Source organism: Gopherus flavomarginatus (assembly GCF_025201925.1).
Source record: "Gopherus flavomarginatus isolate rGopFla2 chromosome 13 unlocalized genomic scaffold, rGopFla2.mat.asm SUPER_13_unloc_3, whole genome shotgun sequence".
Taxonomy (NCBI): domain Eukaryota; kingdom Metazoa; phylum Chordata; order Testudines; family Testudinidae; genus Gopherus; species Gopherus flavomarginatus.
The window spans coordinates 3704685-3775308 of NW_026114611.1; the positions used below are offsets into that span (position 1 = coordinate 3704685).

Consider the following 70624-nt stretch of genomic DNA (forward strand, 5'->3'; position numbering starts at 1 on the left):
TTTGGTTATTAAATTCATGAGGTGGTGTACCTCAAGTTTTTCCTTTTATACAGCAGACCAAGTTTGTAATGTTTTTCCTGCTGTGTTAAGCTTTAAGTTTATTCACAGGTAACAGCTGAGAAGCATCATTACCATATTACTTTAAAGGATTTTTCCAAAAATCATACACACTATAAGCTGTTACAGGGGTACTTACTAACACTAAATTTATTTTAATGTTTAATATTAACAATAACATTAGCATCAAATCTATTAAAGGTATCTTGTTATACCATGCCTTTTATGGAGGCAATTTGTTTGCTGACCAGGTATGTTCTTTATTTGCAGCTTCTTTTGTGCTGGCAGTTCTCACCTTTCTTTATCAGTTAGGTAATTTGCATCAACACAGGCTTGGCTTTTGGATTCAAAGCCTCAGCAGAGCTCAGAGACTCTGTCTTAACACACAGGGATCTGAAAAAGAAAACACAGCCTATTGCGGCTCTTTTGGAGCCCTAATAGGATTTTAATTCAGCAGCACATTTCATTTGCATTTTTTTTTACCCCTTTCTAGAATATACACAGCACATGGCCTAGGGAAAATGCACATTCTTTCTATACTATAACTTTTTAAAAACATTAGCCATATTAATTATTACATAAGGTGTAACTGTTTCTTTTGTTCTTACAGAGTTTTCGTGTATCTTTATAAAAATGACAGTCTGATTAAACAGAGCTATTTTAAGACTCAGTGTTTTTAACATTGCTTCTTTTTGTTTTGTGCACCTCATCTCTGCTGTTGCTTCAGAGGGTCACTGCTAATTTCTTATTCTTTCATTACAGCTTTTATCTGCTATTGTTTCAAAAAAAAAACCAAACAAACAAAAAGACTTCAGAATCTCTCCCTATTCTCCTGATTTGGACTGCCCTATTGCAGCCATGACTTGGTCTTTATTTAAAAACATTTTAATTTTTGTAAAGAATCAAGTTACCCCTTAAGGGTTAAATGCTAAATCCCAAAGCCAAACAGCACTAATTACCTGGGTCTTGCAAAAAGGTCTGTCAGTTTTGCAACTTTGAATTAAAGAGTCAAATGAATTTTTAGTGGCATTAAAAACAAAAACAAAATCAATTTATCTCACACCTAGAAAACCGGAGTTTTACAAAGCAGATGTGCTGATTTAGATTCCTAGAACGTTGCATATTTTTACAGATAAATAGATACATACACATTTTCTTTTCCTTAACATTTCTTTACACTGCTTTGTTTTTACATAGCTGTATATATATATGGATTATTTACAGGCATTCTTCTGGAAAAAGAGCCCATTTTCCCTTCAGAATGGCTGCAAAGAAACCAAGAATTCTTTCTCTTTAACATGGTCCTTTTTAACATTTTCCACAAAGTTTAACTGCTTAATTGTCTTCAGCCTCTGTAGAGTTAACTTTTCACTCCTTTCTTAAATCACATGTTTATGTCCCAAAATGACACCTTTATCACCTCAGATTTCACCATTTTAAGTATTGTTCCAGGGGTTCATGCCTGCACTTGCTGCTTTTCTTACTCCTGACACTATTCCCTTAGGGCTTTCAACCTGTTTTTCAGTTTCTTTATCTGTTACTTGCCTGCTTGTCTGGGCCCGATCCTGCTTTTTTTTCCAATGAACCGTTTGTGAGTGATATTGTGGTCATTTCACAATTTTGAAAGAAATGTTCAAGGAAAGGGACCAGGAAGGGTGGGGGCTAGTTGAGGAGCCCACCCTCCTTGTTGAATTGGTAGTGGAACACTAAAGAATCAGTTTTTGAGGCAGACAACAAAGGGGAACAGAACAAGGGGCTTTTTGTCCTTTTTACAATGAGATGGGATATGAAGGGGGTTGGATCGATCCGGGGTTTGGAGAACGGGGTAAAGGGAAGCCCTCAGTCTGGTGGTGGGAGAGGAGGTTTTTAATAAAGCTTTTAACTTATTATTTGAATATTTGAGAGAGGCGAGTTTTGAGTTTGTCCACCTATGATTTGCCTCTTGCCACCACTGCATGAAACAATTAACCTCTCCTTTAGCCAATTTAGTTTTAGGTTGGCCTAGTTTGTCCTTTAAGACGTCCACTCAGTCTTTGTTCCAAGATTTTAATAGTGGCCACTGAGTTTTGGGATCCCCCTGAGTTAGCCTAGACCATTTTTCCAGAAATTTACAGGAGTCTGGTCCCTTTTTACAGGAGTCCAGACCCATCCTAAATACATAAAATGAGCCGGCGTTCATTTAGGGAACGGTCCCGACTTAGACGTCTGGTTACCAATACAGGAGGACTTCACACACCAATCACACAAGAAGGAAATTCGGGTTCCTCAAAGCGATGCCCAGTGCAACACACAAAAGGAGCCCACAGGCTATTGCCTCAATCGCCCTTGCTTTCACACCAGGGGTTTTACCCAAAGTGTGGTGCAGCTGCGATTGTGCAGATTCCACTCACTCAGACCGCGGGGACAGGAACCCCTTGGTCGGTCTATCCCCGGACAGAGACGGCACCCAAACTCAAACACTCCACAAGAGGACGGATAGACATAGAGACAGGACAGTCCTCAGTCCGGACAAAACACAGAAATAATTACCTGACCAGATTCCTGATGTCAGATCCCGGGATCCCTACCAGAACAGAGTGGGAACCAACAGGTTTGATGGCGTAGACCTCACTGTGGCTGTGCGCCTTTCCGCTCTAGTGGAGGACTGCTCAGGCCAAATGCCCAGGTGCTGGCTGCCACGGTCATCCTACAAAAAAGGTCAGGAATCACACAGCCCCAGTGAAGACGGTTGACATCTTGGTGGAACCTCCAAATTGTCAAAGTCAGAAACAGGACTCACAATTTGTCAGATCACTCTGTTTTATTAGTGCAGCGCTCCACCAATAACACCCAGATAATGTGAGTGGCCATGCAAGACCCAAACAGTCTTATTTATACAGATAAAAGAGCGGGAATTAGACAAAGGGACAAAGAAAGCAAAACAGTAAAATTCACCTGGGGCACAGCATGCATATCCTACTTCCTTACTAACTCTTATCCATCTAAGGCTAATACTTCACCAATTGCCCTTAAAGGGTGCAATTGTTCTATGTTAATGTCTGTATTCCTGACACCTGGATTGCAGCATTCCAACAGTTTTGCTTAAAGGTACAGACAGCATTTCTTTAATCCTTTCTATTTTCACAATGTAATTGATTCTACTTTCACACAATCAAATGAGGGAGTCCCATCTTCTGTGTGATCTGCAACTGTCTGGGCCAGAGTGAGGTGGAGCTAAGGAGAGAGCAGAATCCCACGAAGAGTCAGGGAGCAGAGCTGCACAGATGTAGTGCCAGAAACTGCTACATGTAGGAATTTGCAACTTGTAGCAGTTACTGATACCTGAGGGACGTTTTGGAGCATGAGCTTTTGTGGGTGAATGCATCTGACGAAGTGGGTATTCACCCACGAAAGCTCATGCTCCAAAACGTTTGTCAGTCTATACGGTGCCACAGGACTCTTTGCTGCTTTTACAGATCCAGACTAACACGGCTACCCCTCTGATACTTGATACCCGAGGTTGTTCTTATTTGCTGACTCGTCCTAATTGGCTAAAACTTGACCGTGGTTTCTCTAGCAAAGACCAGTCCCTGTCCCCTTGGTCCAGACATTTGCATTCACATCAGGCTTCAAGTTGAGAATCATTTCCCATTCCTGCTCTGTGGGAGGGGAGACTTTTAAAAGCTCTCTCTGTGCAACTGCACATGGCTAAGCAAAGAGAACAAACCCCAAATCCCCCCTGTGCTTTGGGAGCCAGGTTTGCTGTGGGAATTCTTCAAGCCTGGGCATTGTGATTATTGACCAGTTCATCGTGATTATTTATTCTGTGATAGTAAAGCCTTATTATACTCACGGCTGAGTGGTTAAGGTGTTAGAATTGATAAATCCAATAGTATTCCCCTCTGTAGGTTTGAATCCTGCTCACAATCTCTCACCCAGGCAGTACCTTTAAACAAACTGATGCTCTCAATTCTCTCCCCACCCCAAGTAAATCCTGTTCTGCTCCTTTCATAGAGATGCCTGGGACACCACCTCAGACTGTGTCCCTGAGGTGTCAGGCAAACTCTCAGCAGCTGAAGTCTCTGCCACTCACCTGGTGCCCTATAGATCAGCCATAGCCCTGGTTCTGCTCCTCTCTTTAGAGCATGAAAGGAGCCGAGTCAGTGAATGCATGGGTGCTATGAGGCTGGAGAACCAACAGGGGGAATAAAAAAGTTGCTCAGCACCCACTGGCAGCCAACTCTGCCCCTGCTTCCGGCCTTGTGGACAAGCTCCTGCCAGGACCGGCGCTAGGGTTTTGAGTGCCCTAGGAGGACAGCAATTTTACCACCCCGTGCGCTGGTCCAGCGGCTCTGGTGGTGCTGCCGCAGTGGTGCTTGCGGAGGGTCCGGTGCTCCGCGGCTCCGGTGGAGCTGTCGCAGTGGTGTCTGCGGGAGGTCCACCGGAGCCGCGCGAGCAGCCGACTGTCCGCAGGCACGACTGTGGCAGCTCCACAGGAGCTGCTTGCCGCCCCTTCCGGACACCCTGGGCTGCCGGCTGCCACGGCGGCGCCCTGACCCAGGGTCAGAGCGCCTCCACGGCAGCCGGCAGCCCGGGCTTTCCCTGGGCCAGGGGACACCCGCCCCTGGGCTGCCGGCTGCCGCGGCGACACCCTGACCCAGGGGACCCCCTGGACTGCGGGCTGCCACGGAGGCGCCCTGACCCGGGGACCCCCTGGACTGCGGGCTGCCACGGAGGCGCCCTGACCCAGGGGACCCCCTGGACTGCGAGCTGCGGCGGAGGTGCCCTGACCCAGGGGACACCTTGGACTGCCGGCTGCTCCGGAGGCGCCCTGACCCAGGGGACCCCCTGGACTGCGGGCTGCCACGGAGGCGCCCTGACCCAAGGGACACCCTGGACTGCGAACTGCGGCGGAGGTGCCCTGACCCAGGGGACCCCTGGACTGCCGGCTGCCGCGGAGGCGCCCTGACCCAGGGGACACCCTGGGCTGCCCGCTGCTGCCGGCAGCTCAGATTCCCACTCTGTCCCAGCAGCAGCGGCTGCTCAACCATTTAAAAAAATTGGGGGGGGGGGCTTTTTGGCGCCTTCAAATCTCGGCACCCTAGGCAATCGCCTAGTCCGCCTAAATGGTTGCACCAGCCCTGGCTCCTGCTCTTCCCCTTCAGCACCTCCCCCTGCCGGTGGTCAGTTGTTCAGTGGGGTGCAGGGAGAGGAGGGAGAGGAATGGAGCAGGAAGATGCAGGGCAGGAAGGGGTGGGACTTGGGGGAAGGGGTGGAGTGGGGAAGGGCAGAAAGGGGGGGATTTGTCCCAGGTCCTGCACCCCTCTAGGGCCAGTCCTGAAGGGAAGCACTGACTATTACAGTGGCAATAAAACTGACCAGCATTGCGGGGGAGACTGAAGATCAGCTCTCATCAGGTCTCTTCTCTCCCCCAAGGTGAGCCAGACACTGCTCTCTCCTGGCTCTCACTCTAGCAGCTGGATGCCAAGGAGCCATTTCCCCACAGGAAGTGCATTGAGTGCCCCTGTGGTGCTGGGGGGGCTGGTGCTGCTGCTGCCTGTGGGGCTGGCAGGGGGGTTGATGTCTGCACAGACTCTCAGCTGCCAGGACGGAGGGGGCACTTGAGACCTTACCAGACTGGCTCAGTGAAGATGGGGGGTTGACAGACCAATACAGACTTTCTCCAGAGCCCAGAGCAGCATTCACCCACGCAGCCAGGCAATGGGCATTTACCACAGCGTGGAGCCAAGGGGGAGGTGTCAGCTGCTGTTCCAGCTCCTCGAGGACAGGCCCTGTCAGCCAACAGACACTTCTTACTCACCACAGCTAAGGTCGTCTGGTTCCTCTCATGGGAGAAGTATGGAGTAGCCATTTGTTTTCCTGTTTGTGCTCCTCTGTGATGTGAAAATCGGGGAGGGGAGGTAGAAGCCCCACTTCCCTTCCTAAATGACGTCCAGTGGGGGAAGCCAGGATAACAAGGTGGGGCAGCAGGTGGTGGCCAGACTCTTACTGTCAGGGTCTAGTCTAGCTCATGGTCCAGCTCAACTTCCTTCCCGCATCACTGGCCCCCAGTCCCCTTCTGCCACCAGGTCAACCCGGGAACTAAGGCAGGAATGGTGTGAGGAAGCAAGTCAAGCTGAGCATGGCAGGCAAAAGCGAGTCTTGTCTTTGTGGGCCACTCACAATGACGTCCTTTTTGTGTGCCATGGCCATGGCCGATAAAAACATCCCAGACAGAGATGCAGCAGGCCAAAATTGCAGTATGCAGGTACCAAAGTCGCTCAGTTGGGCAAGCATTAGTGTAAAAATCTAAAGGTCCCTAGTTCAATCATTGGCTTTAACAGCCCTTTTGTCTTTCTTTGTGTGGAGGTGGCTTGTTTTCTGGGAGCGCAGCAGCACCTTTACCTGAGGTGAATCCCTGATTTTGAGATCCCCAGCAAGACAATGGAGCATGGACTTCTGCCCCAGTTGGCCCACCTGACCTTTTAAAATCAGAGATGGGAGCTGTATTTCTCATGCGACTTATTGGTTGACCCAATATGGTGGGAAGAGAGTGAGGCAGGGTGGCCCTCGGAGATGGTGCCAGAGGGGGCAGGGACTGGGGACAAAAGCTCCTCTCCACAGCTGAGCGAGGGCAGTACTGGGGAAGGGGCATCTGTAAAAGTGTCCACGTGGAATGTGGCAGGGATTGGAGGGCCCAGGAGGAGATTGTAGGATGTTCAGTGACTTGGAGAAGCTGGACTTGGACATGGTGTGCATTCAGGAAACGCACATTAACAGCTTTAGGGTGGCTTGATGGGTAGAGGGTGACTGGAGGAAGGGCCTGTCTTTCTGGCCCTCCTGGCCGGGGAAGAATGATAAGGTTGGAGTCTTGTTCTTCACATTTGCAGTGCTCCATGGCACTTGTTACTGCTAGATTAGTGTTTATGGTCCCCAGTTAAAGTGTGAAAGGAACTGGCTCCCTTCCTCTGGACTACACAGTGTTTGGTGTAGGGGGTGGATTTTAATTGTTTCAGACGGCCTGAGGACCGCTGGTCCCATTTTCCCAACTGTCAGAGGAAACTCTTCTATGATGACCACTCCCTGGTGCAGGTTTGTAGTGAGGTCGGTTTAGAAGACATGTCTCTCCATAGTGGAACCAGTGGAGGGGAGGAGGTAGCCTCCAATTCCTCTGATCTGAGCTCACACCAGACACAGATGCGGTACACCTTTCTGCAGGGATAGGCCAGGAGTCACACTGATTTACGTGAAAGAGAGCACGTCGACAGCCCAGTTGCCACCCTCTTCCTCTTGCCCATGTTTAATAGTCATGGATAGGCAGGAGGGAGGAAGAGTCCCAGGCTGGACCCCAGTACACCTCTCCTCCTCTGGGCACCTAGAGCAGAGGCAGCTGGTGCTGACAGCTCCAAGGGAAGGCTTAAAAGCCACAGAGCAACTGAGGTTGGAGCAAGAGGAGGGGAGGATTTCCCCCAAGAGGCTCTTTCCCAGCTGCTGAGAAGCACAGAAGTACCCGGTGTTTGCTCTTGCGCTGAAAGGGGTTAATATGTTTAGGCAGCCTGGCTAGCTCAGCTGGCAGCACCTCTGCCTCTTACTCTGAAGGTTGAAGTTACAATTCCCTGTCTGGGTGCTTGGGGCTCCTCTTCAACAATACAGCACACAATCTGCTTAATCTCCCATCAAGTAACCTGTGAAAACTAGCCCTGCCACTGGGTGCCTCTAAGAGGTGACATTTTCCCCACTCACACGCACTGAGTGTAGAAAAGAAACTTTAAGAAAAAGGAGGAAACTCACCTTGTATTAACTTGGGAAAACATCACAATGAGGATTCATAACACAACACTATGAGCAGAACACCCACCCATAGCCCTCTGGGCAGTGGCCTTTTGCCTCCGGCTCTTAAATCCAGACACCAAAAGCTCTGTGGATGTTCCCCTCCCTTCACTGCACCTCACCCACAGCTGCTGCTCTGGATCAATGAAAACCCAGAGTTCACCTCTTACCTCCCGTGGGGAAAGCCCCTTTCTCCCTCCACTGTCTGGCCACATTGCTGGCCACTTGCCGTTCCTCCCTGTCACTGCTCTGCTGGCCCCTCTCTGCTCTGGGATGTCTTGTGGTCCCTCCAGGAGCGGAACAGGCTCCCTAAAAGTAGTGGCCACCAGAACCCGAACAGTAGCTCCATCCCTTCCCCTTGAGGCCACGCCCCTGCACCACCCCTTCTCCCCAAGGCCCCACCTCCTGCTCACTGCTCTCCCCCCCTCCCCCTTCACTAGCCCTTATGCTCATTACAAAGTGGCAAAGCAGAGCCCTCCCATTTTAAAAGTTCTGGGTTGTTGTTTCCCCCTGTTCAGGCACCCCTGGGGCCCTGCACTTCATGCAACTCTCCCTGATTTCAGCTGTTAGTGTGGAAGCCCCACTGCTAGTGCAGACTGAGTAGTTTGTTGGATGAGAGACACTGTCCCAAAGCAGGACTAATGCTTAGACCTGGTGATCAGTGATTTCAGATCTGTTGGTCTGCAGCAAGACTCTACAGTGAGTCTTAATGAGCTCTGTTATTACACAGGGACGAACAAAAGGGTCAAATGGTGCCTGGAAGCCTTAAGAAGAATCCACCCCATCAAGTACAACGCTTGTCGCAACCTGCTTTCAATCTCACTGAGAATGTTTTGGGGTCACTCCTTGCATTTATCAACCTAGAGAGAATAGTAATTAATAGGTGCTCCAGTGGCACAACTGGTTAGTGTACAGTACTTATAGGGCAGTGCTGAGAGGAGCTATGCTGAGGTTGTGGGTTCAAACCTCACCTAGAGCACTGGTTTTCATTAACCAAGTGGCATCATCCCCTCATTTGGCCCTGTGGAATGTACAATTCCAGCCCAGGGGACACTGAGGCAGGGGATAAGTTAAAAATGCCCCCTTCACTTATTAGCTCCTCTCCAGAGGGCAGGTCAGAATCTACAATCCTTTCTCCCCACCAGCCCCTGTGCCAGGATCCCTCCAGCAGAGCCTGGAGTCCTGCCCATGGCATCTGTACTATTGACAAACACTAAGTGACAGGGACAAAACACTCAAATCCCGCCTGGTGCAGGGAGCCAGGTTAGCGCTTCAAATTCTGTCGTTCATACGTTTCCAGGCCGGGGAATATCCCACAACAGCATTTAATGGGAAGCTGCCTGCAGAACAGTTACACTGCACACAGCTGCTATGGAGGAAGGGTGGGATTGGTAACATTTTGAGGATTGTTTGGGAAATGAGCCTTTTTATTGTGAGGTTAATAACTATCTCCTCAACTTTATTTACTCAACTTAAAAATGGGTGTCACTTGATTTTTGCATCTCCCTGTGAAAATACAACTGGCACGTACGGCTTTCTACAGGGGGTCATGATGTTAAAGTTGGGGAATTCAGTCTCTGTACTTCTGAGGGAGTGTTGCTTTTTTAAACTGCCTCACTGCCAGGCACACCGGGCTGTTAGCTGCACCCACTGTCCTTGCCAGGGGCCCTTGCTGAACCCTGGGCGGCTGCATTGCAGAGCTGGGGTTACTCTGCAGGGGGAGAAGCTGCTGGGGAGCAATGTAGAGCAGCTGCAGGAAGGTGACGGGGTCACTATTCACATTCTGAAACGCACAATTTTCCAAATTTGGGAATAGATTCATAGATTCATCCTCCAGCAAGTGACCCCGTGCCCCATGCTGCAGAGGAAGGTGAATGTCTGAGAAGAATTCTAAGGGGAAGGTGAATGGAGAGCAATGACACTGGAGATGCCCAGACCTCCAATGGGGGCAGTGTGGCAATTAATAATCGGAAGATCATTTGCGAAATTAGCCGCCACGGACAAGATTTGTCTCTGTTCCTATTTTACGCTGTGGTGTTAGTTAGAGGAATCAGTACAGATTTTTTACTATATTAATTAAACACTTAATTTTATTTAACCAAGCCAAAAACTTAGTGTCACTTATTTTTTCTCTGTCCTAGCAAGAATGAATTGAATTTTGTGACTTTCTGTAAAGTGCAGAGAGATTAAATGTGGGGAATTCAGTCTCTGTGTTTGTGAGCTGATGTTCTCCTCTCACAGGTCAGTTCCTGCATTGAAATACCAAGAGGAATCTAAGGGCTGGTGTACACTGGGCACTTAACTGGCAGAGTGACATCTCTCAGGGTGTGATCTCCCCCGCAACCCATAGAGTTAAGGTGACCTAAGCCCTGGTTAGATAGTGCTAAAGAAAAGAAAGAACTGTTCTGTCAACGTAGCTATTACAGGGATGGGAAAACCCCTCCAGTGACTGTCTGCTCCAGAGAGCTATAACAGTGCCACAGCAGTGTTTTAAGTGTAGATAGAGTGAAACTAGATCTGGTGCCAGTTCACACTGTGGATGCTCAGGCACTAAGGGTGCAATAATAACAACAACACAGTTGTCAGGATTTGAACCTGTGCCAGGAAACCACAATGGATTTGTGATCTAGCACCTTAACCACTTGGCCACAACTACTTAACATACATTTGCTTAAGTACATGATGATTCTGTTCTCACTGAATTGTCATTCCCATTGTTTGCTCAGACCAGCTTCCCCAGCACACTCATGGCTGCGCATCAGTGTACGTGTGTCCTTGGCTGAACAGCGAGAATTCCTGCCCATTTCCCTTCCGGCTGGAGCAGGATGAGAGTGTGTTTGTGTGAACGACATTGCTGTAGAGTGTTGTTCATTCCTCACTCTGACAATTCAGACAGTCTCTTTCCTAGTCAAATCTCCAGCACATCGTTCCAATAGCCGGGGGCAGGATTTCTCTGGGGCACTGAAATATTTCCGGGGGCTGGTGCATGAACTCAGCCTTGCATTTCACCCTCGATGTTTCATGGATGAACAACAGCAGCAGAAAGAAAGAGCCGAGCCAATATCTCCCTGGCAGGGATGCAGGTGCCACGTCCCCTCTGTCTGCCCATCGCCATCGCAGGAGAGAAGGGTTCACTGGAATCGAATACCCTGGCTCAGACCAGAGACATAGGGAGGTTTTGCTGTTCATGGATTTGTACAAAGGAAATGGTGTCTCTGTGTGAAATTGAGGTGGGAAATGAAATGTCCACATGGTGGTCCAGTGCCCTAAGGAATGTGGGTGAAGGACTCGGGCTGAGAAATGATTTAACGGGGTTTGTTTCAATTATTTGCCCTGATTAAAAACCATGGCTAAAAGGCAGCTACTGTTGTTAGTACTTGTACCTATGTAGGGACACCCCAGAGGGTGTTAAGTCCATTGCCTTCACCAAGAGCAGTTGATTTTTTATCAAGGTACAAATTTCTTGTGAAGGCCTAGAACACAGAGAAAACAATACACTGATGATAAGAAGAAGAACATAAAAAGATTTTGCAGCCACCATGGGCATAACTATGATGTGTCATGTTTCACTTTTTATATCTGGCGCCACCTCCTTTCCCTTTAGCCTTGAAGTTGACCAAGGGCAAAGCTGAACATCTCCTCAGATACCAGGGAGTGTTTATATCCATCCCTGCGAACTACACAAGGGTTTGATGTTGCTGCATTCAGTCCTCTGGCTCTGCCGGGATAAGGAACAATTCAGGCTGTCACTGAACAGAAGGAGGAAGATCATTTTTTGACAGGGAGAGGGACGCCTCCTCTTAAAGGTGTTTGTCTGGCTGGCAGTCCTGATTCTCAGGTCTTGCCCATGGGGCTTCAGCAGTTTTGGGACCAGTTCACTCTCTTGGCCCCAACTGCTGCCCCCAGGGGCTCCCCTCCAGGGGCCCTGGCAGTGCAGTATCTGCCTGCTCGCTCCAGTGGCTGCTGGCCCCTCCCCATGGCAAGGCGGGGCAAAGCTGTGCCTCTACGCTCTGCCCCCACTCCAAGCCCCTGCAGCCAATGGGACGCTGTGGGGGTGATTCTTGGGGGCAGCAGCATGAGGAGGCCCCCCAGCCTGCCCTACCTTGGACCCCCAGGTAAGCGCTGTGCCACTGACTCCCTCCCAGAGCCTGACACAGAGCGGGGATGGGGAGTTTGTAAGCTGTGGTGTTTGTATAGAGAGAAAGTTTAGTAACCCCTAGGTTAAAAACTGTTCCTGCTCTGAGCTATACATGACACTTTTTGTTGCGAGTATAGATCAGTGGGTGAATGTTTCCCTGCAGGATAATAGGTTCCTAGTTCCAATCCAAGTGATTCCCTTGAAAAACTTTTTCGAATGAAAATGGATTTCCAGACCCATCTCCAGTATGTTCAGGAGTTCGCTGAATGTGGGGGGCGGGACTTGAAATGAATTTAAACACTCAGCATTTTCCTATGCAAATGAATGAAGACCTAGCAGAGCTGTCCAGGAGCTGAAATCAGTTCCAGACCTCGGCGTCTCTAAGAGGGACACTCTGTATCTGAGGCATGTGCAACACCTCTGTGGTGATGACAGGTGAAAAAATGCTGGATTCAATGAAAGATGAGACCATAGGAGGGGAAGGTGAACGGCAGCACCACACAGGGTCATAACACTGAGACATGGGGCTTCGCTGTCACTGCTCTTGTGTTTTCCATCATTTATATCCTAAGGAACACACCCTCCCCCTCCCCCTCCCCCTCCCCCACACACTGTCACACACAACCTTCTCCCCTTGAGCCCAGTCCAACCCTCCCCCTCTCCCACACACACTCCATGGGACACAGCCTCTCGGTGACTCACCCAGATGGGGGCTTGTCTCTGCATCTCCCCAACGGGAGCAGAGAGCCGAAAGGGCCGCAGGAGACCAATGGAGCTAGGTAGGACTAGAAAAGACTTCCCTTCCCTTTCCTTTTCTCCTCTTGAGTTCTGTTAATCTCACCCATGGGACGTTCCAGCACTGGGTGGGTTCAAAGCACCAACCTTCTCCTCAGCAACAGAAGGTGGGAACCAGCTCTATCACACAGAAGGAGGCCCCCCACCTTTGCTGCTGCCATTCAGCAGCCATTAATATGGATTTGTTTTAGTTAATGCAATCCCCCTCAACTCCTAATTCATCCATGAATCAAGGAGGCAAAACCCTCAGAGGGGCAATGGGTTAGTGTACAGGACTTACAGTAGCAAGCAGTGCTGAGGGCAGTAATGCTGAGGTTGTGAGTTGAAACCTCACCTGAAGCACTAGCTTTCTTTAAGCAAATGGGTTCTGCCAATCAGTTTGCCCTGCAGAAAATACAATTGCAGCTTAGAAGACTCTGAGGTCCCCTTGCTTTACAGAGAGCAGGGCAGATTCCACAGATCTACCAGGCTCTGCTCTCCACCTGCCTCAAGGAGGGGTCAGGCAGAGCCCAGAGCACTGCCCCTGACTCCCCCTCAGTCTTTGCTCCCCAAACCAGCTGTGTGTTCACCCTCTTTGCTGTGAGACTCAAACCCTGCCTGGCTTTCTGTATGTTGATGTGGTTTTCGTCTGTCGTGTTGATGTGCATGTGGGTCCTATGTGATTTTGGTGGATGCCTGGCATAGTTTTGGGTGTGTGTGTGTATGATTTTTGCATACAGATTGTTTTTTTGCTTAGTATTCTTTTGGTATGTGGTTTTTGTGCTTTCTTGTTGTGGGCTTTTGCTGTGTTTTTTGGTGTGGATTTGTTCTTTCTATATTTTGTGTGGCTTCCCCTTTTGTGTATATGGCTCTGTGTGCTTTGTGGGTTTGTGCGGGTTTGGTTTTTGTTTATGTCTGTGTGGGCCTGTGCAGTCTGTGATTTTCTCTTCCTCTCTGTGTGTTTGTCCCTCTGTTTGTATCTTCATGTGTAAATTCACTGGAATTTTTCAAAATCTTCACAGCTTTGCCAATTTTCACCGGGAATTTTTTCTCCATTAACAAATTCTAACGTGTTCCCTACCAGTTTGTGACCATTGCCCCAGGGGCTATCAGTCTCAGGGGCCTGATTTCCCATTGACCCTTCCCCCTTATATTGGGACTGGGAACTAGCCAACCAAAAACTCCACTAAATTTTAGTAAAGGGCCAACAGTCCCTTACACGAGCCAGCCCCATGAGGGTCACCGATGGCCAGAGAAAGCAGCACAAGCTGGACCCATGGTGTAATGGGCAGCACTCAGCACTCTGAATCCTGCAGTCAGAGTTCAAATGTCAGTGGGACCTTGTGTTGGATTGTGGTGAAGCCCTGGAGCTCAAAGTGCTCAATTTTCCTGTCTCCAGTTGTTTAAGAGTGAGTCTTTTCCCTCCTGCTGGGTGACACACAAACTAGAGCCAGGTCTTTGGTTGAGATGGCTGCAATGGATTGGGGTGCAGAGGTGGCTATGGCTGCCTGTAGTCCTGTGGTTTGACCTGGTTGGGATTTTTGCTGCTTCACCTAAGGCCCACAAGTGTGGCCCTTGTGCTTCCTGCCACACCTTTCCTCTGACCCACATGGCGCTTGACGAAAGGAGTGCCAGGGCCGGGATTAATAGTCAGGGTTTGGCAGGAGGGAGGTTGAGCCCAGCCTGAAGCCCCTCACACCTTCCCTCCTCCGCACACCTAGAGCTAAGGCGGCTGGTGCTGACAACTCAAAGGGAAGGTTTATAAGCCACAGAGCAACTGAAGGCAGGGCAAGAGGAGGGGAGAACCATGCCTATGCATGGCCAGCAGACAGCCACAAAGACCCTCGGCGAGGCTGCTCCCTGCCATGCCAAACACCCACTGAAAGCGACCCACAGACCAGCATGCAGGGCAGCTGCTGATGCTCTGTGGCCAACATCAGAAGAAGGTAGGAAAGCAGGACCAGCCCCCTGGTGTGGCCTCTGTCTGTTCCCACTCACAGTGCTCACTTTTGCAGTGGGGCAGAAGATTTTACCCCAAGAGGCTTTTCCCCAGCTGGCGAGAAGCAGAGAAACACCCAGGCTCCTAAGGTGCTATTTACCAACCCCCTCAAGCACAGGGCAGGTGCACACTTGGAAGAGGGAAACTGCTCTACACGCCAGCCTGGGCAGCCGCCCATTATCTTTGGCAAGTCAGGAATGGCAAAGGCTAGACTGGAAGCACCTGGGGCTCATGCCCCAGCCTTTGTGACACCCAACCCCAAACTCCTTCCCAGGGCTCTAGCTGAAGCCAGAGCATTGGTCAGAGCGGCCAAGAAGAGGTTCCAGCCCTGAAGCAATCCACATCTGAGCTTTCCTGGGAACATTGAAACTAACATGTAAACAATGGCGACGGCCTGCAAATTGAATCATGCATGGACATGTGACCTGCCCATGTGACTCCAGACTCCATCTTGCTGCTGTGATTTTCCTAGGTCAGCCCTAGGACCAATCCTATTCAACTTATTCATAAATGATTTGGAGAAAGGGGTAAACAGTGAGGTGGCAAAGTTCACAGACGATACTAAACTGCTCAAGATAGTTAAGACCAAAGCAGACTGTGAAGAACTTCAAAAAGATCTCACAAAACTAAGTGACTGGGCAACAAAATGGCAAATGAAATTTAGTGTGGATAAATGTCACGTTGGAAAAACATAACCCCAACTATACATACAATACGATGGGGGTTAATTTAGCTACAACTAATCAGGAAAGAGATCTTGGAGTCATCATGGATAGTTCTCTGAAGACATAGCAACGAATTGACACATATGACCCCAAGATGAGATCATTAATACACTAACCTGAGGAGAAGGACACCCCAACACTAGTAGGGAGAGGAAATACAAAAAGGGAAGAGGGGAGAAACCCCTACTGAACATGCATTACCCCTAGCGACGGCAGCAGAACAGATTATCGGCTACACAACCCAAGAACGGGATCTGCATGTTGCTGTAGACAGATCAGTGAAAAGCTCCACTCAATTCACAGCTGCCAGCAAAAAAGTTAACATCACGTTAGTATTCATAAGGAATGGGCTGGAGAATAACACCGAACATTTGTATACAAACCAAAGGGGAAGCCTCCAATACCCTGGGACCACCCTGCCTACTACAGCGCTGCACACAGGATATTTTATATCTATCTTTGAGAGCTGGGGAAGAAATGGGTCTAAAAAGAAACATTTGCTAATGAGAGAAAACCACCCGAATATGAAGAAATTTTATATTAAGTGAGAGTAATTGGACAGTGGAAGTTCAATTAACAGACAGCAGTAATTCCCAGCCCCCCACCACACACACACCATTCACATGACAGCAGGGAGCCCTTTGGGGAGGTGCTTTAAGAGGGTACGTGAGGGGAGTGTGGAGCAGGAAAACTTCCTGGCAGTGGGGAGGAGGCAGAAGCAGGGGCAGGCAGGTGACTGGCAGTTGAGGGTAGCAGTAGCCAGGACTGCGTAACCTTGTGCTGGACAGTCTCCACTGGGGACTTTTTCCTCCTGTCCCCTTCCTCGCCAGCAGAGAATGGCCACCCCAGCCCACCCCAGAGGCAGCTGTGTCTCAGGACTCTGCAAACTGCATCCATTAAGCCCCTTCTCATTTGGGGAATGATTCAGGACAATTTCCCAAAGAAAGGAAGAAAATTTGCTGCAGGTCAAAAGGGTGTGAAAATATCCCAAATCTGAGATTGTTAAATTAACATTGGAGAATTAAAGAGAAAATGGGGCAAAATCTGAAAAGGAGACTAGAGAAAGTGTCAATAATTGCTCCAGCAGCACCGACCCCTCATGGAGCCCTTGCTGCTTTTACAGCTGAGAGGAAACTTCCTCTCTCTGACGCCTGGCCATGCTGGAACTGGTGACCCAGTGAAGCTGACTTGAGGCTGATGCAAGGTAAGCAAAGCTGAACCAGCTGCCCAGGGTACGGGGTTGGAAGTCAGAATGGGGGGTGGGCCTGGGTTCCCCTACATCAGTGGTTCTCAACCAGGGGTACGTGTATCCCTGAAGGTACGCAGAGAACTTCCATCAACGCATCTAGTTAATTGCCTCATTTTACCACAGGCTACAGAAAAAGCACCAGCAAGGTCCCCCGAGCTGGGGGAGAACCCAGGAGTCCTGGCTCCCAGCCCTGCCCACCCCCGTGCTTCCATAGGGCTCCACCCAACGCCCCCCCCGAGTGGGGCAGCCCCGCGGGGCACATCGGGGCAGCACAGACGAGGCCGGGGGAGGAGCAGGCGCCCGGCAGCCCCCACCGCACTGGGGGGAGGAGGTGTCCGATTGACCCAGGGACCCGCCCTCTTCTGGGCTCGAGAGGACGGAAGCGCCCCGGGGCACGCTGGGAGTTGTAGTTCCTGGCTCGTATAGCAGCGGAAGTGACGATAGGTTGCTCAGGCAACACCGCCCCTCCCGGAGCACACTGGGAAGAGTAGTTCTCCCTCTCACACGCGGCCTCTATAGGAGGTGGGGCCGTAGCTCGTCAGTTCGCCGCGCCCCTCCCCGCTCCCTGATTGGCGGAGAGAGCGCGGGACAGAGACTCGGCGCGGGGGGTGCACAGGACAGAGTTCAACCTGCTGTGACTCTCCTGCCAGCACCGCCCCCTCCTCTCCCTCTGTAGGGCCCCAGCAGCCCCTTCAACCCCCACAACCTGCCCCCCCAGTGTCCCCCCATCTGTTGTGACCCTCTCGCCAGCCCCACCCCCATCTGTGGGGATCCCTCAGCCCCCAGCATCCCCTCCCCCATCGTGTACACGCTGCCTGGCCTTTCCCTTCACCCCAACCTCCTCCTCCCCCCTGTCCTCAGCACCCCGACACCAACCTCCTCTCGCCTCATCTCCCACATCCTCCTTCCCGTCCTCAGCAACCCCCCCTCCTCCCCTCCATCCACGTCCTCAGCACCCCGCCCCCCCCTTCCTCCTCCTCCCCCCATCCCCGTCCTCAGTGCCCCACCCCTAATTGCCTCCAACCCATTTCTCATTGCTGGGCCCCACTTTCCCATCCCCTCACTCCCTCAGTCCATCCCCAGGGTGTGAGGTTCCTCATCTTCAATCTCTGCTACACCCAAACCTGCCAGGTTCCCCTTTTCAACCACTGTGGGGTCGTCCAACCGCCGACACCCATCCACTCTGGGCTCTCTAAATCCCACATTCCCACAATGCACCTTGGCAATGCCACTGTCCTCTATCCCTAATCCCCCTATTCCCTTCCCTCAGGTCCTCCTGGACACCCCAACCCACAGTCAGGCCCCCACATACATCCCAGTCATTCACATACTGAGCCAGTTCTTCAGGGACCCCCACAGCCCAGCAATCTTCTCCATCCATGAGCCCCATGGACCTGTGGCCGGGAAGGTGAGGAAGATCCTACTTTGGCTGGGCTGGCTGTGGGTGTTAATCTTTTCCTGTCTTGTGTGTGCTGTGCTCACAAAGGCTTTTTGCTCCCTCGGGGTGTGGTGTGGTTTTGGCCGAAGATGAGGTGTTTTGGTAGCCCTGTGGATGCTGTGTGGTGTCTGGAATGGAGCGTGTGTGTTCCCATCATGCCCCTTCCCCTCTGCCTGCAGAGCTGAGGACAGACAGGTCTGAGGAGCAGAGCAGGAGCTCTGGGAAGGAGAAGACCAATATGAAGATGGAGTCTAAGATGAGGCCAGATAACTTCTGTGGAGGGAGACATGCTGGACAGGGCCTAGGATTGGGGAGACAACCAGGTATGAGCCCCGGGCTCAGATTTCTAATTGTAGCTGTGATGGCAGAATGGGAGGTGGGTTGAAGCCGAAGGCCTGGGGTGCGGGAGTAGCGAGAAGAGGAGCCTCACCACCATTGCTTTTTCTTTTCCTCTTGTGTTTCATACCAAGGGAAAAGAAGTCACGGGGATGGAGTCCAGCCCTGAGGTGAGATGGAAAGTGATCGAGAGCAGTGACAGCGTGAATCCTGTTGATGCCAGGCAAGACCTGCCCAACTGAGACAAGAGTAACCGTCTCTGTTGGTGAGATGTGTATCTGGTTTGGGAAGGGCTCTGGTCACAGCCGTCCTGGCTCCAGGCAGGGACTTCCCATTACCTGGGTGTGGGTTTCCAGAGTAGCTGTGGCTTCAGGGGAGATGATGTTGCCATATGGGAGAGCTGAACATCTCTCTGGCCAGGAGTGGTGTGTGCTCCCTAGCAGAAAGTTGGATCCATGAGGGTGACTCCCTGTTGTGAATTTCTTTTGTCCTCCTAGGTTTCTCTCTCTGTGTTGGCCAACTTTCACTCAAACTCTCTCTCTCTCTCCTTTCATGGACACCTGTCATGTTCAGTTGCCTGCATTCTCTTCCTCTGCTCCCCCTCCCTCAGTCTCCTATGGGCTCATCTTGGTCTATCTGCCCAAGGGCAGGGTCTCTGCTATACTGGGAAGGATGTGTCCTGCCTGCCAGGATAAGGGGGTTGCTCCTCTCACCCCTTGTCTTCGGGTAGACCTCATTGCTGTAACTGGGTCACAGTGTGAGTGGCCAGTCATGTCTTTGGGGCTGGGAGGTCTGAGACTGAGACGGGTGGGCTCGCGGTCATGGCTTTGGGCAGAGGAGAAGTGGGGCTGGGATTAGAGATGCCCCTTTCACCCGCTAGCTCCATTACTGCATCACCCAAAAGCCTTGCTCAGGGTCCACTATGCTTCCTTGTGCTGGACACTGCAGGGACAATCAGAGGGACAGCAGGATGCATGAGAAAATAGATGAGTGTGTGAGGCAGATGGGTGAAGGGGGGATGTGGCATACATTGGGGATCGATGGGGGGTTGAGGGTTGGATGGACAGCGGGACAGATGGAGAGCTGTAGGGACGGATGGTGATGCCACAGGCTGGACTTGTGATGGGTTCAGCTCATGGCCGCTGGCTCTGTCATGTCCTTCCCCCATTTACCCGTCTGACTCTGCCTCTGTCTCTCACAGGCAGCACTCAGCAGAGTCTGGCCCTGTTGTTACACTGGTGCCTACATCCAGCGCACACCTGTACGTAATGTGCTCCTGGAGAGCTCAGGCAGGGAGAAGCGTGGGGCTCACGGCTGCTGAACCTGCTACTCCAAAGAGTGCCGCAGATCTCCCCCTCCTTGGGCAGCAAGACCCTGGCCTGGGGGTTCCCTGTCCCTCCTTGCTGCCAAAGCAGCCTGCTCAGCGCAGAAACCGAGGTCACCTGTCTCTGGCCAGCCTCTAGCTGGAGCTGCTCCAGCCCCGAATTGCCGGTATCCAGCCTGGCTGGAGTTGGTGCGATGTCCTAGCAGAGTCTGTTCTTTCTCCCTGATAGATTATGATTTTCCCCACTGCAGCTAGTTGCTCTTTCTCCGCTTCCCCATAGCTCCTCCCCAGCGATAGTGACCTCTGCTGGCCAGGCACTGGAGTGTCATGTAGGTGCCTTCTTGTAGGAGCAGTGACTCCTGGTGGCGAGAGGCAGCAATGCCTGGCATGTATCCCCCCTAGCATTGCTGCAGCGACCCCTGGTGGCAACTGAGGGCAGTTGTCTGTGTGACCCCACTACTGCCATTGTGCCTGTGAGCGCTGGTGGGTAGGTGAGGCAGGGCCCTGTATGTACATCAGCCATTGGGGCAGTGCCCTCTGCGTATCCCACTCTCATCTTGGTGACTCGTGTTGCCCAGGTGGGGCAATCCCCTGTGTGTATTTACTCCCCCCAACCCCTGCACTGGTCCTGTGACCACTGGTAGCCAGAGGAGTCAGTGCCCAAGCTGTATTCCTCACCTCCCCCAGGGTGGCAGGGTGCCTGGGTCGCTGTGTCAGACAGTGCCCTGGGTATCTTCCAACCCATTTGTGGCAGTGAGCCCTGCTTCTGGTGTGTATCACTACCCGACTAGGGATGTGCACTGATGGCCAAGTATGGCAGTGCCCTTTGTGTGACCCCCTCTCTCTCCCATCCGCAGGGTGACCAGATAGAAAGTGTGAAGAACTGGGACGGGCTGGAGGATAATAGGCACCTACATAAGAAAAAGGCCCCGAATATCGGGACTGTTCCTATAAAATCAGGACATCTGGTCACCCTATCCCCTCTACCCCTGTGCCAGGTATGGCAGGCACTGATCCCTGGCATTCCTGTGGGGCAATACCCTCTGTCTATCCCCCAATTGGGGCAGTGACCCCTGCTGGTCAGGTGGGGCAGTGCCCTGTGTGTGTGTGTCCCCTATTTAGGTAGTGACCCCGATGGCTAAGTGAGGCAGTGGGCTTTGATTTCCTCTTCTCTCCCCAGCCCCTCTCTGTCTGGGGTAGGGCCCCCAGTTGGGGCACTACCCGATGTGTATCTCTACTAATTGGAGCAGTGACCTCCCCGTGGTGCCCTGGTGTGGCAGTGCCCTATTGGTATCTCCCTCCCCCTCTCCCCACGCCATTGTGGTAGTGGCCACTTTAGGCACTGGCCCATTAATCATCTCCCCCCCACCAGCACCATTGCAGCAGTGCCACCTGGTGGCCATGTGCGGCAGTGCCCTGCCTGTATCCCCCTCAACCATTGCTGCAGTGACCCCAGGTGCCCAGTTTGAGTAGTAGCCTGTGTGTACCTCACCTCTTGGGGCAGTAACATGTGTGGCCAGCTAAGACAGTGCACAGTCTGTGATGTCTGGTGGCCCTGTAGGGCAGTGGCCTGTATGTACCATCTCCTCTGGAGCAGTGACCACTGGTGTCTTGGTGCTAAGATGCAGCCACCTCTGGGTTACGTGATGGGGCTGTTTACAGGACAGTGGGGACAGCCCCCCCATTCCAGGAAGTAGGGGAAAGTCTGGTGTTCGGGGCAGAGCGTTTCACCTTCTATTGAACTATGATGCTCTGAGCACCTTTCCCTTCCATGAAGAAGACCCTGTGTGACTCCAAAGCTGGTCCAGTAACAGGTATCACCTCACCTGCCTTGTCTTTCTGGTATTCTGGCCAGTGTCCAACTTCCCCTTCACTGTTGGTCTTCAAACCTCCTCCAAGCCTCCCCGCCACCCGCGTCCCTTAAGATGCCAAACCTCCCCTGGAGCCCAACCTTGGGGAGGGCATCCCACCTAAAAACCCGACGGCACCATGGTGGTGGCAGTGTCCACTGCCTCCATCTCCCACCAGCCAGGACAGACCCCACAGCACCATGGGAGTGGTCGTGTCTCCTGCTTCCATTTCCTGACAGCTGCTGCCAGGCCCGGCCCAGACTTCCCATTTCTGGTGCGAGTCTGGAAGCAGGTGCTGCCGTGAGGCAGTGCCAGGAAGGGTGGTGCTGGTGTCAGGAGAAAGCAGGAGAAGTAGGTGGGTCTGTACTCCTGCGGGGAGGTGCTGCCCTTGCTGTGAAAGGGCCTCACTATTAGAGGAGATGTCATCTCCCTGCCCTGCCACGCTCTGCACCAGCCCCTGCTTGTCACGGGAGCAGGGCTGGCTCCAGGCACCAGCGTAGCAAGCAGGTGCTTGGAGCAGCCAATTCAAAGGGACGGCCGGTCCGGTATCGGGGCAGCACATCTGGGTCTTTGGTGGAAATTCGGCGACGGGTCCCCCATTCCCTGTCTTAGTCTTTGAGCTGCCACCAAATGTCTACCAAAGAGGAAAGGAGGGAGAACTCGCCACTGAACTACCACAGAAGAAGCAGTGTGGTTGAGCTGCCGCCGAAGAGCCAAAGCTTTTTTTTTCTTTATTTACTTTCTCCACACCGGTCACGGTTTTATAGACCTCCGTCGTATCCCCCTTCAGTCGTCTCTTTTCCAAGATGAAAAGTCCCAATCTTATGAATTTCTTCTTAGACGGAAACTGGTCCATATCCCCTCCTCAGCTTTGTTGTCCTTTTCTGAATCTTTCCCATTCCAATAGATCTTTTTTGAGATTGGGGCGACGGCATCATCACGCAGTATTCAAGATGTGGACGTACCATGGATTGATATTGAGGCGATATGATAGTTTCTGTCTTCTTACCTATCCCTTTCTTAATGATTCCCAACACTCCGCTGCACATTGAGTGGATATTTTCAGAGAACTATGCACAATGACTCCCAGATCTCTTTCTCGAGTGGTAATAGCTAATTTAGACCCCATCGTTTTATAGGGATAGTTGGGATTATGTTTTCCAATGTGCATTACTTTGCACTTAACAGCACCGACGTTCATCTGCCATTTGGTTGTCCCGTCACCCAGTTTTGTGAGATCTTTTTGTGGCTCTTCACAGGCTGCCTGGGACTTAACTATCCTGAGCAATTTTGTATCATCTGCAAATTTTGCCACCTCACTGTTTACTCCTTTCCCCAGATCATTTATGAATAAGTTGAACAGTACTGCTCCCAGTACAGACACCTGGGGATAAGAGAAGGAAGATCCTCTTCTGACTCTGGCAGACCAGGTGCCAGCTCATGCCAAGGCCCCTAGGCCTTACTGAAAAGTGACAAACGCATAGCTGGAAACTAGTCTTGCTCACCTGTTTGTTAGTGTTGTTAAAACAGGCATTAGATTCATAAAAATGTGTTTAGTGTTTAGAGTTTGTGACAAGCTCATGAGTTGCTGCATGCATTATTTTCACCTATAATAGCCGTAGCCCATGTTGTAAGGCGATCTATAAGCGTTGACACTAAAGCTATAAACCCCCTTGCCGCCACCCTACCACCAGTCAGGAGAGAAGCATTACCAAATGTGAAATGCTAGTTTACCAGAAGAGGCGTCATCTCCTTTCCAACAAGAGAAGGCCCTGACTGAGACATCAGACAAGCCACTGTGGATCATCCGTGGACAAAAGACCTGGTTGATTGCTCCCCCTCACACACCCACGAGGAGGCAGAGATCTGCACAAACGCTTGCCCCATCAGCTTGAGCTCTGGGGGAATGGAATAAAAATCCCTGTCAGGAAGAAACTGTTGGCTTCCCGCCCCCCGGATACTGCTTGGACTTCAGGGAGACAACACGCCTTCTAAGCATATGGAAAGAATCCCGGCTGCTTCAACACATAGGTGGTAAGATAGAGTCAGGATGCCCAAGGAGAATGTCTATGACTCCATGTTAAGGCTATTCTTGTGCCTGAGAAGTTCACACTTGATACGTGGTGGGTGAAATCAAAGTGTGGAACACACAACCATGAGGAGCCCCACTGCCTTAGGGTTATGCCATTCGATCTCTTTCAGGGTATATTTTGGTTCTGAGAGATAAAAGGCTGCTCTGTGTGTGGTGTTATGGAGTGAGGAAACAAAGGTTGGTTGCAGAGGTGGTGCATGTGCCACAAAAATTGTGCCCAGCCCAGCTCTGGTCCCACAGTCCAGAATTTGCATAAAGCCACCTGCTGACCTATGACTAAGAATCTGGTTGCAGAGATAGTTCGTGTGTCACAAAAGCTGTGTCCCACAGCTGATCTCCCAGAGTCCAATCTGCAAAATTTTCTTGCTATCTGAGTGGTAAAGAACATTTTCCCCAACTATGGAGTTGTTCACAACTTTCAGTGTGGAAATAAGATCAAAGCTCAGCAGCTTATATATGTCTAAAAATTGTGTTTAGTCATTAATGATTTTACATCTGTGGCATAGAACCAAATATACATTAGAGCTATAAAAAGTTCTGTTTTTAAACTAGAAAGATACAAAGAACATAAAATGCGCATTTAGAAGTTTTACAAAAAATCCATACTACTAAATGCAAATATTCCTTTTCAATCTCTCTTATTTCACTATGCTTTGGAACCCATGTCCCTTGCCTAACGAGTTTTATGTAGGTTCAGGTGAGTCCCGAAATCATGAACTGCTAAGTTCCGTTCTACTGTCTTTGATTCATATCACCGGAATAACTGCACTTTATTGCCCTTGCCCTAATAAGAAAGAGACTGGGGATCCCCCAGCAGCCGAAATGACCCTTTGGACAAGCACCCCCATCATGCAATCCGGGGTGGGAGTGACATCAGCAACAAAAGGCCTTTACAACAGATCACCAATAGATGTCAGGGTAGAGTTCATTCTCACCCTGCTTACATCCTCCCCCCAGCCAACAATTGGTGGTCCTGATAAATCACATTCCCTATTATACCAACTCATTGGTATTGAATGCGAAGTTATGGCTAGCAAAAGTAGCCACCCATCTCTGCCTTGTAGCATCCAGCTTAGCCCTTGTTAACACAGAAGTCAGTGGATTGTTCTCTGTCCACACCTGAAACTGAGCACCACACAAGTAGTCTCGAAATTTCTCAGTGGTGGCCCATTTCAAGACCAAGAACTGCTGCTGGTGGATGGGATAGCGAGTTTCGCTATTAGACAGTCTTCAGCTGGCAAAGCCTACAAATTTACATTTCCTTCCACTTCCTGGTACGGGACTGCTCCCAAACCCTCCAAACTGGCATCAGCATGCAGGATAAACGGTTTGTTTGGGTTAACAAGGACTAGGACTTGCACATGAATCAGGCAAATAATCATTTCCCGTAAACCCCTGCCACTTATCTCATCCCGCCATGTCCCAAATGGAGAAGAGAGGAGCCCCTCCCATGTCCCAGGCCAGGAACACCAGACTGGAGGGAGGGGATGAGGTGTTCATGATTCAGTCCAGGTCTGCTAGTGCTGCAAAGGAGAAGATTTCCTTTCTCAGTCCAGGTCAACTGGAATTGTTGCAGTGGGGGAGAGATGTCTCTCATCTGGTTCTTAGATGCTTTGGTGAGAGGGGACAGGCAGAGGTTTTTTCTTCCCTCTGCAGCTCAAATCCCACATTTCTTCTATGCTTTTTGCTCTAGCTTGATTTCTCTCTTGCATCTCAATTTTCTCTTTCCTGGCCTCATTCCAGAGCATTCACAGCCCAATTCTCTATCCTAACTCTGAGTCCTCTACTGCACCCTGAATGTCTCAGTCTAACCCCACCTCAGAGTCTGCACCCCCAGAGCCAGTGCCTCCATCCCTCTGCACTCCAACTCTCTGTCCCATGTAGCCTGATTTACGGTGTACTAATAATATTAATTTGGATAGTTTGATGAAAATTTAATGTATTAGCTTACATTTTATTTAATTTAATTGAGTTACAAAGTTACAGTAGCATTACTGCTATTCAAAAGATACATATGGCATTATATGCAACAAAGTTTTGGTTAATATACTCACAGCCTTCCTTGATAACCTGGTGGTAAGAGACACAGGACCAGCCTTGCAGTTCAGGTTTCTCAATTCTTAAGTGAAAGATGCAGTGCTTAGAAAAAGCTAGTGTTACTTAGGGTTTACTTGAATATGTTAAACTTAAAATCAAAACCTAATAAACAAAGAATAAAAACTTAGGGAAACCGAACTTAGCCTAGTTCCCTTGAAACTTAAAGTTTAAGAACAAGTACAGCCTACTGATAGTACATAGAGAGAGAGTGGAGGAAGTAAGTCAGAATGATAGAGCAAAGTGCTCTAGGGAGGTGGGTTACCTCTTTCATAGGGCACAAGGGCCGGAAATCCTTCCTCCTATGCCCAAATTTCATTCCTCACCCACAAAACATTAGGATACATTTACTTCATAGGCTAGTATGTTTGTGCTTGTTGATGACATGTACATATGCACATAAGTTACCTTGTAGTGTACCTGTTAAATCTGTGGGTACAACAATGAAAAAACCCCTATGCCATTCTCCATTGTCGATTGGTCTAGGTAAAGGTCTTGGACAGGCATGGGTACTTATCTATTTAAGTAGCATGATAAAGGTCGATTTTCCTCTCTGAGTTAAAGGTCACAATATAGATATGCTAACTTTGCCTTAGCTTAACTTACAGGATATGGCCTGTAGGATCTCGTAAGTCATGTGTCTCAGTCCCCTAATCATTTTTATTGCCCTCTTCTGGACTCTCTCCAGTTTGTCCACATCCCTTCTCATGTGGGTCCTAACCCCAAAAGTACTCACATTTCACCCCATTGGCCCCAAAATGCCAGCTTTTAATATGTAAATAGGGTGCTGCCATGGTCAAGCCACTCCCGAGCTCTCCAGTGGATCCTGCTGGTGGAGAACAAGATGAAAATTAGCCAGGATGTCACTCAGTCAAATCCCTGTGCTCCCTGCAGGTGGTGTCGGAAAGCTCCAAGATGGCTCACTTCCCTTTCTCTCATCAGCTTCAGGCCCCAGGGTTAGAAATGCACAAACCAGTTGGGATTCTCCCCTGGCCTCAGGGTGTGGGGCTGCTCTGAGGGGATGGACTTGCACACTTGGGCTATTAGTGCAAAGATACAATTTCAATTTCTCTTAGAGAAATTGGAGGGCAATTTATATTTGGTAAAAATCTTATTTAATGAAAGGAAAGCTGCAGTGACAGCCTGGTTACTGGGGTGCAAAATACTTTCCTCCTGGGAGAAACAAGAAGTTAGAATTTGAAATTTACATAGTTTGTTCCAGTGTTGGTACAGGTTTAATTCTGCTTCTGTGTAGGTTTCTTTCAGGCTGTGACCATTTTGGTTTATTGGGTTGTTTTGGTTTTTTTAGTTGGAATGGAGCTTTTAATTGACATTTGCTGGATTCAAATGCCTGACCTGCAACACCAGTTTTGACATAGTTCTGCATTTTGTATACAGATTTGGCCAGTACTCAAGGATTCAATTCCTTTATAGGAGATTTTAGTGGTCATGCTTATTTATTTGATGTTATTTTATCATTCTGCTGTAGCACACCTTTTTGATAAAATGTTGAAACTCTTAATTTACAGCATTTGTTAGTTTTTATTTTTACAAACAAAGTTTTTCTTAATGTTTGGGTTTTAAATTAAGCCTTGTTTTTGGTTTCAATTTTTCATTTAGGTTTTGGTTACTGATGGGATCTTTAAGAGAACTTTGGATTCAGTACTAAAATTTGGACAGATTTAGAATATTTAAAGTAAATCCTGTTTACTATTTTAGTTTAATAAAGGTTGTATTGCTCTATACACTGGCTGGGGAGAGGGGAGATGAGGCTGGCCTTTAACTGAGAAGGAGCAGAGGCATGGCCCCCGTGACGGGTGGGGCCAGGTAATGGGGGGTACAGCCCCCCCAATTTTTTTTGTCTAGCTCATCTCAGTCCCCCACTAAAGGAGAAGAGTCTGATGCCACCCCTGCTGGTCACTGGGTGTCACTGCTGCTCCATAGGAAACATGCTCTGTGCCTTAGCCAGACTGGTGGGAAACACACTCTGTGCCTTACCGTGACTGGTCCGTGGGTGTCACTGCTCGTAGAGGGCAGACACATGCTGTGCATTACGCCACCTGACCAGTGGGTGTCACTGCTGTATCAAGGGAAACACATTCTGTGCATTACCCTGAATGACCATGAGGTGACACTGCTGCTCCAAGGGAAACATACTCTGTGTGTTACCCTGATTGGCCACTAGGTGTCACTGCTGCTCCAAGGGAGACATAAGAACGGCCAGACTGGTTCAGACGCAAAGTCCATCTAGCCCAGTATCCTCCTGTCTTCTGACAGTGGCCAGTGCCAGGTGCCCAGAGGGAATGAACAGAGCAGGGAATCATCAAGTGATCCATCCCCTGTTGCCCATTCCCAGCTTCTGGCAAACAGAGGCTACAGGCACCATCCCTGCCCACCCAGGCTAATAGCCCTTGATGGTTCTATCCACCATAAACTTATCTAGTTCTTTTTTGAACCCTGTTATAGTCTTGGCCTTCACAACATGCTCTTGCAAGGAGTTCCACAGGTTAACTATGCAACTGCCCTGAGTTTACCCCCCCTCCCCTGGCCAGGTTGTATATGGAAAAGAGGATGAGGATGAGGAGAGCCATGATGTGTCTGTCACTGGCTGGTGACTCAGTTTCCTCTAGGCAGCAGTGCTGCAGACTCCTTTGGTCAATGCCCATGCAACTGTGTCTGGGGAAGGGAGAGTAGAGGCTCATGCTTCCCAGCAACACGCCCCACACCCGGCAGCTGGGGAATCCAGGCCAAATTTAACCCTGGTAGCTGCTGTGAGGGAAGATCCTCCCATTCCCTGCCAACCCCCCTCACTCCTTGCAGCACGGCACCCCCTAGCATTTCTTTCTCTGTCATGGGAGCTGTCTGCTGCCTGCTTCTCCCTTATCATCGTCTCTCCCCACCCTGGGGTACTGACATTGCCCGTCCTGTGCAAACAGGCAGGCCCCAGTGTGCCGCAAGGCAATGCCCTGCAATTGTGGGGGCAGCTGTTGGATGGAGCTATATAGAAATATGGGGGTGGGCAAGGCTAGGGACCAGGACTCCTGGGTTCTCCCCTCAAATGTGGGAGGGGAGTGGAGGTTAGGGGGTAGAGTGGGGGAGGGACAGGGCTGGGATCCAGGGCTCCTGCTTCTTCTGTTTTTCTCCACCTCCTGCAGCAGCCTCGGTCCTTTCAGTGCGTTTCTTGTTCCAAATTCATTTGCTGACTTGTGTAACTCACCCCAGAGGTGGCTGCATCTCAGTGTTGGGTGAGGCACCCTTGGCTGCATCACCTCCTAACCACGTCTCTCTTCCCCTTCGGGTGACCCTGCAGCACTCGGCAAACATCTACAAGATCATGGGGCACTCTGAGCACTCAGCAGGCAGGGGCCAGGCGCCCATCCCTCCCTCCAGAGAGTGGGACCCAGCAACCTCTACTTTTTACAGAGATTAAAAAGGGGCGAAGGAGGGCAAATCAGAGGAGGGGGTGGCCAGGGTCTGAGCAGGGGGTGGAAATTGACCGGTCGGGGGGTCAAGCAACTGGAGGCAGAGTTAGGAGAGGGACTGAAGGGCAAAGTCAGGGAGGGGGGAAGGAGCCGGAGTTAAGCCCGGAGGGAGGCGCTGCCAGAGGGTTAAACCCCGGCACAGGCAGGGGCAGAGGGGTAACAGTTATCCCGGTGGGCTGAGACTCCAGTGTTTGCAAACATGGGGCGGGAGGGCAGAGGGCTTTTTTATTTCCCCTCCCACAGGCAGCACCTCTCAGCATGGGCTTCCCAGGGCTGGGCTCTTAAAGGCACAGGCATCCCACTGCCTAGACACTGTAGCTCCTCTCTGATGTAACCTACTGAGGTGCTGCAGTAGGGGACTCAATTCAGTGAAACTGGGCATTCCCTATACACCCCCCAGCCAGGGGGCTGTGCACCCCCTTCCCCGAATTTCCCCAACACCCCCTCCCTCAGTGGTCAGGTAGTTACATGCAGCGCTGCCAATGTTGTCATTGGTTGTAAATTTGAACGGAAATTGAAACGTTAACTCACACTTTAAAAGCAGATACAAGGTATGAAAACTACTTGTACCTGAGAAAGTAAAATAGGTTTGGAAAGTCTGGACAAAGCCGGGTTTCCTCACCCAGCTGTTGTGTTTGCTGACAATGTCGGTGCATTGGTTTCGGCAGTGTTGGCCAACCTTAGAATTTTAAATGATGATTTGTAAGCGAGGTGTGAATGAGCTCTCCCCTGACAGCTAGTGATGACCAGGGTTGGGTGGAGGCTTTGGGACCAGACTGTATTTACATGAACTCACCTACTCTGCCGAGGTATCCAGTGGACAGAGCTGGCCTGCCTCTGCTCTAGGTGCCCAGAGGAGGGAAGTTGTGTGGGGCTCCAGCCTGGGACTCTTCCTCCCTCCTGCCAAGCCCTGACTGTTAATCCCAGCCCTGGCACTCCTTTCTTCAAGCACCATGTGGGCCAGAGGAAAAGTGTGGTAGGAAACACAAGGGCCAAGCTTGTGGACATCAGGTGAAGCAGCAAGAATCCCAACTATCAGGGTAGCAAGTTCTAGAGCCCTAACCCATTGTGGCCGTCCCAGCCAAAGACCTGGCTCTAGGAGGTGTGAGTCACCCAGCAGGAGGAGAAAGATTCATTCTTATACAGCTGGAGACAGGGAAGTTGAGCACTGTGAGCTCTGGGGCTTTACCACAAGGTCCCACTAAGATCTGAACTCAAATTACAAGATTCAGAGTCCTGAGTGCTGCCCATTACACCATGGGACCAGCTTGTGCTGCCTTCTCTGCACATCGGTGACCCTCATGGGGCTGGCTTGTGTAAGGGGGCTCTTGGCCCTTTACTAAAACTTAGTGTGGGTGGGCGGGTGGAGGGGGGTTGGTTGGTTAGTTCCCAGCACCAATAGGAGGGGGAAGGATCAATGGGAAATCAGGACCCTAAGACTGACAGTCCCCAGGGACAATGGGGAGAGGCCAAAGCTCCAAGTTAGCTGCACTGACAGGCCAGGCAATGTAATGAGGGAGTCACCAGACCAGGGGGTCCCATCCTCCATGTGAGCTGGAACTGCCTGGGCGAGAGTGGGGCAGAGCTAAGGAGAGAGCACGAGCCCGAGAAGAGCCGGGAGCAGAGATGCGCAGGTGTAGTACCAGAAACTGCTGCATGTAGGAATTTGCAACCTGTAGCAGTTACTGATACCTGAGGTTGTTCTTATTTGCTGACTTGTCCTAATTGGCTAAAACTTGACAGTGGTTTCTCTAGCAAAGGCCAGTCCCTAGGCCCTTGGTCCAGACATCCTCATTCACATCAGGCTAGGGTGACCAGATGTCAAAGATGAAATATCGGGACGCAGGGGGCAGAGCAAGAAAAAAAGCCAGAGGGCCCCCCCTGCTGCGAAGCGGCAGTGGCACAGCGCTGTCTCCAACCAACTCTTGGCTCTGACACCCAATACACCCCCATTTCCCTCTCTCCTGGGCCCAGCTTGGGCTCTGAGCTCTGCAGCCAAGCCATGATCCGGGCCCCTCCTGCAGCTCCGGGGCAAGGGGTGAACCAGGCAGCCGGGCTCAGCCCATCCCAGGAGGAGCGTGTCCGCCCCACATGTGTCTCCACCCTCTGCCCACATGCGTCCTGCTTGCTCTGCCCTTCCCCCAGCCCCACTGCGCTGCCCTACAGGCTGCAGGGCTGGAGCAGGCTCCGCGCTGTGCTCCCGGACATGGCCATGGCCCATGTGCAAACCTGGGAGGGAGGAGGAATGCCACGTGCTTGGGGAAGAGGTGGGGCCAGGTCGAGGATTTGGGGAGGGATTCAATGGGGCAGTGAGGGGGTCAGGCTGGGGGAAAGGCCAGGGCCTGGATTTGGGGAGGGATCCAATGGGGGAAGGAAGGGGCGGAGTCGTGGTGAGTGGAGGCATGCGTCCCTCCGGACTCTGCCTGTGTGCCGGAGCAGAGAGCAAAATTATTTCTTTGTCCAGTGTCCCGACCAAACATCGGTCGGGACGTGGGACAAACAAGCAAATATCGGGACAGTCCTGCTGAAATCGGGAAATCTGGTCACCCTACATCAGGCTTCAAGTTGAGAATCATTTCCCATTCCCACTCTGCGGGAGGGGAGACTTTTAAACGTGCTCTCTGTGTGCACATGGCTAAGCAAAGAGAACAAACCCAAATCCCCCCTGTGCTTTGGGAGCCAGGTTTGCGGTGGGAATTCTGTAGTTCAGATGACTTCAAGCCTGAACATTGTGATTCTTTACCAGTTTCTCTGGCATTGGGGCATTTTTGTGCTTGCAGCTGTGATGGCCGAGTGGTTAAGGCGTTGGAGTTGAACTTCAATAGGGTTCCCCTTCATGGGTTCCAAACTTGCTCATAGCGAGGCCTGTGTTTTAGCCAGTATCTCACCCAGGCAATACCTCTGTACAACCCCCTGAGACACTCAATTCTCTCCCCACCCCATGGAAATCCTGTTCTGCTCCTTTCATAGAGATCCCTGGGGCAACACCTCACACTGTGTCTCTGAGGGGTCAGGCAAACTTTCAGCACCTGAAGCCTCTGGTACTCACCTAGTGCCCCATAGATCAGCCATAGCCCTGGTTCTGTTCCTCTCTCTAGAGTGCGAAAGGAGCCAAGTCAGCGACTCCATGGGAGCTATGGGACTGCAGAACCAACAGAGAAAAAATAGGTGCTCAGCTCCCACTGGCAGCCAGCTCCCTCCCTCCCCGCCTACTACAGGCCTTGCTGACAAGCTCCTCCTCTTCCCCTTCAGCACCTCCCACTTGCCAGTGATCAGGTGTTCAGTGGGGTGCAGGAGGTGCTGGGTGGGGAGGGGGAGGAGCAGGGACTGGAAGAGGTGGGGGTGGGAGAGCAATGGGGCAGGGAAGTGCAGGATGGGAAGAGATGGGACAGGGATGGAGGCTTGGGGGAAGGGGTAGGGTGAGGAAAGGGCCTGGGGACGAAGGAGGGATTTGTCCCGGACCCCAGACCCCTCTAGGGCCGGCCCTGAAGGGAAACACTGGCTATCACAGTGACAATACAACTGACCTGCATTGCGGGGGAGACTGAGGGAGATCCACACTCATCAGGTCTCTTCTCTCCCCCAAGGTGAGCAGACACTGCTCTCTCCTGGCTCTCACTCTAGCAGCAGGACGCCAAGGAGCCATTTCCCCACAGGAAGTGCAGTGAGTGCCCCTGTGGTGCTGGGGGCTGGCGCTGCTGCTGCCTGTGGGGCTGGCAGGGGGCTGATGTCTGCATAGACTCTCAGCTGCCAGGCCGGAGGGGGAACTTGGGACCTTACCAGACTGGCTCAGTGAAGACGGGGGGTTGACAGACAAATACAGACGCTCTCCAGAGCATGGAGCAGCGTCCGCCCATGCAGCCAGGAAATGAGCATTTCCTACAGCCTGGAGCCGAGGGGGAGGCAGCAGCTGCTGTTCCAGCTCCTGGGGGACAGGTCCTGCCAGCCAACAGACACTTCTTACTCACCACAGCTAAGGGCGCCGTGTTCCTCCAGTGGGGGTGTGAAGCAGCCGTTCGTTTTCCTGTCCTTTTTGTGGTTTTGTGTGCAACCAGACAGAGAAGCAACAGGCCAAAATGCTGTCCTGCAGCTGTCAAAGTAGCTCAGTTGGGAGAGCGTTAGACTGAAGATCTGAAGGTCCCTCTTTCAATCCTGGGCTTTGGCAGGCCCTGTTTGTGCAGGGAAGGCTTGTTTTCTGGGAGCACAGCAATGTCTGCACCCAAGGTGAGTTCCTGAGCTTGGGCTCTGCAGTAGGAAAGCATAAAATTGGCTTCTGCCCCTAGTTGGCCCATCTCACCTTTAATGATGAGAACTGTCTTTCCCAACATGGCAGGAAGAAAGTGAGGCAGGGTAGCCCTCAGGAATGGTGCCAGAGGGCTGGCTAGGCAGGGACTTGGGGATGGAAAGCTCCTCTGTGCAGCTGAGCAATGGCAGTACCAGGGAAGGAGCATCTGTAAAAGTGACCCAACAACACCTCTCCTCCTCTGGGCACCTAGAGCAGAGGCAGCTGGTGCTGACAGCTCCAAGGGAAGGCTTAAAAGCCACAGAGCAACTGAGGTCAGGGCTAGAGGAGGGCAGGACCATGCCTAGGTGTGGCCTTCAGAGAGGCACAAAAACACCCAGCCAGGCTGCTCCCTGCCATGCCAAACACCCACTGAAGGTCACCAGCATGTGGGGCAGCTGCTGATGTTCTGTGGCCAACATCACAAGATGGTAGGAAAGCAGAGCCAGCCCCCATGGTGGGGCCTCTAACTGGTCCCACTCACAGTGCTCACTTTTGCAGTGGGGCAGGAGATTTTACCCCAAGAGGCTTTTCCTGAGCTGGCGAGAAGCAGAGAAACACCCAGGCTCCGAAGACACTATGTAGCAAGTACCCTCCAGCACAGGGACAGGCGCACACGCTAGCCTGGGCAGTCGCCCACTTTCTTCGGCAAGTCAGGAATGGCAAAGGCTAGACTGGAAGCACTTGGGGCTCACGCCCCAGCCTTTGTGACACCCAACCCCCAGCTCCTTCCTGGGGCTCTAGCTGAAGCCAGAGCACTGGCCTGAGCAGCCAAGAAGAGGTTCCAGCTCTGAAGGGAGCAGGACTTTCAGCACAAAGGTAAAAGTGCAGAAACACAACCACCAAGGGACTCCAACCCTCAATCTTTTGATCCACACTCAGTTACCTTATCCATTAGGCCACAAGAAGGGTTCTTAGGACCTTTTTTTGCCTCTCTTTTGCCCACCTGCTTGCTATCATGGTGAATGGTGGAGCACCAGGCTCTTACTCTGAAGGTCTAGGGTTCAAGCCCTTGTCTGGGTGCTTAGCTTTTAAGTTGCCTTGTGTGCCAGGAGCCAAATGATTCCTGGTGCTGTCCACCAGCCACATACTGATTCCCAGAATCCATGGCCATTTCCTGGAAAGGTTCTTTTCCTCAGGAATCAGGAGAGAGGCCACATCCACAGGAACAGGCCTAGAACATGCAGTCTCTGGCTGGCAGGAAGCGCTGTGGGGCCAGGTGCTGAGAAAGCTCAGAGGGAGAGCAGCGAGATGAGGGAAAGAAAAACAGAGAAGCAATGAGTACAGAGGGCAGGTGTACAGGGGGTTCTGGTCTGGCTATTGTGGGGACTTCTCTGGTTTATACATGACCCTGGTGCAATTGGCCAGAGAAAGGATCTGAGTCCCCACCCCATTACCAGAGGCCTGCCTGACCCCAAGGACGCTCTTTCTACTCTCATGTGTGGCAGAGTCCTCGTAACCCCAACAAGGCTGGGCCCAGGAATCCTGCTGAGAAACCAATACTAGTCTGGTTGGGGAATTTGGTTTGAATGTATTATTAGGATTCTCTTCTGATTTCTGAATCAGTTCAGCTCAGTCTTTGTCCTCCAGGTGTGTTTCCAGCTGTTGAGTTATGGGGGAGAGAGGCCAAATCATGGTGTCTCTACCCTTCTTTCATATTTTCTTCCAGCTTGTTAGGAAGCTCCTTTGCTAGGATGTGAATCAAGCAGTGTCCATCCTCACAAGGCAGACTTGTACAAACCATATGATCATTATATGAGAGTGGTGAATATGGGGCTTCCAGGGTGCTGCTTTGAGCACAGCGTGCCACACCTGGGCTTCCATTGCAATGGAGACGTACCCTTAGAGTCCATCTCTCCTGGGATAAAGATGGCAGCAGGGCTGGCCTGGGTCATCTGACTTGGGCTCATGGACGTAAAGCTGAGGGGCTAAAAACTGTGGTGCAGATATTTGTGTTCACACTGAAGACTGAGTTCAAACACCCTCACCCCTCATGGGACCTCAGAGGTTGGGCTCAAGCCCATATGTCTGCACTGTAATTTTATAGAGGTTGGGAGGGAGTTTAGCAAGTGGAAATAGTAAAACTGCATTGAGGGGAGTGGATCACTGACCTATCAGTTCTTAACACCCAAACTTACAGTAACTCTTATCAGTGCCTGTGAGTGTAATTTAAACCATAGGTCCATCTAGTTCTGAATCTTGTCTTCTATCAGTAGCCAATGCCAGGTGCCCCAAAAGCCACTCCCCAAGGCACCACTGGGAGTTGAATCCAGGATCTCCTGTTTACAAAACAGGTACTTTAACCACTTAAGCCATGGTACCTGCTGTTACTTAAAGCACCGTGTCTGCCCACACCTGACTGTCTGCCAATCCCCACTGGGCCCTGACAAACGTTGCCTGTGTTTGGGTTCTGTAAAGCAGAGGAGCAGGTGAAGTTTTGCTCCCAAGGTGTGTGTGTGATTCTTTGGACAGGTCGACACTACAAAATTAGGTTGGTGTAATTACGTTACTTAGGCTGGCAATGCAGTATATCAACCTAATCCCAGGGCAGATAGCGGCTCAGCTGTCAGAACTTTCTGGAGCTATGAAAGGGGAGGGGCCCAGCCTCTGTAGCAGGAATGCAGGGCAGGTGAGTTCACAGTGGGCATTATGGGATACTGGTGGAGGCCAGTTATGGTGATATAATGACCAGCAGCATTTACACTGACAATTTGTCACCTTAAGTTTGCTGCACAAAGCTCTAGGCCTCTCGTCGAGGTGGTTTAATTTTGTCACCAAAACAGGGCAGTTTTGTCGCCAGATGTGGCATTGCAGTGTGTGCACGAGCCAAAAGCTGCTGAACGAGGGAGCATTGTGTGTTTTTCACACACCTGAGCAATATAATGATGCTGAAATAACTTTGTAGTGCAGACCTGGCCAAAGATTCACACACACACAGCTTGCAAGGAAAAGCTCACCTGCTTCTCTGCTTTGCAGAATCCAAACACAAGCAAAGCTTGTCAGGCCCCAGTGAGGATGGCAGGGAGTCAGGTGTGGGCAGACACTGTAGTTAAGCCACAGGTGGGCACCATGGCTTAGCTGGTTAAAGCCCCTGCCTTGTAAGCAGGAGATCCTGGGTTCAACTCCCAGTGGTGCCTTGTTGATTAACTCTTGGGGCACCTGGTATTGGCTGCTGTCAGTGGACAAAACACAGAGCTACATGGGCCTTTGGTCCAGCCCAGCATGGCAGTTTTAATTATACTCACAGGCACTGATAACAGAATTACTGAAAGTTTGGGAGTTAAGAGCTGATAGGTCAGTGGTCCAGCCTCTCACAGATGACCTCCCTCCCTTTGGGACAGGGGCAGATCTGGGCTCTCACACCAATTGCTCATTGTGGCTTCCAGAATCTGTGAGCAGCTCATTTAGTTTGCACCAAGGGTTGAGCCCTGCTTCATGCACCGTGTGTGAGAATGAAAATCCTAAACCACCCTTTGAAATAACAAATGCAGCAGGACGTGTTATTGTCCCTGCCCCAAAGCAGACAGACCAATGGAGAAATGCCATTGAGTCCAGGGTATTACTCCACTGCCATTTTACATTTTTTGCTTGCTAAACTCCCTCCCAACCTTGAGGGCTCCCAGAGCCCAATATTGAGCTTGAGCTGAGATGTCTACAGTGCAAATTTACCACCCCACGGCCAAAGCCTTGGGAGCCCAGCCTCTGAGACCCCATGAGGGGTGAGGGTTTCCAAGCCTGGGCTCCAGTTCCATTCCCAGGAGCCCAAATCAGATCATCCAGGCCAGCGGGATTTTATCACAGTATAGATGCCCTCTTAGGATATGTCTACATTGCAATGTAAGCCCAAGGTTAGCAGAAGTCATGTCAGCAGCCCCAACACATAAACATAAACCACGAGGAAAAGACCCACTCCCAAATAAGCTGGGCAGTGTCCTTTTCCCTACGGTTTGTAAATCCAGCAACCAAAAGTCCTTAAACATGAGCCCCCCCTTGCACCCCACTCACAGCTGTTGTCCTTAGTCAGTGCAAGCCCAGAGGTGCCTCTGTAGAGTTCACCTGCCATCCTGGGTGGAAAATGGGGAAAATAAGAAGGCACCGTATTCACTGTGTTGTCTAGGAACTCACTCAACCCTCCACTGCCACCCTGTCCTAAAGCTGGTTTAACACCTAAATTTTAGTATTGGGACCCCAGCCCACTTGGCCTTGGAACCCTTGTCCCCTGCCTAGCAAGTGCTATTGAATTGAAGGTGAGTCCCTCAGTCGAGGTCTGCCAAGCACAGTTGTGCTGCCCTTGATTCACACAACAAGGATAACAACCCTTTATTTCTCCTGTCCCAATAACAAGGAGACTGGGAATCCAACAAAAGCCAAAAGTGATCATTTTGGCAAGCAACGCAACATATTTCCAATGCACTGTAAAATCCACATGCAGACTCATACACGAAACCTTGCAAGAAAATCTTCCTGAGGGAGTCTGAGGCACCTGCTGCTGGAGGGAAGGAGGGAGCAGTGGTTTGGGATTGAGGGGCACTGGGAATAGGAGGGACCTGTGCGTTGGGATTGAGGAGCAGTGTAAAAAGGAGGGGGCTGTGGGTTGGGACAGAGGAGAAGGGTGAAGAGGAGTAGGTTCTGGTTGGGAGTGAGGAGCAGTATGCACAGGAGGGGCACTGGATTGGGACTGAGGGGCACTGAGAGTAGAGAGGACATGGGTTTAGGCTGAAGAGCATCATCATTTGGGGATCCAGCATGATAGAGGAAGGCAGCAGGTGATTCTAATTCCTTAGGGATATTCTGTTGTGTTTTCTGTGTGTGCGTGTGCATGCAGGGGAGGAACATGCTGTGTGCCCAGAGGCCTTTATTCCTCCAGGCTGCAAGGACAGAGAGGATGTCAGGAAGTTGCCCCTTCAAACCCACACACACAAAGGCCCCTCTTAGGAAAGGCACAGTCTTGAAGACAAAAAGTAACACCAAAGAGGACATCAGAAGAACAATTTTTAAAGGTATAGTGAGTAGTTTATTACCTGATAAGGGTCTTGAACCCTGGACCATCAGATTAAAAGTCTGACATTCTACCAGCTGAGTTAGCCAATCTCACAGCAAAAGAAGTACAAGTTATGCAGAGGAGAAACTAGTCAAGAAAAAGGGAAATGGATACAATATGGGAAACCTGCTGCTCTGTCTCTCTTCCCAGCCCTGGCCTGGCCTGGTATTAGTGCAGGTTAAAAAGACAGGGAAATATTGGCATCTACCAGCCTTTCATAGCTGTACAAGACTCAGGCACAGAACAGAGGTGCCCATCAAAGAGATAATGATAATGATGGGAAGGTTCACAATTGACTCAGTAATTGCATACAAAGGTGCACGTTTGGCAGTTACATTGGGAAATTCTGGCTCCTTCTCAGGCTCAGATTGGCCACCCCGGTCTAGGTGTAGAAGTTACAACATTGAAACTTGAAAGAGGGGCCAATTTCCCCATCATTTCCCACCTTCACATCCAAACACGATGACTTTCTGAATGAACCCGCCTCGTTCAGCCAGAAGATCTTGGGGTGGGTGTAGGAGTCACTGGATAAAATTCTCTGCACTCTGTTCTGGATCAGGTCAGAGCAGAGGTACCTAGTGATCTAGTCTGGCTGTAAAATCTATATATCAACCCCAATTATGGTGTGAAATTAATCCTCAGGAATGGCTGTTCCCCACCCAGACCCCAGCAAAGGGCTCTCCAAGGAAGGGGGCTTTTGAGGAAGGAAAGAAGAAAGATGTCCTTCTCTCCCTGGAGGAACTGGGCTCTGCGCTTTGGACAGAAAGGAGGGGAAGGAAATGGCCACATGATGGCAGTGGAACCTAAGAAATGAAACACAACAGGCTTCTCTGCACATTGATTCTGCACAGTGAACGAACCTGACTCCTGTATCCTGAAAAGCCAAAAAGCCATTTCTTTGTACGACAGGGAGAAAAGAGTTCCAATCATTCCTGCCCATTTACTTTTGAATTACTTTACATTATAAATAAAATTGTAACAAAATTATTCTGAACTTGAGCTGCCTGTTATTAAAAGCCTGTTCCCCAATTCAGTTCCAACTGCCCTGCTAGAAACACCCCCAGGTCCCTGCTCACCCCAGGAAGAGGAAAAAGAGAACCCCCCACTGGGCACTGCCCTTGGCTCCAGGCTGCTGTCCCAGGGTGTGTGTGGGGACTGATTGTTTGCTGCTGAGGAGGGAGCCAGTACAGGGCTCTGGTGCTCTGCTCCTAGCATCTGCCCAGCCCAGGCTGTCCTCTGCCTCAGCTGCTACTCCCAGCCTGCTCTAGAGTCAAACAAGCAGGGCTCCCAGAGGAACAGAGGCTGGGACAGGGCAGCAGCCTGAGTTGGGCTGAGAAGATGCTAGGAGTTCTCGTTCCCTGAGAACTGGCCTGGCTCGCTTCTCAATAGCAAACAAACCAATTCCACATCCCCTCCCCAGAAAAATCAGCCTGAAGCCAAGGGCAGCAGGGGACAATTGCCTTTAGTTCCCACCAAGGCAGGAGAGAACCCAGGGCCTTTCTAGCAGAGCTTATGGAACTGACGTGGGGAAACCAGCCTTTAATAACAGGCAGCTCAAGTTGAAACTAAGTGTTTTTAATGATTTCTACAACATTGAATAACCCTGCGATCATAGTGTCATCATCCATAAAATTGCTTCAGCCTTACAGGTTCTCAAGTACGAAACTAAACATCTCTTCAAATCCAAGGAAGTGGAGATCAGTCAATCTTCAGAGTCATCCCACATAAAATAATCATGTTGTGGTACATACTGGCCCATCATGTGGCCATCGCTTTTCCCTCCTCTCTGTTAAAAGTTTTAGTATTTTGCACAGACTTTCTTCCCTCAGAAGAGACCTGGGAACCAGGGCTGCCAGCCAGACAAACACCTTTAAGAGGAGGCGTAAACTGTCAAAAAATGATCTCCCTCCTTCAATTCAGTGACACCGTGAAACGTTACTTATCAGGGCAGATCCGGAGGATTGAAAGCAGCTACATCAAGCCCCTGTGTAACTCACAGGAATGAACACAAACACTCCCTTGTATCTGAAGAGATGTTTAGTTTTACCGTTGATAAACTACAAGGCTAAAGGGAAAGGTGATGGTGGTGTCAGATATAAAGAGTGAAACATGAAACAATCATCATAGTTATGCCCATAGCAACTGTAAATATTTCTATATTCTTCTTATTATCATCAGTGTATTATTTTCTCTGTCATCTAGACATTGACTAGATCTTGACCAAGAAATTTGGATCTTGACAAAATAATCAACTACCTCTCGTTAAGGTAATGGACTTGACACCCACTCGAATGTCTCCACGCAGGTTCAAATACTAACAACAGTGGCGCCTTACAGCCATAGCTTTTAATCAGGGCAATACATTGATACAAATTCCTGTTAAATCATTTCTCAGCCAGAGTCCATCGCCCACATTCCTTAAGACACTGGGCCACCATGTGGACGTTTCATTTCCCTCCCCAATTTCACACAGAGACACAATTTCCTTTGCACAGATCCAATAACAGTAAAACCTCCCTGTGTCTCTTGTCTGAGCCAGGGCACTCGATTGCAGTGAACCCTTCTCTCCTGCAATGGCAATGGTCAGACAGAGGGGACGTGGGCACCTGCATCCCTGCCAGGGAGATATTGGCTCAGCTCTTTCTTTCTGCTGCTGTTAGTCCATGAAACATCAGGGATGGATTGCAAGGCTGAGCTCACACACCAACCCCTGAAACATTTCAGTGCCCCAGAGAAATCCTGCCCCTGGCTATTGGAATGATATGGTGGAGATTCGAATAGGAAAGGGACTGTCTGAATTGTCAGTGTGAGGAATGAACAACAATCTATAGCAATGTCGTTAGCCACAAACACACTAATCATATTCCAGCTGGAAGGGAAATGGGCAGGAACTCTTGCTGTTCCCCATGGGCACAATTACACTAATGCACAGCCGTGAGTGTGCTGGGGGAGCTGGTCTGAGCCATTTGAAGTGACAAGTCTGTGAGAACAGAACCATTGTGTAGTGCAGTAGCTGTATATCAACTAGTTGTAGCCGAGTGGTTAAGGTGATGGACTAAAAATCCATTGGGGTCTCCCCATGCAGGTTTGAATCCTGCCAACTACGGAAGCATTAGTGTGTTGTCATTGCTGCTGTCTTAGTGCCTGAGCATCCATGGAGCCAGATCTGGTCTCCCTCTGAGGCTGGCTATCCTTAAAATACTGCTGTAGCCCTGTGGAGTAGACAGCTGCTACAGTGAGGGGTGGGGTTTTCCATCCCTGTAATAGCTGCATTGGCAAAAGAATCTTTCCTTTCATTTAGCACTATCTAACCATGGCTTAGGTCAGCTTAATTATACTGGTTCTGGGGAGTTTCACACCCTGAAAGATGTACTTGTTAGAGGGTTTGTCCCAATTATAGGCCTGTTAGCTTGACGTCTGTAGTATGTAAGGTCTTGGAAAAAATTTTAAGGGAGAGAGTAGTTAAGGACATAGAGGTCAATGGTAATTGGGACAAATTGCAACACGGATTTACTAAAGGTAGATCGTTTCAAACCAATCTGATCTCCTTCTTTGAGAAGGTGATGGATTACTTAGATAAAGGAAATGAGGTAGATATAATTTACCTAGATTTCAGTAAGGCGTTTGACATGGTTCCGCATGGGGAACTGTTAGTTAAATTGGAAAAGATGGGGATGAATATGAAAGTTGTAAGGTGGATAAGGAACTGGTTAAAGGGGAGACTCCAGCGGGTTGTATTGAAGGGTGAACTGTCAGGCTGGAAGGAGGTCACTAGTGGAGTCCCTCAAGAATCAGTTTTGGGACTGATCTTATTTAGCCTTTTTATTACTGACCTTGGCACAAAGAGCGGGAATGTGCTAATAAAGTTTGCGGATGACACAAAGCTGGGGGGTATTGCTAACACAGAGAAGGACAGGGATACTATTCAGGAAGATCTGGACCACCTTGTAAACTGGAGTAATAGTAATAGGATGAAATACAATAGTGAAAAGTGCAAGGTCATGCACTTAGGGATTAATAATAAGAATTTTAGATATATGTTGGGGGCGCATCAGTTGGAAGCGACAGAGGAGGAGAAGGACCTTGGGATATTGGTTGATAGCAGGATGACTATGAGTCGCCAATGTGATACGGCTGTTAAAAAAGCAAATGCGATTTTAGGATGCATCAGGCGAGGTATTTCCAGCAAGGATAAGGAGGTGTTAGTACCGTTATATAAGGCGCTGGTGAGACCCCATCTGGAATACTGTGTGCAGTTCTGGTGTCCCATGTTCAAGAAGGATGAATTCAAACTGGAACAGGTTCAGAGACGGGCTACTAGGATGATCCGAGGAATGGAAAACCTGCCTTATGAAAGGAGACTCAAAGAGCTTGGCTTGTTTAGCCTGGCCAAAAGAAGGCTGCGGGGGGATATGCTTGCTCTATATAAATATATCAGGGGGGTTAACGTTAGGGAGGGAGAGGAATTATTTAAGTTTAGTACTAATGTAGGCACGAGGACGAATGGGTATAAACTGGATATGAGGAAGTTTAGACTTGAAATTAGGCGAAGGTTTCTGACCATTAGGGGAGTGAAGTTCTGGAACAGCCTTCCGAGGGAAGTAGTGGGGGCAAAAGACTTTTCTGGCTTTAAGACAAAGCTTGATAAGTATATGGAGGGGATGTTATGATAGGATCATTAATTTGGGCAATTGGATTACCACCAGATAGGTCTGCTCAATGGTCTGCAGGGAGATGTTGGATGGGATGGGAACAGAGTTACTGCAGAGAACTCCTTCTTGGGTGCTGGCTGGTGAGTCTTGCCCACATGCTCAGGGTTTAGCTGATCGCCATATTTGGGGTCGGGAAGGAATTTTCCTCCAGGGTGGATTGGCAGGGGCCCTGGAGGTTTTTTGCCTTCCCCTGCAGCGTGGGGCACGGGTCGCTTGCTGGTGGATTCTCTGCAGCTTGAGGTCTTCAAACCAATTTTGAGGATTTCAATAACTCGCTCCTGGGTTAGGGGTTGTTATAAAAGTGGATGGGTAGGGTTCTGTGGCCTGCCTTGTGCAGGAGGTCAGACTAGATGATCATATTGGTCCCTTCTGACCTATGAGTCTATGAGTCTATGAACCCTGTAATATTTACATCTTGAAGTTACAGAGCTAATTCTTTACTTTTTCCTTTCTTTTATTAAAAGATTTCTTTTTTTAGAGAACCTGATTGATTTTTTTTCCCTTGTTTCCCTTGTGTTATTCCAGGAGATTGGGATAACTCACCAGAACAGGTGGGGGGGAGACGGGAGGGGAAGAGAAAGAATCTCTCTTTGTTTTCCTTGAATCTGTTTGCCTCTTTGTGGAAAGGAAGGGAGATGCTTCTCTGTATGGTGATTTAAGAGGTTGGATCAGTATCTCTCAGGATAGCCCAGGGAGGGAAACTCTAGGAGGGGGAAAGGTGGGGGAATGGTTTATTTCTCCTTGTTTTAAGAACCCAAGGGATCTGGGTTCTTGGGGTCCCCAGAGAAGGCTGGGGAGGTCAGAGTGCTCCAAAACACTATATTTTTAGGTGGTGGCAGCGCTATCAAATCTAAGCTGGTAATTAAGCTTAGAGGATTCAGATGCTAGTATCTCATTTTCTGAACTCTAAGGTTCAGATCTGAGAAGGAATGCTGTGATACTCGTAGTGTAGACATCCCCTGTGATTAACAGCTTTGGTGGCTAATTGAAAGGCTGATGGTTCAAACTCAAGTGAAGATGGAGGTGTTTTTTTTCAGTGATGAGAATCCAGTACATTTTAACAGGCTGAAAATCTCCTCAATGCTGCTCTAGCCTCATTGGTCAAGCATAAGTGACCCTTTCACCAGAGGCATTGGTGGTATAGTGGTGAGCATAGCTGCCTTCCAAGCAGTTGACCTGGGTTCAATTCCCAGCCAATGCAATGATGTGATGTTTTCTCCCCTGGGAATTGGTTTAATTACAGTCACATTGTATCAGTTTAGCAATGGAATGAGAGAATCAATGTTCTGCAGGGCATTCAACACACAATGGAGGAAGAAAGGGGTGGGACTAGACAATGAGCAGGTGGAGTTATCCTGGTATTACAATGTTTGGTTTATTTTTTTTTTAAACTTCCTTTACTTTCCTCTCCCTTTTAGACTTGGAGCCTTTAAGGTCAGAAGGGAGCAATGTGATCATCTAGTCCGACCTGCTGCACCTTACAGGCCAAAAGACCCCCCCTCCCCTCCTGTAATAGACCCGGGAGGGGAGGCAGCTCTGTGCACTGCCCCTACCCCAGGCAGCACATGGAGGCCCTCTGCCACACAGCATGCCCCAAGAGGGAGTGGGGGGCCAAGCAGATGATCCAGCATGAGGGGATCATTCTCATTCGTAGCTGTCCAGCTGTATGGGGCAGGAGGTCCTTGTATTTGGAGCAGTGGGAGTGAACTGCGTGCACTTGTGTCTCTGAGCACAATTTTGTGACTAGTATGGTGTGTGTAGGGGGGGTGAGTGTGAGTGTGGCTGCGGGTGTGATTGTTTCTTTCTTTGGGGGTTGGACTAACATGTCCCTCTGGGTGTGTTGTGTGTGAGCGTTCTTGGGATTGTGTGAGTCCCTTTGTGTGTGTGTGTGTGTGTCACTTACTGCAGAGTACAAAATCCTGCAAAGCCATTTCTTACTGGTTAGCCCAGCAACACACTGATACAAACAGTGTCGCAGACTCACACACACAGAGCAGGGCTCAGCAGAGGGCAGCAGGGACACACATGTCTCCCCTGGGCCAGCTTGGACAATTTTCCATCACTACTCGGCACTGTGCTGGTGCCCCCACACGGGGGTGGGCAGTGACTGGGCAGCGGGGGCAGATGTGCTGGATCTGTAAAAGCAGCAAAGAGTCCTGTGGCACCTTATAGACCAACAGACGTATTGGAGCATGAGCTTTTGTGGGTGAATCCCCACTTCGTCGGCTAGATTCAGAAGGAAGCACTTTGGGAAAATCAGTCAAGGCCCTTGGCAGAGCTGGGACACAGACCCAGTGACCCCTGCACCACCCTGGGAGGGCAGTGGGGTTTAGTGGTCAGAGCAGGGAGAGGCTGGACACCAGGACCCCTGGGTTCTATCCTTGGCTCTGGAAGTGGAAGGGGTCTAGAGCAGGGGGACTGGGATCCAGGACTCCTGGGTTCCATAGGGGAGACTGTTTTTCCCTGTGCTTCCCTCCCTAGAGATCCCAGCCCAGCCCCCTAGTGGAGACTGAGCAGGAGTGGGGGGAGTTGTTCTCCCACTTTGGAGTTATCATTCAAACTCCTCCCCCAGGGACTGTGACATCACAGAATCTGCCCCCCCCCCAACACAGAGAAAACTAGTGGGGTTAGGAGGGTTCTAGCTGCACCCACCAGACAACCCTGGTCATTGCAAGAAACCCCCAAAGCTACTTGCACCCACAAAACACCCTCTGAGGGTATACACCCCCTGCTAGGACAGGACCTCTTGCTCCCACCCCTTTTCTTATCACCACAAGCTGCTCCCAGCCAGGCACCACACCCCATTCACACACCTTTTGTCAGTACATAGCTCAGTGGCAATCACTGCCCCAAAGTGACTCCGGTGCAGGCACTCCCCACACGAACTCCCCACACCGGATTCTGTCCACACACAGAGAATTCTCTCTGCCCGGCTCCTTCGGTTCATCTCACTGCTCTCCCTACTGCCGCCAGACACTACTTATCTGCATAACCCCGCATTGTTTGGTTCTTGCTGGCCCGTGCTTGTGCCTGCTGGTTTCCTTCCTGCTGTCCCTGGTGTGTAAAGACAGAAGCATTTTTGAATCTCTTTGAGTTGTTGTTAGTGCTTCAGTTGTTTGCCTTAATCTTATGCCGTTGGATCTCTTTCAGGGTGTGTTTTGGTTCTGAGAAGTAAAAGGCTGCTCTGTGTGTGTGTGGTGTTATGGAGCGAGGTAGCAAAGGTTGGTTGCAGAGGTGGTGAATGTGCCACGAAAATTGTTTCTTGTTTCTCCCAGGAGGAAGGTGTTTTGCACCCCAGTAACCGGGCTCTCACTGCAGCTTTCCTTTCACTAAATAAGATTTTTACCAAATATAAATTGCCCTCCAATTTCTCTAAGAGAAATTGAAATTGTATCTTTGTACTAATATCCCAAGTGTGCAAGTCCATCCCCTCAGAGCAGCCCCACACCCTGAGGCCAGGGGAGAATCCCAGCTGGTTTGTGCATTTGTAACCCTGGGGCCTGAAGCTGATGACAGAAAGGGAAGTGAGCCATCTTGGAGCTTTCTGATATCACCTGCGGGGAGCACAGGGATTTGACTGAGTGACATCCTGGCTAATTTTCACCTTGTTCTCCGCCAGCAGGATCCACTGGAGAGCTCGGGAGTGACTTGACCATGGCAGCACCCTATTTACATATTAAAAGCTGGCATTTTGGGGCCAATGGGGTGAAATGTGAGTACTTTTGGGGTTAGGACCCACATGAGAAGGGATATGGACAAACTGGAGAGAGTCCAGCAGAGGGCAATAAAAATGATTAGGGGACTGAGACAGTATATCAACTAGTTGTGGCCGAGTGGTTAAGGTGATGGACTAGAAATCCATTGGGGTTTCCCCACGCAGGTTCAAACGTTGCCAACTACAGAAGCATTAGTGTATTGTCATTGCTGGTGTCTGAGCGTCCATGGAGCCAGATCTGGTCTCACTCTGAGGCTGTCTACACTTAAAATACTGCTGTAGCCCTGTGGAGTAGACAGCTGCTACAGTGAGGGGAGGGGTTTTCCATCCCTGTAGTAGCTGCATTGACAGAACAATCTTTCCTTTCATTTAGCACTATCTAACCATGGCTTAGGTCAGCTTAATTATACTGGCTCTGGGGTTTTTTACACCCTGAAAAACGTACTAGTTAGAGGGTTTATCCCATCACCCTCCCATTCCCTGGCCCTTCTTGCATGACTAGAGAGCAGCAATACCCGAAGTTCAAAGGTGCAAACAATTCAATGTTTATTGGGGTAAACTTCCAGCAAGCAATGATTCCAGTTTCCTTCCTCTGTATCCCCCTTCCCAGCTCTGACACCACAGAGGCTTGTCTGTGTCCTTGTTCCCATTCCCCTCTTAGCAAAACATAATTCCAGTTCCCCTGCCCCATTCCCATTCCCCCCCTTTACTTTCTGATTGACTGCAATCTATATAGTAAAACTGGAGTTCTGCTTAGCTATACCTTAGCTAATCATTTTACTGAAATGTAACTAACCAATCCTAACATACTGTAACATGATTATCTAACCAATTATACCCCACTGCCTTAATTGGTTTACCCCCAACATATTAATTATACAGCAGACAGAAACAATCACAGAACCAGACAGAGATTATACAGACAAGCAATAGGAAAGTGGGGACTACAGTGACAGAACAGCAAAGAAATGAGGATTTCACACCCCAGCTATTGAGCAGTGAGTTGTTGCCAGATGGGATGCTATCATGGCAGAGGTTATGGGTGCTGATTGCTTAACTGTCTGGCCCACAGGGCAGGATTTTGAGGTTCACCATTACTGTCTCAGAATGCTAGCACCCATCTTTTGTTCACTTAAAATGCGAGCAGGGAGATTATAACACCACAGAACTCATGGAGCTCCAGGAAACTTGTAACTTTAGGTCCAGGTGAGTGTGTTTAAAAATCAGCTGTGCTGTGGAAGGTCTCTAGGAGTTGAAAGAGATGTGCCATCTCAACCTCCCTAAAGAGTTCATCAACTATTAATGAAAACTAGGGTTGATAAGTCACATTCTTTGTAGTATCAGGATGGTGGATGGGTCTAAAGCGCTAGTTATGAGACTCATTTTTTCTAATCCTTTGGGTGTTCTGGTCTCTGCATGGAAATGTGGTTTCAAATCCCACTCCTGATATTACCATTTAATTATATCTGGAGAAAATGGCCTCACTTCAATCTCCTTTGGAACAATAGAACCCTATTTGCTTAGCTTTTCTATTCCAGTAGCTGTGAGAGAAGCTCCAAACCAGGGGGAAACAGGGCCTCTTCTCTCGACCGATCAATTTTTGTCTTTCTTCATTCCAAGCCATTTTCTGAGATACATCCATATTTCCCACACTATTGTGTTTAGAGTTCTTTGCTTTTATGAAACTTTAGAATCATCATTTAATTGCCACACAACTGTACTTCTGAAGTGAAGTGAAACAATATTATTTGGATATTCTTGCAGAAGAGTTTTGCTTTCTGACCTGGAAATGAACAGGGCCTACCTGAGGGGCACAATGCTACTCCCTTTTCTTGGCTCATCCAAAAAACATACGTTCTTGATGGCCTTTGTTTTCCTGTTCTTCAAAGGGAAATCAGCTGGTGTAGCAGCTACTGAGAAAGCCTTAGAAAAGGGCTCCAGGTTTCACAGTAGCTGGTTTCTGTTGTGTAGTGGTTATCACATTTGCTTTATATGCAAAATGTCCCTGGTTCAGAAACAGTGCTGCTTTCTCTCTCTTGGTCTCTTATTGCTCCAAGTCTTTTCTCAAATACATCCATAGCTTTTATGATTTCTTCCTCGTTATTTTTTTTCCTTTCATGGAGCTTTAAATTCAAAAGGAGAGGTTTAGCCGGCATTTTGAGGGAAGGAACAGACCATCATTTGGGAGACCGCCAGCTCCATAACAAATCTGAGCATAGAAGAATCCCAACCCATTGTCCAGCATATTTAGCTCCCAGCCAGCAGTTTTTCTCTTGTCTTTTTTTTTTTGAGCTAACCTTGAGTCCAGGGCGCACACACTCTCTGCCCCACACATCAAATCTGGCCCTGCTGCAAAGTGACCCCTAAGAACCAGTAACCTGCATGAGAGCATGACTGGGGGGAAAGGGTTTCCCATGAAGCGTATAAGCCACTGGATGCGTTGGAAAGAGGCAGCTCTGAGTGTAACAGTCAGCAAAGAAGGTCTGTTTGGGGATGTGGCTCAGTGGTACAGTGCCTGCTTTGCATGTATCAGGCCCTGAGCTCACTCCCCACATTTGCCTTTCACCTCTGCTGCTTTGCTCATGCCCAGCTGGCATGTGGCCCAGCCAGTCTCCCTGCACAAGTTTCAGTCCTGAGCAGTGAGGGCAAAGTGCCAATTGCATGGAAGCTCTGTAGGGGTTTCTGCTCCTAAAGCACCATGGTGACCCTAAGATTCCCATCCACTGAGCTGCTTGATGAGGAAGGACTGGAGAGAAGGGTCCCATCAGCACCAAGGGAGGGACAAGGACATGGAGGAGCAGTCAGTGCTGAGAGAGGAAAGAGGTCAGTGATTTACACAAGACAGGGGACACTGGTTCTTGGAGGGGAAAGGAGGTGAGGCCAGCTTGTTTACAATGATGCTGATGATGAATAGAAAAAAAAGGCTGGAGTCAATGAAACATGAGAGCATAGAAGGAGAAGGGCAGCTCCACAGAGGGCCCTGGGTGCTCATACACCCCAGTTCATAAGTATACAACATCAGACTGGCCACACTGGGTCAGATCAAAGGTCCATCTAGCCTAGTAGCCTGTCTTCTTACAGTGGCCGACCCAAGGTGCCCCAGGGTTCCACAGGTTGACTGTGTGTTATGTGAAGAAATATTTCCTTTTGTTTGGTTTAAATCTGCTGCCTCTTCATTTCATTTGGTGAGCCCTAGTTCTTGTGTCTAGAGGAGTAAATAACGCTTCCTTATTTACTTTCTCCAACCCAATCATTGTTTTATAGACCTATATCATCTCTTTTCCAAGCTGAAAAGTCTCAGTTTTATTAATCACTCTTCATATGAAAGCTGCTGCATATCCCTAATCATTTTTGTTGCCCTTTTCTGAACCTTTTCCAATTACAATATATCTTTTATCAAGTGGGGTGACAACATCTGCACGCAGTATTCAAGATGTCGGTGTGCCATGGATTTCTGTAGAGGCGCCCTGGCTTGTCCTAGATAGCAAGAATAGACAAACAGGGACCCAGCCCCCTACAGTGATCCCATGGACAAGAACGTGGTTGTTAGTGGGGTGAAGGTTTCCTCTGGACAAAGGGGAGCTGAAATCCCTCAGTGTCCTGGAACTTAAGTAATGAAAGCTTCAAACCCCTTCATAGCCGTGCGTTGAGATGCATCAGTAGAAGGCTTGGGCTGGAGCAGGGGTCGGCAACCTATGCCAATTTTTAATGGCACGCTGGGGCCTGCCGGGACTCCAGTATGCCATTAGAAATCCTGCCGGCATGGCAACCCGCTGGCCCCTTCCTCGCCTTCCCCCCGAGCCCTGCCGCCGCGCGTGCAGCACTCTGGGGGACAGGGGTCTGCACTCCCGCGGGGCAGCATTTGGCTCTGCAGGGAGCGAAAGATGATCCGCGCTCATCCGGTGCCCTGCCACCCTGCGCGCAGCACTTTGGGGGTGGGGCTGCACGCGTGGCAGCAGGGCTCCGACTGAGCGGGAAGCATCATGGTAAGGGGGCCGGGGTTGGGGGGGGTGGAGTCAGCAGGGGGCAATCAGAGGACAGGGAGCAGGGTAGGGTTGGATGGGGGGTGGGATACCGGGGGGGTGGTTGTAGCGGAGGTCTCTGGAGGGGGCAGTCAGGGAGCGGGGGGGTGGATGGGGCTTGGGAGTCCCAGGGTCTGTTAAGGTGTGGGGGGTGGATAGGAGACAGGGCAGTCAGGGAACAGGGAGCAAGGAGGGTCCTGGGGGCACAGTTAGGGGTCTCGGGGGGGTCAGGGAACAAGGAGCTGGGTGGGTTGGATGAGTCAGGAGTTTGGGGGGGCTGTCAGGAGGTAGGGGTGTGGAGAGTGGTTGTGGCAGGCAGAGAGCGGGGGGGTGTATGGGTCCAGAGTTCTGGGGCTCCTGTCAGGGGGTGGGGAGTGGTTAGATAGGCACGGGAGTCCGGGAGGTTCTGTCTGGGTGCGGGGGTGTGGATAAGGGTTGGGGCAGTCAGATACACTCAGCCTTCTCCCCTGCATTGGGTGGGTGGTGCTGCCACTGCCTGCTGGAAAGTCATGAGGGTGGTGGGGCTCTGTGAACAGCTCAGTCCCTGACCCTGGTGGCAGAAATGATGAGATGGAGGCTCCAGCTGTTTCTAGGATTTACTATTTCCACTTGCCTGTGAAGTCCAGCTTTCCCCAGCACATTCACTGTGGTGCAGTTGGGTCACTGTTTCCATGGCTGCACAGCAAAGAATCACTCCCAGTTTCCCTTTTATCTGCAGCAGGGTTAGTCTGTGTTGGTGGTTAACGAGGTGGATCTAGTTGTAAATTGTTATTCATTCCCCACCTTCACAATTCACATAGTCCCTTTCTCATGCAGATTCCCAGCACCTCAGTGATTCTGGTAGCAGGGGTTGGGGCCTGAGATTTTCAGAGTTCCTTTACCCTCCACTTGGAGTGAACTCAATTTTTTTACCATCCCAGAAATTCCATGAAATAACAACAGGGGCATAAAGAAAGAGGGGAGAGAATATTGATCCAGCCTCTGGGGGTTTGGGCTGCTTTAACTCTTGGTAAAAATATGAACTTGATTCCAAGAAGGGAGAGAGGAGAAGCCTGAAGCTGACTTTAGTCCCAGGCTGGGGTCTCCTGAAGGGTAGCAAACATCCTTGGCTGTCACCCAAGGACAATAGGCTACTGGCAACATACCAGGGCTGGGATGAGAGGGGAGTGTTACATAGACTTTATCACACAGGCCCCATCCTGCTCCTCAGAGCCCACAGGTGAGAATCTAGAGAAGGGTGAGTCATTTCTCAGCTGCATTCTCAGGAGTAGTCAGTAGCCGTCGTTGATCAGAGACCCAGGGGAGCAACCACAGCAGTTCTGCGGAGAGCTTTGGCTGCCAGGGGATCCAGCTAGAAGAGGGAGTGCTGGGGATCTGGAGGGCCAGTCCAATAGGGCTGTCTCAGGAGTCAGAGGTGGCTTTGCCAGTGGGAAGGCGCTAGGCCAGATGTTGGTGGGATGGGGAAGTAGGGAATACAGGATATGAAGCTGGCTAAAATGAAACTGCACAAAAAACCCTTCCTCTTTGCTCCAGCTAAAGGCCCTACTTTGGCCTCTCCCCTTTCATAAAAATCTCCATATCTACCCCAACTGTCAGAAACCCCCTTTCTCCCATGGGTATTTTCACAGTTTCTTCCTTTTTTCATGGTCTCGTACAAATATTTTTGCTATGGAAATGATCAAGTACATTTAACATGAGAAAAACAATCAAACAACACATCTGTATCTCCTTCTCCAAGCATGGTGTGTCTCAGTTTAGCTACTGAAAAGTCTAGGCAGGCAGAGTCACCTCTGCATTATTTAGCGAAGGGATAGCTCAGTGGTTTGTGCATTATCTTACTAAATGCAGGGTTGTGAGTTCAATTATTGAGGGGGCCACTCAAGAATCTGGGGCAAAATCAGTACTCAGTCCTGCTAGCGAAGGCAGGGGGCTGGACTGAATGGTCCCTTCTAGTTCTAGGAAATAGGGTACCTCCATTATCTATTTTTATTTACTTCACATCAGACCCAGGACTTGCACCCAGCAGTTCTTGGGGCCCTGGGACAGAACTGAGCTTCACTGGCAGCAGTGAGGGAGAACGGTTGGGACTGAACTATCTGGGGAATATTTTAATCCTTATCTAATTTTCAGAGGATTAAATCAATGCAGCTTCCACTTCTCCGTCTCTCCCAAGGAAATAACGTTTCTGTGTGAAGTACCCAAACCTTTTAACAATAAGAAGTGAAATGAAATGGCCACATGATGGCAACAGACCCTACGAAATTTCTTAGTCTCTAGGGTGCCACACGTCCTCTTGTTCTGTTTGAGGATACAGACTAACACAGCTGCTCCTCTGAAACCTATGAGCAGGGCCGGTGCAACCATTTAGGCGGACTAGGCGGTTGCCTAGGGCACCAAGATTTGGGGGCGCCAAAAAGCGGCACTCCCCAATTTTTTTTTAAATGGTTGAGCAGCCGCTGCTGCTGGGAGAGAGAGGGAGTCTGAGCTGCTGGCCTGGGTCAGGACGCCGCCGCGGCAGCCGGCAGCCCAGGGCCGCCCCTGGGTCAGGGCGCCGCCCCGGCAGCTAACAGCCCAAGGGGTCCCCTGGGTCAGCGCGCCGCCCCGGCAGCAGGCAGCCCAGGGCCCCCCTGGGTCAGGGCGCCACCGCAGCAGCTGACAGCCCAAGGGGTCTCCTGGGTCAGGGCGCCGCCGTGGCAGCCGGCAACCCAGGGCCCGCCCCCGGGTCAGGGCACCACCGGGGCAGCCAGCAGACCAGGGCCCCCCTGGGTCAGGGCACCGACGGGGCAGCCGGCAGCCCACGGCCCCCCCGGGTCAGGGCACCGACGGGGCAGCCGGTAGCCCAGGGGGTCCCCTGGGTCCGGGCGCCGCCGCAGCAGCCGGGAGCCCAGGGGGTCCCCTGGGTCAGCGCGCCACAGCGGCAGCCGGCAGCCCAGGGCCCCCCTGGGTCAGGGCGCCGACGGGGCAGCTGGCAGCCCACGGCCCCCCAGGGTCAGGGCGTCGACGGCAGCCGGCAGACCAGGGCCCCCATGGGTCAGGGTGCCGACGGGGCAGCCGGCAGCCCACGGCCCCCCAGGGTCAGGGCGCCGACGGGGCAGCCGGTAGCCCAGGGGGTCCCCTGGGTCAGGGCGCCGCCGCAGCAGCCGGGAGCCCAGGGGGTCCCCTGGGTCAGCGCGCCACAGCGGCAGCCGGCAGCCCAGGGCCCCCCCGGGTTAGGCCATCGCTGTGGCAGCCGGCAGCTCAGGGGGTCCCCTGGGTCAGGGCGCCACAGCGGCAGCCGGCAGCCCAGGCCCCCCCTTGGTTAGGGCGTCGCTACGGCAGCCGGAAGCCCAGGGGGCCCCTGGGTCAGGGCGCTGCCACGGCACCCTGCAGCCCAGGGGGTCCCCTGGGTCAGCGCACCAGCAGCAGCCGGCAGCCCAGGCCCCCCCCTGGATCAGGGCACCACCGCGGCAGCCCAGAGGTTCAGGCTGATGGCGGCTGCGCTGACCCAAGGGAATCCCTGGGCTGCAGGCAGAGGCTCAGAATCCCTCTCCCTCCCAGAGCAGGGGCTCCAGCCTGTGCCATTTTTTTCGTTGCTGGCGGGGGCGCCGGCGGCTGGGCAGAGCTGCACAGCTCTGCTTAGGGCACGTGGCAGGAGCCCTGCGAGGGCAGCACGACACCAGGGCTTCTTGAGGAAAGTGGGGGCTGCCCCTTGGCTCAGCCTCCACGTCAGCCCAGCGAGGGGCAGGAGAAGAAAAGAGACTCAGCCGTGGTCTGCTGGAGCGGGGGAAGAACGAGGTCCCCGATGCTCATGCGTTCGGCAAGGTGAGCAAGTGATTCCCCACAGCTTGGCCTCAGGTGCCTGTGCTCCTGCCCCCTTGGTCCTTGGCTGGTCCCTGCTGCTGCTCCCCTTGTGCCTGCACGGCTGGAGAGAACAGCAGCCTGCAGAGCTGAGCTGCCCCAGTGCCCCCAGGCACCCCTCTGACCCCATCCCCCCCCACGGCCCTGACCCCCAGCTCCGAGCCCAGCCCCTCTGAGCTGGAAACCCCCTCGATCCCATCCCCCCCCCCGCCCTGACCCCCAGCTCCGAGCCCAGCCCCTCTGAGCTGGAAACCCCCTGACCCCATCCCCCCCACAGCCCTGACCCCCAGCTCTGAGCCCAGTCCCTCTGAGCTGGAAACCCCCTGACCCCATCCCCCACACAGCCCTGACCCCCAGCTCCGAGCCCAGTCCCTCTGAGCTGGAAACCCCCTCGACCCCATCCCCCCCCACTGCCCTGACCCCCAGCTCTGAGCCCAGTCCCTCTGAGCTGAAACCCCTCGACTCCATCCCCCCAACAGCCCTGACCCCCAGCTCCGAGCCCAGTCCCTCTGAGCTGGAAACCCCTCAACCCCTTCCCCCCACAGCCCTGACCCCCAGCTCCAAGCCCAGTGCCTCTGAGCTGGACACTCCCTCACCCCATCTCCCCCACAGCCCTGACCCCCAGCTCCGAGCTGAGCCCCTCTGAGCTGGAAGCCCTCTGACCCAATCCCCCCACAGCCCAGACCCCCAGCTCTGAGCCAAGCCTCTCTGAGCTGGAAACCCCCTGACCCCATCTCCCCACAGCCCTGACCTCCAGCTCCGAGCCCAGTCCCTCTGAGCTGGAAACCCCCTTGAACCCCCTCCCACAGCCCTGACCCCCAGCTCCGAGCCCAGTGCCTCTGAGCTGGAAACCCCCTGACCCCATCCCCCCCACAGTCCTGACCCCCAGCTCCGAGCCCAGTCCCTCTGAGCTGGAAACCCCCTCGACCCCATCCCCCCCACAGCCCTGACCCCCAGCTCCGAGCCCAGTCCCTCTGAGCTCGGAAACCCCCTCGACCCCATCTCCCCACAGCCCTGACCCCCAGCTCTGAGCCCAGTCCCTCTGAGCTTGGAAACCCCCTGACCCCATCCCCCCTAACAGCCCTGACCCCCAGCTCCGAGCCCAGTCCCTCTGAGCTGGAAACCCCCTCGAACCCCCCCCCCCACAGCCCTGACCCCGAGCTCCGAGCCCAGCCCCTCTGAGCTGGAAACCCCCTGACCCCATCCCCCCCACAGCCCTGACCCCCAGCTCCGAGCCCAGTCCCTCTGAGCTGAAACCCCCTCGACCCCATCCCCCCACAGCCCTGAGCCCCAGCTCTGAGCCCAGTCCCTCTGAGCTGGAAACCCCCTTGACCCCATCCCCCCACAGCCCTGACCCCCAGCTCTGAGCCCAGTCCCTCTGAGCTGGAAACTCCCTCGACCTCATCTCCCCCACAACCCTGACCCCCAGCTCCGAGCTGAGACTCTCTGAGCTGGAAACCCCCTGACCCCATCCTCCCCACAGCCCTGACCTCCAGCTCCGAGCCCAGTCCCTCTGAGCTGGAAGCCCCCTGACCCCATCCCCCTAACAGCCCCGACCCCCAGCTCCGAGCCGAGTCCCTCTGAGCTGGAAACCCCCTCGAACCCCATCCCCCACAGCCCTGACCCCCAGCTCTGAGCCCAGTCCCTCTGAGCCGGAAACCCCCTCGACCCCACCCTCCCCACAGCCCTGACCCCCGAGCTCCGAGCCCAGCCCCTCTGAGCTGGAAACCCCCTGACCCCATCCCCCCCAACACCCCGACCCCCAGCTCCGAGCCCAGTCCCTCTGAGCTGGAAACCCCCTGACCCCATCCCCCCACAGCTTTGACCCCCAGCTCCGAGCCCAGTCCCTCTGAGAAGGAAAACGCCCACGACCCCATCCCCCCCACAGCCCTGACCCCAGCTCCGAGCCCAGTCTCTCTCAGTTGGAAACCCCCTCGAACCCCCCCCCCCACAGCCCTGACCCCCAGCTCTGAGCACAGTCCCACTGAAGTGGAAACACCCTGACCCCATCCCCCCCACAGCCCTGACCCCCAGCTCCGAGCCCAGCCCCTCTGAGCTGGAAACACCCAGACCCCATACCCCCCACAGCCCTGACCCCCAGCTCCGAGCCCAGTCCCTCTGAGTTGGAACGCAAGGACACCATCCCCCCCACAGCCCTGACCCCCAGCTCCGAGCACAGTCCCTCTGAGCTGGAAACCCCCTTGAACCCCCTCCCACAGCCCTGACCCCAAGCTCCGAGCCCAGCCCCTCTGAGCTGGAAACCCCCTGACCCCATCCCCCCCACAGCCCTGACCCCCAGCTCCGAGCCCAGCCCCTCTGAGGTGAAAACCCCCCTCGACCCCATCCCCCCACAGCCCTGACCCCCAGCTCTGAGCCCAGTCCCTCTGAGTTGGAAACCCCCTTGACCCCATCCCCCCACAGCCTCGACCCCCAGCTCTGAGCCCAGTCCCTCTGAGCTCGAAACCCCCTTGACCCCAGCCCCCCACAGCCCTGACCCCCAGCTCTGAGCCCAGTCCCTCTGAGTTGGAAACCCCCTCGACCTCATCTCCCCCACAACCCTGACCCCCAGCTCCGAGCTGAGATTCTCTGAGCTGGAAGCCCCCTGACCCCATCCCCCTAACAGCCCCGACACCCAGCTCCGAGCCCCGTCCCTCTGAGCTGGAAACCCCCTCGAACCCCCTCCCCCACAGCCCTGACCCCCGAGCTCCGAGCCCAGCCCCTCTGAGCTGGAAACCCCCTGACCCCATCCCCCCACAGCCTTGACCCCCAGCTCCGAGCCCAGTCCCTCTGAGAAGAAAACGCCCCCGACCCCATTCCCCCCACAGCCCTGACCCCCAGCTCCGAGCCCAGTCCCTCTGAGTTGGAACCGCAAGGACACCATCCCCCCCACAGCCCTGACCCCCAGCTCCGAGCCCAGTCCCTCTGAGCTGGAAACCCCCTCGACCCCATCCCCCCACAGCCCTGACCCCCAGCTCCGAGCCCAGTCCCTCTGAGCTGAAACCCCCTGACCCCATCCCCCCACAGCCCTGAGCCCCAGCTCTGAGCCCAGTCCCTCTGAGCTGGAAACCCCCTTGACCCCATCCCCCCACAGCCCTGACCCCCAGCTCTGAGCCCAGTCCCTCTGAGCTGGAAACCCCCTCGACCCCATCCCCCCACAGCCCTGACCCCCAGCTCTGAGCCCAGTCCCTCTGAGCTGGAAACCCCCTCGACCCCATCCCCCCCACAGCCCTGACCCCCAGCTCCGAGCCCAGTCCCTCTGAGCTGGAAACCCCCTGACCCCATCCCTCCCACAGCCCTGACCCCAGCTCCGAGCCCAGTCCCTCTGAGCTGGAAACCCCCTGACCCCATCCCCCTCACAGCCCTGACCCCCAGCTCCGAGCCCAGTCCCTCTGAGCTCGGAAACCCCCTTGACCCCATCTCCCCACAGCCCTGACCCCCAGCTCTGAGCCCAGTCCCTCTGAGCTGGAAACCCCCTCGAACCCCCTCCCCACAGCCCTGACCCCGAGCTCCGAGCCCAGTCCCCTCTGAGCTGGAAACCCCCTGACCCCATCCCCCCCAAAGCCCTGACCCCCAGCTCCGAGCCCAGTCCCTCTGAGCTGAAAACCCCTCGACCCCATCCCCCCACAGCCCTGAGCCCCCAGCTCTGAGCCCAGTCCCCTCTGAGCTCGAAACCCCCTTGACCCCATCCCCCCACAGCCCTGACCCCCAGCTCTGAGCCCAGTCCCTCTGAGCTTGGAAACCCCCTCGACCTCCATCTCCCCCACAGCCCTGACCTCCAGCTCCGAGCCCAGCCCCTCTGAGCTGGAAGCCCCCTGACCCCATCCCCCTAACAGCCCCTGACCCCCAGCTCCGAGCCCCGTCCCTCTGAGCTGGAAACCCCCTCGACCCATCCCCCCCACAGCCCTGACCCCAGCTCCTGAGCCCAGTCCCTCTGAGCTGGAAACCCCCTCGACCCCATCCCCCCACAGCCCTGACCCCCGAGCTCCGAGCCCAGCCCTCTGAGCTGGAAACCCCCTCGACCCCATCCCCCCACAGCCCTGACCCCCAGCTCGAGCCCAGTCCCTCTGAGCTGGAAACCCCCTGACCCCATCCCCCCCACAGCCCTGACCCCCAGCTCCGAGCCCAGTCCCTCTGAGCTTGGAAACCCCCTCGACCCCATCCCCCCACAGCCCTGACCCCCAGCTCTGAGCCCAGTCCCTCTGAGCTGGAAACCCCTGACCCCATCCCCCCCACAGCCCTGACCCCCAGCTCCGAGCCCAGTCCCTCTGAGCTGGAAACACCCTGACCCCATCCCCCCCACAGCCCTGACCCCCAGCTCCGAGCCCAGTCCCTCTGAGCTGGAAACCCCCTCGACCCCATCCCCCCCACAGCCCTGACCCCCAGCTCCGAGCCCAGTCCCTCTGAGCTGGAAACCCCCTCGACCCCATCCCCCCACAGCCCTGACCCCCAGCTCCGAGCCCAGTCCCTCTGAGCTGGAAACCCCCTCGACCCCATCCCCCCCACAGCCCTGACCCCCAGCTCCGAGCCCAGTCCCTCTGAGCTGGAAACCCCCTAGACCCCATCCCCCCCACAGCCCTGACCCCCAGCTCTGAGCCCAGTCCCTCTGAGCTGGAAACCCCTCGACCCCATCCCCCCACAGCCCTGACCCCCAGCTCCGAGCCCAGTCCCTCTGAGCTGGAAACCCCTCGACTCCATCCCCCCACAGCCCTGACCCCCAGCTCCGAGCCCAGTCCCTCTGAGCTGGAAACCCCCTCGACCCCATCCCCCCACAGCCCTGACCCCCAGCTCTGAGCCCAGTCCCTCTGAGCTGGAAACCCCCTGACCCCATCCCCCCACAGCCCTGACCCCCAGCTCCGAGCCCAGTCCCTCTGAGCTGGAAACCCCCTCGACCCCATCCCCCCCACAGCCCTGACCCCCAGCTCCGAGCCCAGTCCCTCTGAGCTGGAAACCCCCTCGACCCCATCCCCCCCACAGCCCTGACCCCCAGCTCCGAGCCCAGTCCCTCTGAGCTGGAAACCCCCTCGACCCCATCCCCCCCACAGCCCTGACCCCCAGCTCCGAGCCCAGTCCCTCTGAGCTGGAAACCCCTGACCCCATCCCCCCACAGCCCTGACCCCCAGCTCCGAGCCCAGTCCCTCTGAGCTGGAAACCCCCTCGACTCCATCCCCCCCACAGCCCTGACCCCCAGCTCTGAGCCCAGTCCCTCTGAGCTGGAAACCCCTCGACCCCATCCCCCCACAGCCCCTGACCCCAGCTCTGAGCCCAGTCCCTCTGAGCTGGAAACCCCCTGACCCCATCCCCCCACAGCCCTGACCCCCAGCTCCGAGCCCAGTCCCTCTGAGCTGGAAACCCCCTGACCCCATCCCCCTCACAGCCCTGACCCCAGCTCCGAGCCCAGTCCCTCTGAGCTGCAAACCCCTAGGCCCCATCCACCCCCACTGCCATGACCCACAGCTCCGAGCCCAGCCCCTCTGAGCTGGAAACCCCCTGACCCCATCTCCCACACAGCCCTGACCCCCAGCTCTGAGCCCAGTCACTCTGAGCTGGAAACCCCCTCACCCCATCTCCACCACAACCCTGACCCCCAGCTCCGAGCTGAGCCCTCTCTGAGCTGGAAACCCTCTGACCCCATCCCCCCACAGCCCTGACCCCCAGCTTCAAGCCCACTGCCTCTGAGCTGGAAACCCCCTGACCCCATCCCCCCCACAGTCCTGACCCCCAGCTCCGAGCCCAGTCCCTCTGAGCTGGAAACCCCCTCGACCCCATCCCCCCACAGCCCTGACCCCCAGCTCCGAGCCCAGTCCCTCTGAGCTCGAAACCCCCTTGACCCCATCTCCCCACAGCCCTGAGCCCCAGCTCTGAGCCCAGTCCCTCTGAGTTGGAAACCCCCTTGACCCCATCCCCCCACAGCCTCGACCCCAGCTCCGAGCCCAGTCCCTCTGAGCTCGAAACCCCCTTGACCCCATCCCCCCAGAGCCCTGACCCCCAGCTCTGAGCCCAGTCCCTCTGAGTTGGAAACCCCCTCGACCTCATCTCCCCCACAACCCTGACCCCCAGCTCCGAGCTGAGACTCTCTGAGCTGGAAACCCCCTGACCCCATCCTCCCCACAGCCCTGACCCCAGCTCTGAGCCCAGTCCCTCTGAGCCGGAAACCCCCTCGACCCCACCCTCCCCACAGCACTGACCCCGAGCTCCGAGCCCAGCCCCTCTGAGCTGGAAACCTTCTGACCCCATCCCCCCAACACCCCCGACCCCCAGCTCCGAGCCCAGTCCCCTCTGAGCTGGAAACCCCCTGACCCCATCCCCCCACAGCCTTGACCCCCAGCTCCGAGCCCAGTCCCTCTGAGAAGAAAACGCCCACGACCCCATCCCCCCCACAGCCCTGACCCCAGCTCCGAGCCCAGTCCCTCTGAGCTGGAAACCCCCTCGACCCCATCCCCCCTACAGCCCTGACCCCCAGCTCTGAGCCCAGTCCCTCTGAGCTGGAAACACCCTCGACCCCATCCCCCCACAGCCCTGACCCCCAGCTCCGAGCCCAGTCCCTCTGAGCTGGAAAACCCCCTCGACCCCATCCCCCCACAGCCCTGACCCCCAGCTCTGAGCCCAGTCCCCTCTGAGCTGGAAACCCCCTCGACTCCCATCCCCCCACAGCCCTGACCCCCAGCTCCGAGCCCAGTCCCTCTGAGCTGGAAACCCCCTGACCCCATCCCCCCACAGCCCTGACCCCCAGCTCCGAGCCCAGTCCCTCTGAGCTGGAAACCCCCTCGACCCCATCCCCCCACAAGCCCTGACCCCCAGCTCCGAGCCCAGTCCCTCTGAGCTGGAAACCCCCTGACCCCATCCCCCCACAGCCCTGACCTCCAGCTCCGAGCCCAGTCCCTCTGAGCTGGAAACCCCCTCGACCCCATCCCCCCACAGCCCTGACCCCCAGCTCCGAGCCCAGTCCCTCTGAGCTGGAAACCCCCTCGACTCCCATCCCCCCCACAGCCCTGACCCCCAGCCTCGAGCCCAGTCCCTCTGAGCTGGAAACCCCCTCGACCCCATCCCCCCCACAGCCCTGACCCCCCAGCTCCGAGCCCAGTCCCTCTGAGCTGGAAACCCCTCGACCCCATCCCCCCCACAGCCCTGACCCCCAGCTCCGAGCCCAGTCCCTCTGAGCTGGAAACACCCTCGACCCCATCCCCCCACAGCCCTGACCCCCAGCTCCGAGCCCAGTCCTCTGAGCTGGAAACCCCCTCGACCCCATCCCCCCCACAGCCCTGACCCCCAGCTCCGAGCCCAGTCCCTCTGAGCTGGAAACCCCCTCGACCCCATCCCCCCCACAGCCCTGACCCCCAGCTCCGAGCCCAGTCCCTCTGAGCTGGAAACCCCCTCGACCCCATCCCCCCCACAGCCCTGACCCCCAGCTCCGAGCCCAGTCCCTCTGAGCTGGAAACCCCCTCGACCCCATCCCCCCCACAGCCCTGACCCCCAGCTCCGAGCCCAGTCCCTCTGAGCTGGAAACCCCCTCGACCCATCCCCCCACAGCCCTGACCCCCAGCTCCGAGCCCAGGCCCTCTGAGCTGGAAACCCCCTGACCCCATCCCCCCCACAGCCCTGACCCCCAGCTCCGAGCCCAGCCACTCTGAGCTGGAAACCCCCTCGACCCCATCCCCCCACAGCCCTGACCCCCAGCTCCGAGCCCAGTCCCTCTGAGCTGGAAACCCCCTCGACCCCATCCCCCCCACAGCCCTGACCCCAGCTCCTGAGCCCAGTCCCTCTGAGCTGGAAACCCCCTCGACTCCCATCCCCTCCACAGCCCTGACCCCCAGCTCCTGAGCCCAGCCCCTCTGAGCTGGAAACCCCTGACCCCATCCTCCCACATCCCTGACCCCCAGCTCCGAGCCCAGTCCCTCTGAGCTGGAAACCCCCTCGACCCCATCCTCCCCACAGCCCTGACCCCCAGCTTCCGACCCCAGTCCCTCTGAGCTAAAGACCCCCTCGACCCCATCCCTCCCACAGCCCTGACCCCCAGCTCCGAGCCCAGTCCCTCTGAGCTGGAAACACCCTAGACCCCATCCCCCCCACAGCCCTGACCCCCAGCTCCAGAGCCCAGTCCCTCTGAGCTGGAACCCCCTGACCCCATCCCCCCCACAGCCCTAGACCCCCAGCTCCGAGTCCAGTCCCTCTGAGCTGGAAATCCCTACGACCCCATCCCCCCACAGCCCTGACCCCAGCTTCCTGAGCCCAGTCCCTCTGAGCTGGAAACCCCTCGACCCCGATCCCTCCCACAGCCCTGACCCCCAGCTCCGAGCCCAGTCCCTCTGAGCTAGAAACCCCCTCGACCCGATCCCCCCCACAGCCCTGACCCCCAGCTCCGAGCCCAGTCCCTCTGAGCTGGAAACCCCTCGACCCCATCCCCCCACAGCCCTGACCCCCAGCTCCGAGCCCAGTCCCTCTGAGCTGGAAACCCCCTCGACCCCATCCCCCCCACAGCCCTGACCACCAGCTCCGAGCCCAGTCCCTCTGAGCTGGAACCCCCTCGACCCCATCCCCCGCACAGCCCTGACCCCCAGCTTCTGAGCCCAGTCCCTCTGAGCTGGAAACCCCCGACCCCAGTCCCCCCACAGCCCTGACCCCCAGCTCCTGAGCTCAGTACCTCTGAGCTGGAAATCCCCTCTACCCCATCCCCGCACAGCCCTGACCCCAGCTCCGAGACCAGCTCCCTCTGAGCTGGAAACCCCTCGACCCCATCCCCCCACAGCCCTGACCCCCAGCTCTGAGCCCAGTCCCTCTGAGCTGGAAACCCCCTCGACCCCATCCCCCCACAGCCCTGACCCCCAGCTCCGAGCCCAGTACCTCTGAGATGGAAACCCCCTCGATCCCATCCCTCCCCATCCCTGACCCCCAGCTCCGAGCCCAGTCCCCTCTGAGCTGGAAACCCCCTCGAATCCATCCCCCCCACAGCCCTGACCCCCAGCTCCAAGCCCAGTCCCTCTGAGCTGGAAACACATTCGATCCCATCCCCTCCCCAGCCCTGACCCCGCAGCTTCGATCCCAGTCCCTCTGAGCTGGAAACCCCCTGACCCCGTCCCCCCCACAGCCCTGACCCCCAGCTCTGAGCTCAGTACCTCTGAGCTGGAAACCCCCTCGACCCCATCCCCCCACAGCCCTGACCCCCCAGCTCCAAGCCCAGTCCCTCTGAGCTTGAAACACCTTCTATCCCATCCCTCCCCAGCCCTGACCCGCAGCTTCGATCCCAGTCCCTCTGAGCTGGAAACCCCCTGACCCCGTCCCCCCACAGCCCTGACCCCCAGCTCTGAGCTCAGTACCTCTGAGCTGGAAACCCCCTTGACCCCATCCCCCCACAGCCCTGACCCGCAGCTCCGAGCCCAGTCCCTCTGAGCTGGAAACCCCCTATAACCCATCCCACCCACAGCCGTGATCCCCAGCTCCGAGCCCAGTCCCTCTGAGCTGTAAACCCCCTGACCCCATTCACCCCCACAGCCCTGACCCCCAGCTCCGATCCCAGTCCCTCTGAGCTGGAAACCCCCTAACCCCATCCCCCCACAGCCCTGACCCCCAGCTCCGAGCTCAGTCCCTCTGAGCTGGAAACCTCCCTCGACCCCATCCCCCCACAGCCCTGACCCCCAGTTCCTAACCCAGTCTCTCTGAGCTGGAAACCCCCTGACCCCATCCCCCCTACAGCCCTGACCCCCAGCTCCGAGCCCAGTCCCTCTGAGCTGGAAACCCCCTCGACTCCATCCCCCAACAGCCCTGACCCAGAGCTCCGAGCCCAGTCCCTCTGAGCTGGAAACCTCCTGACCCCATCCCCCCACAGCCCTGACCCCCAGCTCCGATCCCAGTCCCTCTAAGCTGGAAACCCCCTCTAACCCCATCCCCACACAGCCCTGACCCCCAGCTCTGGGCCGGAGCTGGAAAACACTTCGACCCCATCCCCCCACAGAACTGACCCCCAGCTACGAACCCAGTCTCTCTGAGCTGCAAAACCCCTCGATCCCATCCCCCCACAGCCCTGACCCCCAGCTCCGACCCCAGTCCCTCTGAGCTGGAAACCCCTCGACTCCATCCCCCCCACATCCCTGACCCCAAGCTCTGAGCCCAGTCCCTCTTAGCTGCATACCCCCTCGACCCCATCCCCCCCACAGCCCTGACCCCCAGCTCCGAGCCCAGCACCTCTGAGCTCGAAACCCCCTGACCCCATCCTCCCCACAGCCCTGACCCCAGCTCCGAGCCCAGTCCCTCTGACCTGGAAACCCCCTCGACCCCATCCCTCCACAGCCCTGACCCAGAGCTCCGAGCCCAATCCCATTGAGCTGGAAACACCCTGACCCCATCCCCCCACAGCCCTGACCCCCAGCTCCGATCCCAGTCCGTCTAAGCTGGAAACCCCCTCTACCCCCGTCCCCCCACAGCCCTGACCCCCAGCTCCGATCCCAGTCCGTCTAAGCTGGAAACCCCCTCTACCCCGTCCCCCCACAGCCCTAACCCCCAGCTCTGGGCCCGAGCTGGAAACCACTTCGACCCCATCCCCCCACAGCCCTGACCCCCAGCTCCGAGCCCAGTCCCTTTGAGCTGGAAACTCCCTCGATCCCATCCCTCCCCAGCCCTGACCCCCAGCTCCGAACCCAATCCCTCTGAGCTGTAAACTCCCTCGATCCCATCCCTCCCCAGCCCTGACCCCCAGATCCGAACCCAGTCCCTCTGAACTGGAAACCCCGTTGTCCCCATCCCCCCACAGCCCTGACCCCCAGCTCCGAACCCAGTCCCTCTGAACTGGAAACCCCGTCGTCCCCATCCCCCCACAGCCCTGACCCCCAGCTCCGAACCCAGTCCCTCTGAGCTGGAAACCCCTGACCCTATCCCCCCACAGTCCAGACCCCCAGCTCCGAACCCAGTCCCTCTGAGCTGGAAACCCCATGATCCCATCCCCCCACAGCCCTGACCCCCAGCTCCGAGGTCAGTCCCTCTGAGCTGGAAATCCCCTGGACCTCATCCCACCACAGCCCTGACCCCCAGCTCCGAGCCCAGTCCCTCTGAGCTGGAAACCCCCTCGATCCCATCCCTCCCCAGCCCTGACCCCCAGCTCCGAGCCCAGTCCCTCTGAGCTGGAAACCCCCTGACCCAATCCCCCCATAGCTGTGACCCCCAGCTCCGATCCCAGTCCCTCTGAGCTGGAAACCGACTCGACCCCATCCCCCCACAGCCCTGACCCGCAGCTCTGGGCCCAGTCCCTCTAAGCTGGAAACCATTTCGACCCCAACCCCCGCACAGCCCTGACTCCCAGCTCCGAGCCCAGTCCCTCTGAGCTGGAAACCCCGTCGACCCCATTCCCCCCACAGCCCTGACCCCCAGCTCTGAGCCCAGTCCCTCTGAGCTGGAAACCCCCTGACCCCATCCCCCCCACAGCCCTGACTCCCAGCTCCGAGCCCAGTCCCTCTGAGCTGGAAACCCCGTCGACCCCATTCCCCCCACAGCCCTGACCCCCAGCTCTGAGCCCAGTCCCTCTGAGCTGGAAACCCCCTGACCCCAACCCCCCCACAGCCCTGACCCCCAGCTCTGAGCCCAGTCCCTCTGAGCTGGAAACCCCCTCAACCCCATGCCCCCCACAGCCCTGACCCCCATTTCTGAGCCCAGTCCCTCTGAGCTGGATACCCCCTCGACCCCATCCCCCCCACAGCCCTGACCCCCAGCTCCGAGCCCAGTCCCTCTGAGCTGGAAACCGCCTGACCCCATCCCCCCCACAGCCCTGACCCCCAGCTCCGAGCCCAGTCCCTCTGAGCTGGAAACCCCCTGACCTCAACCCCCCCACAGTACTGATCCCCAGCTCTGAGCCCAGTCCCTCTGAGCTGGAAACCCCATCGACCCCATCCCCCCACAGCCCTGACCCCCCGTTCCTACCCCAGCCCCTCTGAGCTGGAAACCCCCTGACCTCAACCCCCCCACAGCCCTGATCCCCAGCTCTGAGCCCAGTCCCATTGAGCTGGAAACCCCCTGACCCCATCCCCCCACAGTCCTGACCCCCAGCTCCGATCCCAGTCCCGGGCCCAGTCCCTCTGAGCTGAAAACCACTTCGACCCCATCCCCCCACAGCCCTGACCCCCAGCTACGAGCCCAGTCTCTCTGAGCTGGAAAACCCCTCGACCCCAAACCCCGCAAAGCCCTGATCCCCAGCTCTGAGCACAGTCCCTCTGAGCTGGAAACCCCCTCGACCCCATCCCCCCGACAGCCCTGACCCCCAGCTCCGAGCCCAGCCCCTCTGAGCTGGAAACCCCCTGACCCCAACCCCCCCACAGCCCTGATCCCCAGCTCCAAGCCCAGTCCCGCTGAGCTGGATAACCCCTCGACCCCATCCCCCCCACAGACCTGACCCCCAGCTCCGCGCCCAGCCCCTCTCAGCTGGAAAACCCTACGACCCCATCCCCCAACAGCCCTGACCCCCAGTTCCTACCCGAGTCCCTCTGAGCTACAAACCCCCTCGACTGGATCCCTCCCATAGACCTGACCCCCAGCTCCGACCCCAGTCCCTCTGAGCTAGAAACCCCCTCGACTGGATCCCCCCCCATAGCCCTGACCCGCAGCTCCGATCCCAGTCCCTCTGAGCTGGAAACACCCTCGACCCCATCCCCCCCACAGCCCTGACCCCAAGCTCCGAGCCCAGTCCCTCTGAGCTGGAAACCCCCTGATCCCATCCCCCCCACAGCCCTGACCCCCAGCTCCGTGCCCAGTCCCTCTCAGCTGGAAACCCCCTCGAACCCATTCCCCCCACAGCCCTGACCCCCAGCTCCAAGCCCAGTCCCCCTCTGAGCTGGAAACACCTTCGATCCCTTCCCTCCCCAGCCCTGACCCCCAGCTCCGATCCCAGTCCCTCTGAGCTGGAAACCCCCTGACCCCATCCCCCCCACAGCCCTGACCCCTAGCTCTGAGCCCAGTCCCTCTGAGCTGGAAACCCCCTAACCCCATCCCCCCACAGCCCTGACCCCCAGCTCTGAGCCCAGTACCTCTGAGCTGGAAATCCCCTCGACCCCATCCCCCCACAGCCCTGATCCCCAGCTCCGAACCCAGCCCCTCTGAGCTGGAAACCCCCTCGATCCCATCCCTCCCACAGCCCTGACCCCCAGCTCCGATCCCAGTCCCTCTGAGCTGTAAACCCCCTGACCCCATTCACCCCACAGCCCTGACCCCCAGCTTCGAGCCCAGGCCCTCTGAGCTGGAAACCCCCTCGACCCCATCCCCCCACATCCTTGACCCCAGCTCCGATCCCAGACCCTCTGAGCTGGAAACCCCCTCGACCCCATCCCCCCCACAGCCCTGACCCCCAGCTCCGAGCCCAGTCCCTCTGAGCTGGATACCCCCTCGACCCGATCCCCCCACAGCCCTGACACCCAGCTCCGAGCCCAGCCCCTCTGAGCTGTAAACCCCCTCGACCCGATTCCCCCACAGCCCTGACCCCCAGCTCCGAGCCCAGCCCCTCTGAGCTGGAAACCCCCTCCTCCCCATCCCCCCTACAGCCCTGACCCCCAGCTCCGAGCCCAGTCCCTCTGAGCTGGAAACCCCCTGACCCCACCCCCCCCACAGACCTGACCCCCAGCTCTGCGCCCAGTCCCTCTCAGCTGGAAACCCCCTTGATCCCATCCCTCCCCAACCCTGACCCACAGCTCCGATTCCAGTCCCTCTGAGCTGGAAACCCCCTCGACTCCATCCCCCCCCACAACTCTGATCCCCATCTCCGAGCCCAGTCCCTCTGAGCTGTAAACCCCCTGACCCGATTCACCCCACAGCCCTGACCCCCAGCTTTGAGCCCAGGCCCTCTGAGCTGGAAACCCCCTTGACCCCATCCACCCCACAGCCCTGACCCCCAGCTCCGAGTCCAGCCCCTCTGAGCTGGAAACCCCCTCGACCCCATCCCCCCCACAGCCCTGACCCCCAGCTCCGAGACCAGTCTCTTTGAGCTGGAAACCCCCTAGACCCCATTCCCCCCACAGCCCTGACCCCCAGCTCCGAGCCAAGTCCCTCTGAGCTGGAAACCCCCTTGACTCCATCCCCTCCACAGCCCTGACCCCCAGCTCCAAGACCAGTCCCTCTGAGCTGGAAACCCCATCTACCCCATCCCCCCACAGCCCTGACCGCCAGCTCTGGGCCCAGTCCCTCTGAGCTGGAAACCACTTCGACCCCATCCGCCCACACCCCTGACCCCAAGCTACGAGTCCAGTCTCTCTGAGCTGGAAACCTTCTCGACCCCATCCTCCCCACAGCCCTGACCCCCAGTTCCGAGCCCAACCCCTCTGAGCTGGAAACACCCTGACCCCAACACCCCTACAGCCCTGATCCCCAGCTATGAGACCAGTCCCTCTGAGCTGGAAACCCCCTCGACCCCATCCCCCCCACAGACCTGACCCCTAGCTCTGCGCCCAGTCCCTCTGAGCTGGAAACCCCCTTGACCCCATCCCCCCCACAGCCCTGACCCCCGGCTCCGAGCCCAGTCCCTCTGAGCTGGAAAACCCCTGAGCCCATCCCCCCCACAGCCCTGATCCCCAGGTCAGACCCCAGTCCCTCTGAGCTGGAAACCCCCTCTACCCCATCCCCCCACAGCCTTGACCCCCAGCTCCGCGCCCATTCCCTCTCAGCTGGAAAACCCTACGACCTCATCCCCCCGACAGCCCTGACCCCCAATTCCTACCCCAGTCCCTCTGAGATAGAGACCCCCTCGACCCCATCCCCCCCACAGCCCTGACCCCCAGCTCCGACCCCAGTCCCTCTGAGCTGGAAACCCCCTCGACCCCATCCCCCCCACAGCCCTGACCACCAGCTCCGACCCTAGTCCCTTTGAGCTGGAACGCCCTGACCCCATCCCCCCACAGCCCTGACCCCCAGCTCCGAGTCCAGTCCCTCTGAGCTAGAAACCCCCTCAACTCCATCCCCCCCCACAGCCCTGACGCCCAGCTCCGAACCCAATCCCTCTGTGCTGGAAACCCCCTTGACCCCATCCTCCAGACAGCCCTGACCCCCAGCTCTGAGCCCAGCCCCTTTGAGCTGGAAACCCCCTGACCCCAACCCCCCAACAGCCCTGATCCCCAGCTCTGAGACCAGTCCCTCTGAGCTGGAAACCCCCTCGACCCCATCCCCCAACAGCCCTGACCCCTAGCTCCGAACCCAGTCCCTCTGAGCAGGAAACCCCCTAGACCCCATCCCCCCCACAGCCAAGACCCCCAGCTCCGAGTCCAGCCCCTTTGAGCTGGAAATCCCTACGACCCCATCCCCCAACAGCCCTGACCCCCAGTTCCTACCCAAGTCCCTCTGAGCTGGAAACACCCTCGACCCCATCCCCCACCACAGGCCTGACGCCCAGCTTCGATCCCAGTCCCTCTGAGCTGGAAACCCCCGACCCCGTCCCCCCACAGCCCTGACCCCCAGCTCTGAGCTCAGTACCTCTGAGCTGGAAACCCCCTCGACCCCATCCCCGCACAGCCCTGACCCCCAGCTCCGAGACCACTCCCTTTGAGCTGGAAACCCCCTCGACCCCATCCCCCCACAGCCCTGACCCCCAGCTCTGAGCCCAGTCCCTCTGAGATGGAAATCCCCTCGACACCATCCCCCCACAGCCCTGACCCCCAGCTCCGAGTCCAGTACCTCTGAGATGGAAACCCC

General features: G+C 54.4%; 4 non-coding genes across 4 annotated transcripts; all 4 read left to right on the forward strand.

Moving 5' to 3' along the window:
• The first annotated feature begins 36712 nt into the window (after positions 1-36712).
• Positions 36713-36786, forward strand: TRNAT-UGU (transfer RNA threonine (anticodon UGU)). The gene has a single exon. It is a non-coding gene; the product is annotated as a tRNA-Thr (tRNA).
• A 4928-nt stretch (positions 36787-41714) lies between these two features.
• Positions 41715-41796, forward strand: TRNAF-AAA (transfer RNA phenylalanine (anticodon AAA)). The gene has a single exon. It is a non-coding gene; the product is annotated as a tRNA-Phe (tRNA).
• A 2735-nt stretch (positions 41797-44531) lies between these two features.
• On the forward strand, positions 44532-44603 carry TRNAG-UCC (transfer RNA glycine (anticodon UCC)). Its single transcript has one exon. It is a non-coding gene; the product is annotated as a tRNA-Gly (tRNA).
• A 2618-nt stretch (positions 44604-47221) lies between these two features.
• Positions 47222-47303, forward strand: TRNAS-AGA (transfer RNA serine (anticodon AGA)). The gene has a single exon. It is a non-coding gene; the product is annotated as a tRNA-Ser (tRNA).
• The last annotated feature ends 23321 nt before the right edge of the window (positions 47304-70624 follow it).